At 37.9% G+C, this 72,089-nt stretch overlaps 2 long non-coding RNA genes across 2 annotated transcripts; one reads left to right on the plus strand and one right to left on the minus strand.

Moving 5' to 3' along the window:
• Window positions 1-419: 419 nt before the first annotated feature.
• LOC146767360 (uncharacterized) lies at window positions 420-21,276 on the minus strand. The gene is made up of 2 exons (XR_014955691.1): window positions 16,221-21,276; window positions 420-14,499 (listed from the first exon to the last, which is right to left on the minus strand). It is a non-coding gene; the product is annotated as an uncharacterized LOC146767360 (long non-coding RNA).
• Window positions 20,914-48,788, plus strand: LOC146767361 (uncharacterized). Its single transcript, XR_014955690.1, has 3 exons — window positions 20,914-41,301; window positions 41,672-41,783; window positions 47,016-48,788. It is a non-coding gene; the product is annotated as an uncharacterized LOC146767361 (long non-coding RNA).
• Window positions 48,789-72,089: the final 23,301 nt, after the last annotated feature.

The following is a 72,089-nucleotide window of genomic DNA, read 5'->3' on the forward strand; positions in this document are numbered from 1 at the left end:
AATAAATTGAGAATTGAAGTATCTGTGAGAAGCATGATGTACTTTTCTTTTTAGTGCTAGAGTGCCTCTGAACAGAGGATGGTTATTGCTTCTTTGCCATAGTGTGTGGCTTCACTTGAAGAGTCTCTAGGAAGAAAACATGCCATACCAAGTAGCAGAGCAGTCAAAACCCCTGCAACTCAAAACTGAAAATACATTGAAGTTAAGGCTAGGTGGAACAATGAGGCATACTTTGAAATGTGGCAAATATGTACAGGTGCCTATTGCAAAGGTAAATGTGTGTGGTTTTCTGCTGCATCAGGACAATTCTTCACCAATAGTATTCCAAAACAACTGAAAAAAACCCCATTATATCAATACAGAGGAAAACAAAACTGTTTTGTCAACATAACAAGAACCCTAAAAAGAAACATGCTTGATTATTTAATAAAGTATTAAATAACTTTATTTATGAGTGCATAAATAACAAGTAACAAAGGCCATGTAGTGCATAGTGTTGCCTTAACTCCTAATGGCAAAGACATTTCAGTCTAAAAAAAAAATTCAAAAAGAGAATCAGTAACAATCCAAAACTTCAACCAAGATATAGGCAAAATAAATAAGAACCCTGTTCAAGGAGTTTATTCACCACTTTATTGCCCAAGAGGCTAACAAGCAATCTTGTTATGGCATTTACTGTTTAAGTTATGACTCTGATGTTTGTGAAGGTTACAAATCTATTAACAAATGATTGGGACAATTATTCTATTTTCATGGATGTATTGGATGGCTTATTAGTAAATGTCAACAATTAAGTGATTCCCAGTAGAATGAATGGTTATTTTTGTTATTAATTAAACATTTCTGAAGAAGGAACATCTCACGTACAGGAATTTTATTTGATCTTTTAAAAAATGCTAAAGATTAGACAAACTGACAGCTGTAATATTCTTCTGATTTCACCCTCTAAAAAGAGTACATTGTGATGTATTTCTTGATTCAGAAATTTGTGGGTTTTTGGCTAAGAGAAGCACTTTTTCCTAAATGTAGAAAAATGCTGAGTTTCTCAAGCTTAGGTACTTCTGGGATATAGAAGTTGTCACAAGCTGAGGTAGATATTTTTTTGCAAGAACCTCATAGAGAAATAATTGGCAGAGTATACTTGAGAAGGATTCATGAATGCTTTGCTAGCACTCTGTTAAAAGAACCTCCTCTTCTCATCAATAGATTTTAATAGAATTGAAGGTTAAACATTAAACATTGCAGAAAGTGGAGCAAACACCTGTTAGCTTCTGTGAATAGATGTATATTCAACAACAAAAACTTTCATTCTAATGTTTTATAGACAGACAAAATCTCTTCAGAGCTTCACCGCTACACATCCCATTGATTACACTGAGTTAATTAGAGCAAGAGTGCTAGGGTGGAGTGTTGTCCTTGAAAACCTCATGATGTTGGCAAGAAAAGATGTGCAAATGATTGTTTGATTCCTGGATAACTTATCTGCCTTTTGTCTCAGCTGGAGCCGGGGTCTGTATTTGTGTGAAGTTCTCTGAGGACTGTTTTCAGGCATTTTACTGATGTTAACATGGCTTCATATCCATCACAGGCCATCTTTCTATAAATTAATTCCATAGAACCACAAAAAAAGTTCAGTGGTGAAATTGTAAAATGGGATTTGCAAGACAAATGTGGTTTCCTTTCTTCTTTCATGGCTCCATGTTCTCCTGGTTGGTGTGTAGGAAGTTCCTCTGTCACAGATGAATGGTCCAGCTATGCAGAGACAGAAGGAGGAGATAAGAAGCATCACTTGGAGAAAAGAGACAACCAGCTGTGTTTTGTTTTTATAACAACATAATATTAAACAAAACAAATGGAAAATCAAAGAAAAAACAAGATAGCACAGGAGGTTATCTACTGTCTTCCATGAATGCAAATGGGTGTAAAGATCCCATAGCCATTAAGTTTTCTATTCTTACTATTTTAAGATGGCTCTATGACAAGACTGCACCTGGATACTGAGGTATCAGGGAAAAGAGCCTTTATTCCCTAGGTACCCTCTTAAGAAATAAATGTAAATTAGCTGAGGTTGACTTAGACAGAGGCCATGTTCCAGGTACCACTGCTATTTGAACACAACAAAATAAATCAAGAGAGGCTAAAAAGAGGAAGAAAGTCAGACAAATAAAAGAATGTACAGGGCTATGGAAGAAGATAAAAAATAATCTAAAATGTCAGGGAAAAAATCAACAGAGCAAGGTGTAGAGAAACAGAAAAAAATGTATTAATTTTGAAGAGGGTAAAGAAGAAAAAGACTTTTTTTGTTTTATGTGAATAAAAGTTTGCTGCAAAAACAGATTTACATGTAGTTGATTTTCAATGTTGTGTCCATAGATTTGTGGATGCTTGTCTATATCTTAGATTGTCTAAATCTGATTTCTCTACATTCTTGCATAATACGGTTGTGTGCAATATTTTATTGTATCTTAAGTGTATTTGAAAGAAAAATATTGCTTTTCTAGTGTGAAGTGCATAGAAGAGGGCTTTGGTCGCAATCCATGTAATTACAAGATGGAAAATTCCTCTTGGCAGTGGAGCTGACATTCTTCAGCTCCTATTATTTAAATTTCAGGCAGTCCTGGAAATTGTTCCTGGTTTCATACTCCCTTAAGAAAGTAAGAGGCCCAAATATAGTCTTTAGTCACCTTTATTCAACTTGTTATTGTGTTTAATATTTGCTTCGTGGCACAGTGGTTTTAGACTATTCAATACATGTTTATTGATATGAACCTCTTTTCCCACACGCTGACTATTCCTCACTGTGCTATAATGGCCTTAGAGAATTTATCTCTGGGTTAATAAAGCAAATCTTCATTCTGATGTTATTTCAAGGGAGCTCACTGAGCTGGAACAAAACCCCAAAACTAGTCTGGGTATAAAAAGCCATTGAGAAAAAATTATCAAGCACTGTTTGTATCCCTGAATCAATTTCATTGTGATCTGGGTGAATCTGGTGAAGAGGGGAGGGCCCAGATGACTGGGTGTCAGGCAATGTGAAGCTTCTCTACAAGAAGGGCAGGAAGGAAGATCTGGGGAACTGTGGACCTGTCAGCCTGACCTTGGTGCCAGGGAAGGTTATGGAGCAGATTGCCTGGAGTGCATCACAAGGCACATCCTGGGCAAGCCGGGGGATCAGGCCCAGCCAGAATGGGTTTAGAAAAGGTCGGTGCTGCTTGATCTGACTGATGTTTTATAACCAGCTGATCCACCTAGTAAAGGAGCGAAAGGCTGTGGATATTGCCTACGTGCATTCCAGCAAAGCCTTTGATACTGTGTCCCACAGCATTCTCCTGGAGAAGCTTGGACAGGTGCTCTGTCCTTTCCCTGGGTGAAAAACTGTCTGGATGGTCAGGCCCAGAGAGTGGCTGTGAAAGGAGCTGCACCCAGCTGGCAGCCGGGCACCAGTGGGGCTCCCCAGGGCTCAGTGCTGGGACCAGTCCTGTTTAATGCCTTTGATGATGATCTGGACAAGGGGATCAAATGCACCCTCAGCACATTCACAGACAGCACCAAGTTGGGTGGGAGTGTTACCAGGCTGGAGGGCAGGAAGGCTTTGGAGGGATCTGGACAGGCTGGATCCATGGCCCCACGCCAATCGTGTTAGCTTCAATGAAGTGTTGAGTCCTGTCCTTGGGTCACAACAACCGCAGGCAGTTCTACAGGCTGGGGGAAGAGTCTGAGGATCGGAGGGTGGCCCAGGGAAATTTGCCAACAGCTTAAGGGAGACCCCTCAGCTGGTCTTCCCACTTTCTTTGACCTCTCAGTGAGTTTTTTCTCTCTATTTGCATGTGTTACACCCTGCTGGCAACTGCCAGCGCCTGTGAAGGACTCAAACCAACAGCTTACAGAATAACATAAACTTTGTTGATAAAACAACATACCTTTGTTGATAAAAAATTGTGACAGGTTAAGGTTTGGGGATTGTCAGTGGTAGTACCTGACTGCAAACGCATATTTAAAGCAATACACAGGAAAACTCTAATCCTCAGTAAAAGTATTCTGCACACACAAAGTATGATTGTTACCCAGTAGGAGACTCTATGGGGGGAAGACAGGTTCAGCCTATTGATAGGTCCCAGCAGTTACAATGGAGATTTCCCTAACTTTTCTCTCATTCTCAACTTACTTTCATACTATTTCTTTATGTTTAGGGGGGAGCTTGAGTGACTTGAGACATAAATACCTTTGTTACTGATTCATGTAAAATTCTCTTTCTTTGCTGTTGAAGATACAGTCACAACAATACAGAGCTCGTACCCAGTGAGGGGTGGCTGTACTGGTTGTACCTTGAGGGTGGGTGACTTTGGGGTGGAGTTGTGTGTTAACATTACAATTAGCCTATAATGGACCAAGGGAGAGAAGCAGTGAATCTAAGGAGACGGATTTTGCCACAGCTGTTGGCTCAGCAGCAGGACATCTCCCCTCCCTTGGCTGACAGGTGCTATGCTGTTTATCAGCTGAAAAGTGCCATCGAGTTCCCCTCCCTGCAAGGACTTCAACAGAGCCTGGCCCTGGTGTCTCCACTCTGCTCCACCCCCCATTCCACCCCCCCCTGCAGATGCTCACAGTTGTATCAGGAATCTGCCAACTGCTTTCCATCCAGGGAGTAGCAGCTATATTTTACCCTACAACTTCTGTACAGTTGTAACTCCTTTTGGGATGTGAATATAAATTCTCAGTTTCCTCTGATTTTACTGCCAGTCATCTTTCCACAAATGGGATATGTATATAAATTTGTTCCTGAATTAGAAATGGGTTAAAAAACAGGAGAAAAAAAGAAGAGGATAGATTATTGTTTTCCAAAAGATTTTTTGGATGAATGGATGGAGCTGTATGCCACTCAATATATTCTTAATTGTTCTAGCAAAGGGTGCAAATAATGAGACAATTTTTGGCAGATATGAAATTATTCAAGATAGCCAAATCTTATTGTAAAGAGTTGTGTAAGGAATTAGTGTTGAGTGGTTGGGTGAGAAAAGACTAAATTAATTCTAAGTAAACCTCCTGAGGGAAAAACAGTTTTAATTATGAAGCTCATAGTGGTGGACTCTAAATTAGCAAAGATCTCGAAACTCTTCTGATTAATTCCTTTAAGACATGACCCCAGATCTCAGCCACCACTATCAAAAGAAAAACAGGATGCTAGGAACACTGGGAAAGAATAGAAATTAATAAAAAAAAGCAACAAAAAGCTTCATTATGTATATATTGATGAGATGGAATCATAGTAAATGGTTTGTGGAAATACAGAGGAAAATCGACTTAGAAAGGGCAGAGAGAAGAGCAGACACAGAGGGCTAGAGGTATGGGACAACTTCTGTGAGACATATAACTGTGTAGCAGTATTCCTCAGCTTGGAAAAGAGACAACAAAATGTGGGCGTGAGGGAGGAATAGGAAACTATGAATGACATGAAGGAACTGAATAGGGAATGATTACTCACTGTGGGGTACCCAAGGAAACTATTAGGCAGCAGGTTTAAAACAAACAAAAGAAAGCCCTTTCCTGCATAACAATATTGCATGTTGAGATTCATTTTCATTGGATGCCAAAATTACAAATAAGTAAAAAAAAAAATGATTAAACAATTTTGTAAAGGAAAGACTGTGAAGAGCTATTAAACATGAGATGGATGATTTGAAACAGAAGTAGCTGGCAGCTACTGTTCTACTTTCCCTCTTTCATATGTTCTTTTTTTTCTTAACATCAGGTGCGGGCCACTAGCTGAGAAAAATCTTTTGGTTTTTAGTTTGATCTAGCATATCTGTTTTTATGTAAAACAGCCTAGAATATATGGTTTATTCAATACTAAGTATGCAAGCTCTGATTCTGCTATCCTTTATCCCAGCCTATTGTCAATATAAAAGCTAACCTGGTCTCTTTTGGGCGGCATGATTAAATGTCATATAACTGAGCACTTCTGAATCAATAATATGTCAATAATAATCCAACCAAAACCTTCTATTAAATGACACTTTTTAGACATATATCATGTATGTAAGGGTATGCAAATATTTTCAATGTTACTTAGAAAAAGGAATAAGTATACAAAGCAGAGTTGTCTCTTAGCTGCAAAGCTAACTCTGTTAGCAGAGTTGTCAGAGTTGAGAGTGAGGGAAAAATCCTGAGGGTTTTTTCTGAGGAAAGAAAATTAAATTCTCCTGACCGCAAAGCTGGGAAAAATACAATTTGGATTTGTTCTGCTGGTTGAGAATACTGAGGAAAAAAAAAAAAACAACCAAATATCTGAGGAAGAATGAAACCCTTAGAGCTCATGTCATGGGAGAAATGAGAAAAAATGGAATGGCTGGCTGTTAAAATTGCTATCAACAACTGAAATACTGGACCAAGGACCAAGTGTTCTCCTAGCAATTTCAAATTTATAAACAAGTACTGTTGTATTTTTTGGAATATTCACTTCTGAAAGCTGAAGAATGACAAAGCTCATTTGAATGGGTGTCTTGCCACTCAGGCAGCTTCCTAATGGAGCTGGGACTTGTACTGACATTTGTTTCCAGGATAAGAGGTCTGGCAGCATTAGACAGGGCACTGGTTTCATGTGATGATGTGTGTGCATCTGGACAGGTTCCAGCTGTAAGAGTAGCATGTCTGCTGTGTCGAGTTGGACTGGCTGGAAACACCTTGTGGTGGTGGATACTGGTGGTGTTGGATATATTGCACAATGGCAATGGGCTGAATAGTCCTGTCAGGCTTTAAGCCTGTGGTGTAAGAGATGCACCCCCTTGAGCACTGCATAAACATCCCAATCTTTGGGGCTCGGACAGACTCTGAGAACAGTTTCCCCCTGAGCAGGGCTCAGATGTCATTGCATGTGCTTCAGTGTCCACATTTAGGTGCTTTGAGGAATTTGTGTCAAAAATTGCGATACAAATTGAATGCAGGTATCAGTGAGGATTAGACTTCAAAATTACTGTCTTGAACTTCTCACGTTTCTCATTTTCTCTGTCATGTCTAAGGCATCATGGTCACTGCCAATTGCTTTCTGAATATGTCTGATGTATGTTTGCACCTGATGGACTAAGTTATTTGCAGAACTCACTCCTTGAGCTCCTAGAATGATAATTTGATGAAACCAGACTAAAAATGGGATCTGCATTTATGCTGGAGTAGGAATACTCAAAATGAAAAATTCCTTATTTGCAGTATATATGAGATAGTATCTGTGTAGGTTTGTTTTCTGTGGGCTAGTGAATAGAAAGTATTGGGTGAAGAGAGAGAGCAAGATTCAGTTCCTGCTGTTGCTCTGCAATTTTAAATAAAATATCCGAGACCCACAGGCTTTGTTTCTTCGTGCTGTTAAAATGCAGGTAAACCTTTACTATAATTGAAAATGATTTTGTGTTTTAAGTTGGTAATACAATTTCAAAATTATTTTAACAAAAAATTAATACGAAGGGAAGAAATATTTCCTCAAAACATTTGAGAATGGTAAAATAGAAACTTACCTTCTTGGTGACTTATCCCTGTAAGTTTGCCTTGAGCTTCAGAAGTGAGACTGTTTTTTGGTTTGTGCAGTCATAGACATGCAGGCCCACTGAAGTGAGTCTGATATAAGTAAGGTATAAACAGCAGCTCCTCTCCTACCTAAGAACAAAATACTGGAAAATAGTTGTCAAATCTTATAACAATTTTCAGACTGTAATATTTTAAATGATGCACTCTCTTTCTCTTAACAATACAGTTTCTGCCGTCAGAATTAAGATTTTTCAAATTTCAAGTAAAGTTGATAGAATTTTCTTCTAAAGTATCCACCCAAAATGAATACATCAAACTACGCATTTGTTCTTTGTGTTTTTAGTTGTGAAACTTCAACAATTTAACATAAAATTGGGATCTAGTGCTGCTGACATGCAATTATACTGGTGATAATTAATATTTGGAGGAAGAATGGGAAGAGCAGGCACATATTTCTTGTCATTTTCTAGGATTAAATCAGTGAGGCTATGGCGCAAAATATTCTTCATGCTAATACTCACTATGTTTTCTCATATTTTTATATATGGGACACATTTTAACATGCATTACTCTATTTGTTATTTATTGCATGACATTTCTCTAGGGTAGTAGAGCAATAACAGTGTTGGAGAATGTAAAAGCGAATGGTGTTTTTTTTGCCCACCAGTACTCTCTGGCAAGGCAACTGTCTGAATGGATGTTCTGATTGTAGCCTTTCATGTTGTACAAGTAAGAGATTTTGTGGTGCAGTTGTCAGACATTATTAAAAAGTTATAGTAGATTTTCTAAATTTGAGCACAGGTTTTCTGGCCTTCCTTCTGCATTTTTTATAGTCTTTACATTGGTTTCTTGATTTGAAAACATGTTTTCTAATATATCCTCTGTCTGGTCACATGTGGTACTGTTATGTTTTACTGAAGCTGTTGTTTGTGATGAATAAGAACTATTGAAATAATCTAGTGATGCTAATTCAAATTCACTTGTAGTGCTGCTGCCTAGATACATAGTAATTGTTACCGGAGCCTCCATTCTGATAAGGGCAAATATTCATGATGAAGACATCGCTGACTTTTAACTCATTTTCTCTTTAGGCTCAGAACTACACTGTTTTTTCCTAATGAAGAGAAGCAAAAGAACAGGCATATATGTTTTGAGGATGTATATGTATGACTTTGATAATGCTAAAATACTGTGACAAATCAATTGAAAAAATGTGATGCATATTGTTTGAATTTTGCGTGCCACAATGTATTGAAAGTATGAATGTCTTGGATACCATATTGTCTACTGGCATTCTGCTTTTAGAAACTAATTTTAAAAATGTAATACTCTCCCTAAATAATACTGTTTCTTGGCAAAAAAATCTCTACTGTATATCTAAAGAATCAAACACATATTTTCAGTTTAAAATCTAGGCATTTATTTCCTCCTTACCCATAATGACTCCATTTTTGTCAGTAACTACTATTGATAATGTCTTTTAAAGTGATGATGGTTCATTGCAATAGCCTTCATTAAATCCTATTAAGAAAATGTTGAGAAATTATAGCTTTTGGTTTGCCAAAAACTCCAGAACCAGTGACCACAAAGACATCAATTTATTTGAGTAGGATATTTGGTGAAGGAATTGACTTGCAAAGGATTGTAGATGGAGTAACTGCAGAATTTTTTCCAAATGTATACAATTCACTTTCTCAAATTATTCTTGGGTTTTACTAGATTCTGTGCTGTCTGCATGGCCAGATGGGGTCCACCTTGGAATTGTTCGCCAAGAAACCCAGTGAAATTGTTCCACAATTTACCATCAGATCTGGCTAACCAGGGAGGTATCAGACAACTGGAAGTTAGCCACTGTGATGCTTATTTACAAGAAGAGTTGGAAGGAGGTACAGGCCTGTCAGCCTGACCTCAGTACCAGGGAAGGTTACGGAGCAGATTGCCTGGAGTGCATCACAAGGCACATCCTGGGCAAGCCGGGGATCAGGCTCAGTCAGCACGGCCTCCTTTATGAACAGTTGACTGCCTTGTGCAAGGGGGAAAGGCTGTGGATATTGTCTGCCTGGATTCCAGCTAAGCCTCTGATACTGTGTCCCACAGCATTCTCCTGGAGAAGCTTGGACAGGTGCTCTGTCCTTTCCCTGGGTGAAAAACTGTCTGGATGGTCAGGCCCAGAGAGTGGCTGTGAAAGGAGCTGCACCCAGCTGCAGCCGGGCACCAGTGGGGCTCCCCAGGGCTCAGTGCTGGGACCAGTCCTGTTTAATGCCTTTGATGATGATCTGGGTGAACTGTATTACTACGTGTCTGCCTGTGAAAATATTAATTTGACAATCTGTTTGAAAAGGCCTCACAAGCCTGTCTCTTCTATGCCAGTCTTGAGTTATTTTGTCCAAATTGAAATCTTAGACAAACTTTCTTGTATCACTTCCAAGAGACCTGTGAACGCATGTTCAATTCAGAGATAGCTACTAACCTTTCATTCTAATTCCAGCCTAGGATTTCATTTTCTGAGTATGAATGCTGCTAGACTTGTCAATGAGTCACAGAGGATGGGTTTGCTATGTGGGTTATTTTTCCCATTCAGGCTGTCTTGATGATTCTTGCTGCAACATTTCAAATCTTTCCTGTCTTTTCATGTAGCAGAAGTTGGAATTATCTTGTGACTCCAATACTATGGCATACTTTTTCTCTTTGTTTTAATTTTGTTCCTCTGACAATTCTTCATATTGCTTCAAAGGTCTTCCTTCCTGTGTTTCTGTTACCTTTAATTCCCTTGTTTTGCAAAATCTATCCTCCCTTGCTTTATTAAACTTAAGCTGTTTATTAGTTCTCAAGGTTTTTCACAACAGTTTCGAGCATACTTAGGTCCTTATCTTCAAGACTGAGGGTGAACACCGAGCTCCAGTTGGCTCTGGAACAATTACTATGTATCTAGGCAGCAGCACTACAAGTGAATGTGAATTAGCATCACTACAGATTATTCATTACAAACAGCATCACTTTCAGGAAAACATAGCACCACTATGTGCAGCCAGACAGGAGATAGATCAGAAAACACCTTTTCAAATCAAAAAACAAATATAAAGGCTATAAAAAATGCAGATGCAGGATGGCCAGAAAACCTGTGGTCAGATTTGGAACACCGAATTGAAGCCAAACCTTCTCTACCTACTTGTTCAAGTCCCAGGCAGACACATTTGTTTTTTTCCCTATAGTGTTCCTATACCTACCCCTAACCTGGGAAATAGGAATATCCCTGTAAGCAGACCCAATCTACTCCATTATCCTCCAAATCCCTGCTTAATATTCTTTTTAACTAAGACTAATACATGAGAGCCTGAGCACAGTCTCCTGAGATCAAGCTGAGCAATGGCTGTTGCTTTATCTCCACCATTGATGCTTACATTAATTTCCTCTTTACTTTGCAAAGTAAGTCATCTGAGGCAGGGGCAAATAGCATAAACAGTGTTACTGCAATGCAGTTGATAAGTAATGATTTTGGAAGGCTGGCACTTCTAGGAGATTTTGGAGTGGTAGCCTATGCTATATGAATGCTACAGAACATGTACCTCTGGCTGAAAAATAAGGTGTTAAGGGATTTATTTTAATTTCTTTACTTCTATGAAAGGTTTATTTTATAGAAACCTTTATTGTTTCCCAATTAAGTTATTTGTATAATAATGGCATGTGTGGGTAGCACAGGATGATAAATATTGAATATGTGGAAGTGATTCATATTCCATGAACTCTGATCCTGACCTTACAATTACCAGAACAAATTACATTAATTACACCAAATTACATGACAGGTGGAGGAAGTTGTCATTAGTATCCATTACATTCAGCAATATAGAAAGAAACTCCCTGGTTTTCTGTGGTAATTGACTGTAAGCATGACCACTCTTACATAACAGCAATACACCCTCAGGAGGTGATGTTTTGTTTCTGTAGCTTTCATGTAAAACGAGCGTATTTATTTCAGAGTAAAAAAGTTGTTCCTGACTGATAAAATCACTCAGGAACCTGTGTGCATACAGATTAGGGTCTACTGTGTCCATTATTGCAGCCCCTTTTCCACCTCCCTCAAAGTCCTCTCTAGTGTCCTAAACCAAGTAGTGATGTGGGTGCCACACATGGACTGCCTGCCAGTGTTTGTGCCAGCTGCATTGGCAGCTGCAAAGGCAATTTGTGCTCCTCTGGGGCAGACGTACATTCCTGTCTTTTACGCTTTATTGCTAACTGCTGGTCTTCAGGAAAACTGTAGGAGTGCAATCGTTTGTAAGTTTCAAATTTGGGTTACCAGTGATTGTGTGTGCGTGAAATTAGATGAGAGGAAGTGTAAGAGAAACCACATTTCCCTAGGCAAAGAAACAGTGAAAATTATATTGTGCAAAGGTCAATATCCAAAAACGTTCACCTGAAAATGACCTAGAAGGGTCATACATTATGACCCACTTGACAGAGCAGTGCAGCATGGCATTTTGCTCTGCTACGAGCCCCACCAGGACGCTTTCCCCTGGCTTTTCCTTTTTAGTCACAGTGCAATTTTTCCTGAGGTGAAAGACCATGATAAGAAAGGGACATATTTTGATACTATTGCATTTTAACCCCAGCCAGCAACTAAGTACCCTGCAGCTGCTCGCTCACTCCATGCCCTTCCTCGGTGGGATGGATGGGAGAATCCTAAGAACGTAAAACCTGTGAGGTAAGAGCAGTTTAGTAAATGAAACAAAGTAAAATATAATAATAATAACAATAGGAGAAGGAGATGGAGGAGGAAAAAGGACATTAAAAAAGAAAAAAAAGAGAGAGGGTAGTAAACCCCAAAAGCAACAAGTGAAACACAATAGAATTGCTCACCATCCACTGGCAGATGTACAGCCTGCCCTCAAGCAGTGTTCAGTCCCCCTCTGTCTAACTCCCTGAGTTTATATATTGGGAATGACATTCTATATATATTGCCAAACATTTCTTTGGTCAGTTTGATCATCTGTCTTGGCCAGGCTCCCTCCCAGCCTTTTGTACCTCCTTAGTGGCAGAGCATGAGACACTGAAAGACCTTGACTTGGGGTAAGCACCACATAGCAATATCTAAAATATCAGTGTGCTATCAACATTATTCTCATACAGAATCCAAAACAGAGCTGTGGACCAGCTACTAGAAAGAAAATTAACTGTATCCCAGTCAAACCAAGGACAGGTATGAACAAGTTTTCTTCATGTCTGACATAGTTGGATTGTTTACTAAGCACATTGGAAATACCCATTTTACCGAAATTTGGAAATTCCCTTTTTTTTCAAAATGGGGAAATATCCATTTTGCCATTTACTATTTCTCTTTTCAGAAAGAACTGAAGAGTATAGATAAGATCTTGTGCTTCCTTCACTTTGTTTTATAAAGCCTTTCACTGTGTTCTTCCCTGTAGAGCTTGTAATGTGTGCTTTTGTTTCCTTTGCTCTTTCACATTGCTCCATTATTCATCCTTAAAAAAAGTTTTATACCTGTTGTTAGTTTGTGTTAAGAAAAAGAGTTTTAATTAAAATCTTTCAAGGCAGTATTACAAAAAGAAAAGAAAAAATGTATTAAAAAAACCTGAATAAGTTCCTCCTAATTTTTAAAAATCTCTGATTGTCTGTGAGGAGTTTAGAGATTGTGACTCTAAAAAATTATGGTTAATTCCATTATCCATTATTTGTATTATTTCATTCCCTTTGTAAGCAGTTCTTAGCCAATTGAAAGTCTCAAGTAATATAATATAAATGGAGACACTTCCCTTTTCTGGATGTCCAACAGAGCAGACCTTGACATTGCATGTAATTTATGGGCACTATATAGCTCAATACCTCTTAGGACTGGAGCCTGAGACCCTGTTAATCTAATTGTCTCTTGTTAGACTCTTGGAGTGGCTTCATGAAGGACCATGTGCAAAAATAACATGTACAAGTATTTTCTTGTACATACATAGAGGTTTTTTTTTGTTTGTTTGTTTGTTTTTTTAAATGCAGTAGACATGATAAAAATAAAGGAAACTGTTCTATAAACTCCTGTTTGTTTCCCAGGTAGGTGAGTGTACAATTTGATATACATAAATAACCCCAGTCATGAACAACAAATGGATCTTGCTTTAAAAAAATGCAGTGAACCCCCTATGTGAGTGATGAATCAGTCATTATTTTCACATAAGCTCTTGGGTTTCAAAAATGTAGTATAATCTCATAAATGAAATGCAATCAAGAAATGAACATGTATCAAATCTTTGCAAAAGAAGCAATAGAATCTGTTGGAAGAGACAGTGGAGAGGAAAGTTTTGAATGAAGACTTTAAAAAAAAAAAGAAAAAAAAGTCTTAAGTAATCCTTTAAAAAATGGATGAATGTGGTATATGCACAGTGGTATCCCGTGCAGTGTCCTGGAGGAAGTAGTATGGTTAGACTGACTTACTGTGACCTTCCACCCCATCTGGGGCATCTTTGGCTGGACCAACCTTAAACTGGGAATGTCAACTCCTCTGCTTCAATTACCAAGAAAGTATCTTTAAACAGTTCAAGGTCTGTCTATGATTTAAAAATCTTGTTGATCTACCAAATCCTTTAGAATGATGGCCCAGCACTCTAGTTTGTGGAATAAACAATATATTTCTGCTATAGGTGCACTTTGTCACTAAGATGAAGGATGCAAAGAGCCCTGGGGCTGGAGACAGTTGTATTGTGTATAATGAGATTTCTGCAAGAAGAAAGCTAAATGTTGTAGAGAATATAGGAATGGAAAAACTGAAGAAAAGAGTAAGGTTTGTGCTTTGCCTTGGACTGATTGAAGAATGTATTTGCTGAATTTGTGCAGAGGAGGCTTTTCTTTTTGAGGCTGCCTAACACAATAGGAGAACTTATCTTATAGCTGGAATCAGAATTTATAAAGGTTTTTATATTATAACAAACACACACACCTTTTAAGCTGTGGTCTTGAAATCCAGGCCTTCAACAGCATAGTCTGAAATGTCATATGCACATGTCAGCTCACAATGCAGGAAAAGAATTTATGGGGCACAGATTTAGCTATTCCACAGTAAACAATCTAGGACTTCTGAAAGCCTTTGAAACTGTAACTTTAAAAAATTTTATGACTTTTAACTTCTTTTATAGAAGTTAAACCTAGCTGCCCTTTTCTTGGAAAACTGTGACAGTAGCACAAAATTTACCTGTTGGATATGTTATTACAATTTTTCTTCAAGATAGCATTGACCTTTAGTATGTAGTACCATCTAATAATGTACAGTAATTTAAACCTGTTTTAATCACTTTTGTTCCATAAATGTTTTAAGTATAATAACAATTATTTTAACAAGTGTTTCTTGATCCCAGGCATGTGTAGAGAAGATAGGGTATGTAATATAGCTGACCAGATAACTGCTTTTACAAATTATATTCATTCTTCTTTATTTCACTGCAAAATGAAGAGAGTTCAGTGTGGTTCAAGGAAAGCATTGTGATAAACAGACAGCTTAAATGTGAGCAGTGTAAAGAGCAGCAGCTTGCAGAAATATTGCTATAGATACTAAGACCGTATCCTGCCTCGCTACGGACCACACATAATTGAATCATGTTCAATAGAAGGCCATTACAAAACAGTGCTGATTTGCAATGCTAATATGGTGAAGACAGCTGTCACTGGGAATTAAATATGATCATTCAAAGCCTGAATAAATGAGGTGCCCATTATCTTCTGGCTCTGCTACAGCCTGCTTAAAGAACACAAATAAATGATACTGTCTCAATAACCAGCTCAGTTTTGTCTTCCAGCCATAGAAATATGAAGAAGACAGAGGGAAGAGGGAGGGCACACAACAACATCAACAACAAAAAGCAGAGTCAATTTACAAAGACACGCAGAAAACCAATGCCCTACGACTTCATTTGCAACAGAACAGTATTTGTGGAAAAATGGAGAAAAAGCTCTTTAACCAAGCTAACATGTTGTAGTGTAGAGCATGCATACTTATTTACAAAAAAAACCAGTCAAAAAACCCAGGTGTCTAAAAAACTCAGTCAGTGATTTGCCAAAAGAAATCAGTTAGAGATGCCAAAATGTTAGATGAACTGGAACAGGGTCTGCCAAGAGTGATAAAGGACAGGTCAAGGTAGATTTCTTTACCTTCTGTCATCCAGAAGGTGATAAAATATTTCAGTTCAATTTTAATGTAAACCGTAATCTACACATAATGAAAATGCTGATTAAGTAGAAGAACTCTGCATTTGTTTGAAGAAAAAAAATCTGTGGAAGTCTGTGTCATTCCACAGAGAACAAAAAATGCAGCAGTGATAAGAAGAAGGAAAAAGAAAAGTTAATATAAAAATGAGGGGTATTTCTAGTTCAGGTAGATTATCAGTGCCAATTTACTAATTCCTCGTGTAGCTAGCTCAGTGCTAAGTGGAATCTGCCTGTTTGAAGCTGCAGCTGAGCCCACGTGAGAGCTGTGCAGGGCTGGGGATCCTCATCTTGCCAGGGAGGGATCCTGTGGCCAGCCTGCTCCGGGCGCTGGCCGAGCAGCTGCCCGTGCTGTGGCACTGGACTGTGGCAGAGGGGATCACTGACAGCTGCTGTGACAAGCAATGCCTTAATTGGTATTTAATTCCCAACTCATGCCTATTGAAAATACTGGGTAAAATCTGCACCTTAAAGAAGAAATAAGAGAGAATAGAAGAGTAACTTACAGGAGTCCTACTGATAGCAGTTGTGAAAGTACTTCTTTAGACCTGTGATGTCATCAAAGGAGAGCCACATATGAAAGCGTACAGAGTTGTTTTTCTTCCACTGATGTATTTGCCCACCCACTGCCTCTTTACAGCGTTCTACATTTTCCAATAGGAAAAGCAGCTGTTTGAGTCTGGAAATGTCACAATGAGCTGGATAAAGTGGAAGGAAAGGAGCTGAGCATAATAATGACCTAGATGACTATTTTGTGTAATGCCAGGTCTCAGAGCAAATAACTGTTCTGGGACCTTTGACAAACTTGTGTTAAATGCACAACAGGCAACAGCTTTCACAGTGGAGTTGCCTGCACATGTGAGGACATGCTGGTCTAGGAAAGTGAGATAATTCCAAAGAAGATAAAAATATGGGCAAGGATTAGAACATTCATTGTACAAAATCAACAACAGAAGAAAAAGTTGCTTAGAAGGTGCATGACTGAAAAATTGCATCTGACAATAAGACTAGATACCAGCAAGTGTAAGGCCATATATATGGTGCAGGAAAGAAAATCAGTAGGGTGCATAAAAACTGGAGACTAGCTCTTTCGAAGTTAAAATTAGAAATTGATGGAGTTTTAAAGCTAATAAAAATGAATGTAAAGTTGCAAATTGAAGCACAGGCTAGAATCGGTGAAACATTTTGAGCAAGTACACAAATGAAAAGCAGCCGTGTTTGCAAGACACATGGAGTTGATGCATCTGTGCTTGAAATGCTTATGTGTGTTTATATCCTCACATGTACTGAAATGCTTATAAAGTCAACAAGAAGGGCATTTAGTAGTGGAGAAAAACATAATACAGAGTACATGTGTAATGACCACTAGCACCATATCTTTCTTCTTTAGAAATCAGAGGATCCAGGGACACAAATAAGTCAAGTATACCTGAAGAAGTGGAAATGTTTATATTTTTGAAAGGGATCATGTATGTATGAGATAATCAGGTAAAGCAGGTACGAAAGGAGTTTCAAGGCCAGAATCCTTTGGTATCTAAACATTTTTTAATATAAACTTCTCCCAGATAGAGCAAGGCTGAAGAAATACAGATTTGAAATCACTATTTTAAGTTCCTTCATCTGTCATTTACTTGATAACTATGTGCTTTGCAAACCTGTTATCTGTAAGCCACTAAATAGAAGGCCTGTTGTGCCCTACTGTGAGAATATCTTTAATGGATTCTCTATTTCCACAGTTTCACTTGGGGTTTAGTATTTTTCCTGTTTTAAAGCCCAAGGAGTGAAAACCTTGTATTAACTGTTTTGAAACTCTGTGGGTGCATTACAGCAGCTGTACATTTAATATCAAAGCCTTTGATTATGTTTAGCTGAGGGGGTTCTTCTTCCCTGCCCTATTCCTTCCTGTGTCTCAGGCATTCCCTGCAGACTTATGCATTTTATCACTTCAAGGTTTCCAAAATACCTTTTAATTACTAGGTAACTGTTGCTGTAAGACTCTTGTTGATGCAGGTTTGTAATTGTTTAAAAATGTGACTGGCAACGCCACAGGTGAAATGCAGCCAGAGAAAGAAGCAGGGCATGGGCAGATTGTCACACACTGCACAGTCCCGCAGTGCTGTGCCTGTGCATATCTCTCAGGTAAGATAAATGTGCATAGCAAGGCCTTTCAACCCCTCTCCTCTGACTCTGGTCCTTTTATGGTGAGAGTTGGGGCAGGATGCTTTCTGTATGCCTTCATTCCTTCCATCTTACAGCTCCCACAGCCACAGCAGTATCTTGTCCTTCTTCTCCTTTTTTCAGGTGCTTTTATTACCAGACAGATTATTATGTCCATGTAATTAGCAATTTTAATGCCAATATAATTGGCTTTTTAATGCAGGGACTACAGTGTTTATTTCACAGCAGTAAATGCAAGGCTCGTTTGGTATTTTTCTTCTCAGGAAGACCTTGAAATGCCACTGGATTTTTTTTTAATTGTAGCTTTTAAAACTGTAGACATGGTAAATGTTGAACAATTAATATTTTTGCCAAATGGAAGTATGGCTCACATATAAAGTTTCCTGCTAGCAGTGTGAAACCAAACTTTATTTTTTAAAATAAATGACTGTTCTGAAACAAATGAATGTTTTAGGTCAAAGTGACAAGTGTAGTAGATGAGGATTTACTTAGACTTCAGCAAAAGATTTGACACTATTACCCGCAGCATTCTCCTGGAGAAACTGTCTGCTCATGGCTTGGAAAGGTGCAGTGTTTGCTGGGTATGGAATGGTGTGATGGGTCTGAATGGGTGATACCAAAGAGTGGCGTCAAATGGAGTTAAATCCACTTGGCTCACGATTGCTGCTGGTGTTCCCCAGGGCTCAGTCTTGTGTTCAGTCCTTTTTAGTATCTTTATCTGGATGAGGGTGTTGAGTGCACCCTTAGTCAGGTTGTAGATGACACCAAGTTGGATGGCGGTGTTGCTCTGCTGGAGAGTGGGAAAGCTCTGCAGAGAGATTTGGACAGGCTGGATCAATGGGCCAAGGCCAATTGTATGAGGCTGAATAAGGCCAAGTCTTGGGCCCTACCCTTGGGTAGCAACAGCCCAGCCAGTGCTACAGACCAGAGGCAGAGTGGATGCAAAGTGGAAAAAAACCTGGAGGTGCTGAGTGACAGCAGCTGAACATGAGCCAGCGTGTGCCCAGGCGTCCAAGAAGGACAATGGCATCCTGGACTGTTCCAAAAATAAGGTGGCCAGCAGGACCAGGGCAGTGATTGTTCCCCTGTGCTGGGCACTGGTGAGGCCACACCTCGAGTGCTGTGTTCAGTTCTGGGCCCTTCATGACAGAAAAGACACTGAGGTGCTGGAGCATGTCCAGAGAAGGGAACAGAGCTGGTGGCAGCTCTGGAGCACAAATCTGACGAGGAGTGGCTGAGGGAGCTGGAGGTGTTTTGGCTGGAGAAAAGGAGGCTCAGGGCAGACCTTATTAGTCTCTACACTGCCAGAAAGGAGGATGTAGCCAGGTAGGTGTTTGTCTCTTCTCCCAAGCCACAGGACAACAGGATAGGGCTTCAAATTGTGCTGCAGGAGGAAAAAAATACTAGGAAATTTTTTTTCAGGCTGCCCAGAGAAGTGGGTGAATTACCACTCCTGAAGGTATTTAAAAGGTGTGATGTGCCACTTAGGGACAAGGTTTAGTGGTGGACTTCCCAGTAGTGATTTAACAGTTGGACTCAATGATCTCAGGTCTTTTATAATCTAAATTAATCTAAACAACATCTTGTAACTAATTTGTCCACTTAGGGTTACCTTGTCTCAGAGTAGAGAGACATGAAGAATCACAAAGTACTTTTATTAGAGAAAGTGACTTAATTGGATCTACCACATAAAAGGAATCAAGCTAGTAAGGTGTTCAGAAGAAATGGAGCAGGTGTCGTAATTGTAAGTCATATATTCTCAGGAGAATTCTGAGAAAAATAAAACTATGCATAACCTAAGCAAAAATTTAAAAAACACAGGAAACTGCATGGACATATTCTAGGGAAGGCAAAGGTTTTGTCCCTATGTATCTGCCTCCATCTGAGGCAAAGTTAGCGAATCAGCATTAGTGAATCTTGATTAAAAAATTTTGGCCTTATGCTTGGCTGCATCACCCCCAGTACCTTCTGTTTCACTTATATCTATCTCCATACACTACTGAAAGAAAAGGGACAAAAGCATATATAAACACAGTATTTATCCTTTGACTTAAAATCAAAGCACTTGTAACTAAAAACCAGGGAAAGGGAGAGAGGCATGGAGCAGTGGGGGTTATTACTATCAGTAACTGGAGCACTTTCTGCATACCTCAATTCCAAGCTGAGCTGAATACTCTCACGTTATTGCTATTAGACCCATTTATTTCAAATTTCTCTTGAATGCTGCTGAAATCCATGAGACAATTCCTGTTCATTTTCAGGCTTTAACTATATTTATTTTTCTGTCTAGTGCTATTAAAGTACTAGAATTTAAATTTTCTAAAACACACTCTTTGTGTTGCCTAGATCTTGTTTCATGTCCTACTTTATCTTGGTATCTAGAACAAATAAGAAAGGAGAGCACAGATAATGATGGTATTGCTTTCAGATAGGAATGGAATAAAATCCCCTTTGGATTATCTTCTTGATACAGTTCAGGAAATGTAGTTTTGCCTATTATGGAAACATGGCAGATTTTGGTGTTTGTAGGTTTTTTTCAGACTTACACAAGTCACAGATTAAATAAATATTTACTATAGTAAATTGTATGTAACTGATGGAAACTAATTGCAGTGTCTCATAGACAATGATTTTTGCATATCACTGCAGGACACTCTGAGATGTCAGTTTTCATGATAAAACAAGATTCACTGTTTCTTAAATTCCCAATGGTGTACTGCCTAATAACATTGCATCAGGGCTTCAGGTATTGCCCAGCTCTTATTATCATGGTGTTAAAGAGATGCCCTGCAAAGTGAGCAGAATTTTATAAAAACTCTGAAACCTTAAAGTTAAGAGATCCATGTACTTAAATCTCTACATAATCCATCAATCATTACTCTTTTCCTGCTATATGTGGCAGGTAGATGGAGGCAATTGGGCTAATTAAAACACAGCATTGAAACACTGAGTCTGTTTAATGTATTTTTTTGAACTTCTGTTGTTAATCCTGTGTGTAAACTGTAATTTATTTCCTTTTCTCATTATGTGTTAGACTGAATAGGATAAGTGTTGTGCTAAAGTGTTTGTGTCATGTTGATAAGGTTGGATTTATAGCTATGAGGCTGTTGCACAGCAACGAGTGTTTTATCTTTACATTATGACACTACAGTAATTTTTGTATGTTATACTCAAAATGCTAAAAGGAATGGTAGAGGAAGGAATAGAGATTTGCTTTCAGTTTTCATTTTTTCAGTAATTTTGTGTCTTTTCAAAATGGTCTAAACCCTGTTATACTTCCTGTCAAATTTTATTAAAAATAATGCCCAGAACTTCATACTAATTAGCTGATTGGGGGCATAAAATTTCCCTTTATGTCCATCTATTTTTATTTTTGTTTACTTTTGTAAACAAAAATAAAGTATGAAGTATGAATGGGATTGAAAATCCTTCCACTAAAAGGCAGATGGAGATAATTGAACCCTTTTCATGCAGTCCCAGGTAGAAATCAAATCCAAGACCCAGAGGTGAAAGGTGAGCTCTGTAACTACTATACCAAAATATTCTTGGTAATTATCAGCATGAGAATAAGTATTAACATTTCAATTACACTCACAGTATTACATCTCTCCAAGGGGTTTAACTCCACTGATTTTCAACTTGTCTTATTTTTTTGGTAGACATCCAGTTGGAAAAAAGTTGCTGGATAATATTTTTGACACAAAAGGGTAACATGTTTTTCAAAATACAGGATCTATATTCTCTGTCCTCAGTGACACTTGTATGCTTCCAGATTTTGATTGCTTGGTAACATTGCTTGGCATAGTGGGTAGATTTAAATAGATTTAATTAACACAAGAAATCAAAAACTATGCAGAAAATAAAAAACTGTATCCAAACTCTTCTCTTGTAAAATATATAGTTTGAAATTGAGAACTAAATTAACAATAATTAATTAATCCTTTAATTTTAAAATGTTATTAACTCTTTGTCTGTTTAATAATTTTTACATAGGTGTCTTAAAATTTATTCAGCCAATTATGAAGCCAAAAAATTTATCTATTTTAAAATATTTTGTTGTTATTTATCTAATTTTTTTCTGAGCATTCACTCTTAAAATGCTTAGTAAAAGGATTTATTATCAGTGGGAATCACATGAGATATTTCTGTGCCTTTGTTAATTCTATATAATCATCTTTAGTGCTTGTATATTATGGTTGAGTTATTTACTGGCTATGTGAGCATCTCTGAGTAAAGGTGCTGTAATATTCTGTATTTCTGGAAGTGGTACATTCAGGAAAGGCTTATGAGAGAGACCAGTTATGTGGAAGAGAAATGGAGCCTTCAGCTTGAGGACAGAATAACAGCAAAAGTAACTCCCATCCTAGAGACACAAGAATCAGCACAAAGCAAACTAAACAAAACAACATTGAACAGCAGCAAAGGCAGCACCCTATAACCCTGCTTCTCATCACATGGGGTGTAAAAGAAACCTTGCCTAACAACTGTAAAAACCCTTAAAACTTCACCAAAAAAATGGCAAATGTCCAACAGGGCTGTAAGAGAAAAGACTACAGTAAGCCTGTACTGATACCCTATGGCCATTTAAATATTTTTCTGTAAGAGCCATCCTTTTTAAACTACTGATGCATGGAAAAATATGCTATAGCTTTTGAGGACCTTCCCTGCCTCCCCCATCCAAAACCAGAATGTCTTTAGATACTATAAAAAAGTGTGCTTTTCTGAAAAGGTAAACATTTGTCAGTCAAATCAACAGGTAAAAAAAATCACTATAATGGGAAATACCATTTCCCATTATAGTAGGGGCTTGAGATATTTTACATATATTAGTGCCATGCAAAACTTCAAAAACAACCATACTATTCAGCTCAGAACAAGAAAAGGAAACCAACAGATAAGGTAGGTATAAACCTATCTATAAACATGTAAGGCTACAATGATGTAAACAACTCTCTGGAAGAAAGACAATCAAAATTAACTCAATGCAGAGTGGTAAAAGATCACTAGGAGGAATGTAAATTTCATTTAAAATGCCAGGTAGAATTTTCATCATTGAATGATCAGATAAAATACTAAAATATTAAAATTTTTAAATTATTTATTATTTTAATGGAATAACTTTGTAAAAAAATGAAACAAAAGCCAAAATCATATATAAAAATTCTTAGGTGCCATAACTGTGCTTCAACAATTAATATAAAATTTACAAGATGGTGTTAAGGAACAAAAATGTCTTCTGAGCACATTATACCCAGAAAAACGCTTTGGTGTAAAACTATCTGCTAATTTTGCCAGCACTGCCTGCAGGTACAGGGTGCCATAAAACAGAGGATACTGCAAGGAACAATGAAAAGGAGAGATAAGGGTCAGAGATAAACATCTACAGTAATACCAGGGAGAGATGCTGTAGGGATACTATTAAAGGAAATAAAATCTGTTTTTTTTTAAATGGGGGTGGAAACTGATAATTTTAGTGGATGTTTATTCATGGATGTTGCTGAGTAGGGAGTAAGTCAGAATATAGTCCCTTATTTTATATTACTGACACAAATGCTAAAGAAAGACCCCGTGAATGGGATACATTTCTATTTGTCTCACCAGTAGAGGGGTGATTCAATGTCAAATGCTTCAAAAAGTGATAAATTTATTTCCAAAACCCAGTAATCATACTAAAAGCACATCTCCAGAAAACGGAGATATTTTTGACTCAGCTATGAAAACATTCACCACCTGAGTAAGCTTTGCAACTGAAAGTAGTGAAGGCCAGATAAATTTGTTACTTATTAGTGTAGTTCAAAAAAACAGACAGCATCTTTTTTCCTTCCCCCAAGCCCAACCAATACTGTCTTGTCTATGATAAAACTCACCTGGTGATAGCCAGAAACATTCTTCATATTTATTAGTACAAAATACTTGATGTCACAATTTCCTGCCCTCTGTACCATTTGAGGCAAGCATTTATTGAAAAACATTAAGATGATAACTTATAATAGTAATTTATAAAATAAGTTGAATGAAAGAAAAATTTGTGTGAGTGTGAAGGATTAAAAAATCTGTGAGAAAAGGGTTTAGAATATTTTTATGGGAAATAAACAGTAACACATGCAAAGCTGTTTTGTCTGCAAAAAATACAGGTCAGTTCACAGAAAATTTCTTGATCATTGCAACAGAGAATTGGAGTTTGGATGGAAGTGATTATACCTCTGTTTCTCTAAATTTGAAAAATACTTGTTTAGCCCTAATTTCCCTGAAATAAATTTATTAGAAAAAACTGCAGCTAGAGAAGTGATTATCTATCTCAAATCTATTGTCCACTGCCATCCACAGGTCTATTGCCTGCCCACACTATTACGGGCAGGAAGTCAAGCAGCTGGCAGAGCTGTGCAGTCTCAGATACATATTGGTGCTCCTGACCATTCTCAGCCTACCTACCCAGGGAAAATGGTGAATAAAATTGTGTTTAAACAGTGCCCTGACACAGATTGCCTACTGTGTTTATGATTGGTTAAATTACAGCACATTGGCACTAATGAACATTCATCCTGAACCTGCTGAAAATGGGAGACATGAGCTGCAGAACCATTTGATGGTGACTTTGTAATGAAATTGGAACATATACACAGAATATATGACCATTTCATGGCTGTAGTACTCTTTCTCCTGACAGAGAATGCATGCTCACTCCTTGATCCACCACCTGTGTGTGAGTGTGATGCTGCCTGTCTCTGCAGTGCCCATGCTCAGGAGAATGTTGCAGAGATGCTGTATTCCAGATGGAAAAGCTGCACTGTCCCCTAAACTGATTCATGAGATGAAGGTCAGCAAGAACCTGCTAAAAAAGAAGGCCAGAGGTAAATGATAATGAGAGGAACTGGAGCAAATGGACTGGCCATTTCTCAATAATAATGACATGTGATGGGTAGGTTTTGAGTGCATTGGCTGTTCACACAAGGCACCACACAAGGCACTTCAGGCTGTCCTGAAAGTTGTTAAGAAATTCAGTTGAGAGTACAGGTAGCTTATAGTTATTTGTATCATATTCACATGTCTTTTTCTTAATGCCTTTTTTTTTTTTTTTCCTCAGGATGGACGTTGTGACACTGGGAACTTCAACATCTAAAAGGACTGGGGGTAAATGGTGTTATGGAAACCTGTTTAGTTACAGCTCCCTAGAAATAGTTAAAGTCTTTTGCAAGAATTGTTTCAAAAGGCCCAACTGGCTAGTGCAGAAGAAGGAGTGAAGTTGTTATGTGGTCTTCAAGAGCAAGACTTTGGATTGAAAAATCCAAAGGGCGGGAGTGAATGATACAGAAAAATGTTGTCTTATCTGCTTGCAGTTGGACAGCATGTAGAGGAGGGAGTCAAGAGTAAGACATGCTAGAAGGGAGTTCTGTATTAGAAGACAACAGAATAATGTAATGGGACTATAATGATAACAGGAACAATGCTCTCATTTTCTTTATCCAGATGGTGGAAATAGATGAAGAATAAGGTCAGAGTTGAATGTATTGCCTTGAGTGAGAATCTGATGAAAATGAGAAGTCTAATTCCAGGAACAGGCAGTGTAATTGAAATACAGATGCTTCTACAGGGTGCAGAATAGTGATTCTCTCAATCCTTCACAATCATATTTCTGATCTTCTGTCATGTATATGCATAGGTGGGTGCATGTATACAAATGTGCATGCAGAGTAGGGATGTGCATTGTCATAGCTATTTGTTTCCAAGGAAATATCTCAAGCAAAGATAATTTTGCACAGTAGGAACATCCTGTGTTTACAGAAACCTCTACAGATTTAATAGAGTCGGCAGGTTCTGCCTGCTCTGCATGTGAGGTGCAGTGACAACTCCTTGGCAGCTGAGCACCCCACTGCCTTTGCTTCTTATACCCTCTCTTGCACCTGATCCTGGAAAGTTCAGCTCTGAAAGGATGTTCTTTTCTGTTGCATTTGGGAGATTAGGATTGTACTACTTATTTATTCCCTCTTTCCTACTACTGTGTTTTTTAAAGTATTTGATTCCTAACTCTTTTTGGTTTCATATAGTAGCACAAATGTTGTGCTAGTGTATAACTGAGGATGGAGAGCTTTATCATTCCCCTTCATTGTATCCAGCAAAAACAGGTCCCAGAGCAACTGAGCATTTGAAAACCTGAAGAAAACCTACTTTTCCTTCTATGCTTCATGTTATTTCCAACGGCCTGTCAAAAAAACATGAACACCAAAACCAAATCAAACCAAACCAAACCAAACCTGAAAACCAAACCAACCAATAAATCAACCAAACAAAAACCCACAAAACCCACCCAAATATAAGAAATAGGGCGATAATCCTACCTAACATAGACTGTCATTCTATTGCCTTAAGTGTATTTCAAAGCATGGGATAATCTTGTGCTAGAACTCCTAGTCAGAGCAAGAAAGGACACCTACCTGTTTTTGACAAAACTTCACTGTTTTCAGTTGGTTTTGCACTGGTGGTGGCTAAAAATCTGCCTGTTGGTAGCAACTGATGTGAAGAAGCTTAATATTTACTCTGATATTTCAATATCTTAGTTTTACAACAACCAGCTAAGCTATCTCCCTTGTTTTGTTATTGTCACAGTGGATATTTTGATGACATTGTGTCATTTATTGACATAGAACCAAAGAGTGCAGGTAACTAACAGAATGTGTCCTGATGTTAGTTAGACATGTTGCTGCTCCAGATGGTTTGGCTGTATGTCCATGTGCAAGCTGGACTTTGATAACACTTATTTATTTATGTGTTATTTTTATCATGAAGCAGCAATATATTCAGAAATGACAACAAGTGATCTACCTTTATAAATAAAAGGATGAAAACTGTATCTCTGTATGACTGGAGAAACGTATGGAGGTACCCAGAGCTCTCTGCTCTTCCCATTGTCATTGACAGGAACTGGTGGTGTTCTAGGTATTTGTTCTTAAACACAAAATCACAAATAGTCTTGTCATGGAATTACACTGAATGAAGACATACAGCAAAATTCAAGTAAGAATAGTTATCTTAATTTTTTTCTAGTTTCAACTAATTCTTCTGCACAAAAATGTATTTAAATAACATAGGCTGTAAAAGCAAGAGCAACCAGCCAGAGTGTATGTGTATAGAAATTCTCTAATATAAATTAGTGCCTTTTAAATATCATGGTAAACTCTGTTTTCTGTAATTATAACCAACCCTAGAGTTTTACCCATGTAATAGTAATTTTTAGTGTCTTCACCATTATTTTCCTTTTTATATATTTAACTACAACTAACTTGAGCAGACAATGTTAAGTGGGGAAACAGATGTGGTTAAATAGCCTGTAATTATGCCTTTAGTCATCTCTTACCATCACAAGGCTCCTCCTGCTACTATGACCAGAAAAAGTGACCTAACTGATTTCACCAGCAGCCCTGCCAGTGTCTGATGCAGAATAGATGGCCTTATTAAGCAATCAGAAAAAAAATAAATAAAAATCAACCATTACAGTGGAATAGTAATCAGCAGTGTTTATACTAGTCCCACAATGCACAATCAAAACCATGAATTCTGCTAATTGGGTACCTTTTGCATCCAGAGGTGCCTGCAATAGGAAACAAAAGGGACTTGAAAATTAATGTTTGTAGCAATTAGTTTCTGTCTAAAGGCTTAGCCCAGTTCATGGAAGCCATGATTCAAACACAGATTATTATAGTAAGTATGGTATTTAAATGTCCTCTGTCATTATTTAGCATCAATTTAGCATTGCAAGACTAATTTGGATTTACTCTTTAAAATATGTTTGTAGGGAATTTTTAAAGTCCCTAAGTGCAAACCATTTATTTTTTGCTTTTTTATGTTGTTAACTTTTCAAGACTAACAGTCCATTTCAGATTCACTGTAGAGCTGATTAAATGTGTTTGCTATTGAATAGATGAGATTTACAAATTACATATTGAAGAATGTTGGACTATTATTTTTCACAGAATGATCTGTACTTTATGGCATATTGAGGGATTTTATACTTCATAGAAATGTAAGGACTGGAAGTTTATTATTTATAAACACAGCTACAAATTCACACCAGTGAGTAGTGGCATACAAATTCTTAAGAAGAGAAATTTAGGTATGCAATTTTTGGAGTAAATTATTAGTGCATTTTCAGATGGACTTCAGTGAAAGCTCGGGGGGTTACGTTAAGCTAGTTGTACCTTTTACTCTTTTCTTTCCTTCGAATCTTCAGCATTTCTGATGTAATAATCCGATAGACCTCTGTTCTTCAGTCCTTACCACTACAGACTCCCTCTGTAGGTGCTTAAAGGACAAATTAACAGTAGAACAATTCAAGTAACCTCTTCACCTTTGTATCTAAGAATCAGCTGCATGTTCTTGCTTTGCTAAAGGTGTCCCTACAGTTACAGCAGGACTGTGACAATAGCATACAAAATGCCTAGAATTCAGGAAAAGAAACCTCAGGAAGATATATGAAAAGAGAGGGAAAAAGTGTTTAAGTCAACCCTGTCTTAGCTCTGCTGTTTAAAGGTTACAATGAAGAACGGAAATGTATCATCTGCAATTTATTAATAAGTTGTCACCCTCATTAGTTAACTACTGTTTAATCAGTATATGATTAACTGTGTGACCTTAAAAAGATTGTTATTAATACAAAACATTGCATTATGAAACCATTAAGTTATAGGAAAATATTGGTACTTTGAAGACAATCAGAATGTTAAGTGTGATAGTTTTTAGAGATACTATACCAACATTTCCTCTGACTGATTGCATTACATATTGATAGCAAGTATCAGTATGTAGTGCAATCAGTCAGTGGAAAATGAGTGAAATGTGAACTAATGAGAGCTAATTGTCTCATATAATAGCAAGGACACAGAATTCTATCAATTAAATTAGTCTGAGTTGAAACAACTATCAGTGTAATAATGTTGATAATATCAACCAAATTAGATGTAATGAAATAAATGGTATGCTAAAGATCAAGGATACCCATTGGCTTCAACCCCCACCTCCTGCTAACAAGAGAGAGAGCCTCACGACTTTGGGCTCAGTTTGCTTCGAGTTCTGCCTAATGCACAGCCTGACACACATTCTGTACTCAGGGCACTGGTAGGGGAGACTTTGTTTTAATTATTGCAGTTTGTACCTGTAAAATGGGAGAAGCCCTCTGGGAGGCTGAGGCAGTGAACAAATAGTAGTGGTATGACATTAAAGACTATTGCTAACTTCAGCACAGCTGTGGGTGAGAGCAGGTGATGTGGTGGGTGAGAAGAGCTGGCTTGGGCACACCAGGTGTTGGACCTTTTGTTTTTTCCTTTGGAAACTACTGCAACTCAACATCTGTATCTTGTGATCAGTAACAATCTCATAATGCTCAAACACCGCTTTCTCTCCCCTTGCTTAGTCCCATTCCTCCCACTTGCTCTTAGGCATGGCTTCCAAATCTATTCCAAAGTTGTTCAGAAGCAACCAAATCACATGGGGACTGAATGATGAGGACTAGGATTCTCAACGAGATGCTGAGAATACAGCAGCTCCCATTGAGGCTGAGGGAAACACTGGGATCAGCACTCTTTCAGCCCTGATATTAGGAGTTCAAATGGAAATAGAAGACTAACATTACCCACTTCTAGGCTTCCAGCCTCTGAAATTTCTGCTTTGCTCTGTATTGCTGTTTCACCTCCTCATTCCCAGTTTTAGTGATTCTGTGATCTAATTCTTGGAGCCAAGAGAAGCTCATTAAAAGACAAGTAAATCCATCAGTCACTCCTGTAACAGGAATTGGGATTATTAACAACAGGAATTCTCAAAATTAATACAGAACATTGATCTGGGCTTATGCAATAATGCAGAAAGGCATTTAATTTCATATAATGGTCCTGGTAACCTGAGCAGTTCCAATACCCCCTAGAAACATAATCTGATAGAATAAAAAAATCCAAACAGGGCCAGAAATGGAATGTTCCATAGATAGTGACTTTTTGAAGTTTAAAAAGAGAAAGAACTTGATGTCCAGATTGGGTGTGAGCATTGTGAATGATTCAAAAGTGAAAACTTTGTGTTGCAGTGAAATATTGTCTGTAAATCCCACTTTCTGCTCTAAGACCTTCAGACCATGCTGTCATGCAAGAGTTTGAGCTGGTGAGACATGGCTCACACAAATAAATTCTCACATAGAGAACAGATAAAAGAACCATAGAAGCAAGGGGGCAGATAAACTCCGGGGTTGGCAAAGCAAGAGAGAGCAAATGAATGCTACTTCAGAAGCAGAGAGAAGTAATGATAAAAAGGTCTATGTGGCCAGACTTACCACAGGTAATAGTTTGCACTTGTGCAGTGTTCACTTGGCCAGCCTGTAGAGTTACTCACAGTCTAAGGCAACAGAAGCACAAAAAATTCAGAGGTATTTCCCAGGTACTACTACTACTTGTGATGTGTGCTTATCTGGAAATGCAGCTCAGGAAAGCATTGTAGAGAGAAAATGCCCCGCAAAACTGCAAAATTTGGCTGATGACTTCCATGCTGATCTTGTGAAAATTTGCAACTGTGTATGAATGTTTAAATTGGCCATTTGTGACTGGATGAAGGGATTTTTTTTATCCATTACAAAGAAAGTGGATATAAGAGTGTTACAGCTGAGCCATCTTAATGATATTCCTTTAAAGAAAAAAATAATCTTGATGAAAAAATTATCTCTGTGTTCACAGGAAGCAAATGTTGACAGTATCTCCATGGTACAGAAAGCTTGTGCTGAGAGGAGGGGAAGGCACCTGAACCATCCACAGTGCTGAAACCACATAACTGAAAAAACATAATTGCCCGCTAACTGCTTACTTTATTTAATATTTAGAAAGCACTTGACACCTCTTATCTCAAAGGTTTTAGGGGGATGCCACTGAACTCACCACAGGCCTCTATCATCAGAATCAAACTACAGTGAGAAGAACAAATGCAAAGGAAGTATTCCATTGGACTGGGCATTAAAAAATCCCATTTCAGCAGGAATATTAAGTTTATTTTGAACCTCCTGTGAAAAAATTTTGAAAGCTGGAAGGACCAGGAGTTTCCAGTGGTATGACTGTCTTAACTGTTCTCTGATACATTAATAGCATGATGTTCTGTACTGCAGTGACAGATGCAATACAGTCAGTTCTGGAGGTCAGAGTGGGCAACTAACCAGGGACATGAATCATCCTAAATATGTTGGAAAAGACAAGCACATAAGTCCTAAAGATAAATGCTCTTTAGTAGTAGAAATACAGTCAAAACAAAAGGGACTCTCAAGAATTAGCTGAGAATATTAAACTTTGTATGAATTGAAAAACATTCAGGAAAGAAATTAGGGAAGCACTAAGGGAGTAATAACATAAGGAAGGCTAGTCAACATGAAGATCAGACAATGGATGGACTGATGAGATCACAAAGATCTCATAGAATCTTAGAAGATATAGAATCCTCTGGAAACTGCTACAACATCATCACAGGTCATGTTTGAATATGCAGATGTACGTCCTGAAGTTATAATAATCAGTGAGTGAATAAATTTGTTAGCTAATTCTCATAATATATAAGGATGAATGAAATATTTAAATTGTATAAATAATTAAATTGTAAATTTAAATTGCAAGTTTAAAATGTGTAAGTAAATAGCAGAGTCTTACATGTGATTACCAATGGTTGCTTTTGGTGGACCTTTCAGTTCATTTTTTTCCTTCTATTTTTCGTTTACCAGGATCTCATTCCATTTGCCTTACCTATTTTTTGGGTTGCAATTAATTTTATCCCCCTCATCTATTAATAGACTTTCTTTCATATGTACTTACCCAGCCATAAAAGCCTTTTTAATCCTCACAAGCCTCTTTTTACTTATTCTGGGTATGATGGTAATGCTACACTATGTCCTTGATAATTTGTTATGTTGCCCCAGGAGCAGGTCAGGTAATTAAGCAAGACTTGGAACTCTGGTCTCCCTCTTTGCTCTGCTCCTGAACACAGGGTTGGACTGTGGCTGTGTGCCTCCAGTCTAACCAGTAATTTTGTCTGAAAAACCAGAGGGAAAAGCATTTGGCATATACAGTGACTGATTTCCCTGCTGATTTGCATGCAGGTGATGGGTCCTGCTCTCCATGCCAAACTTTTTGCTGCACAAGAGAGCAACATGTACAAGGGAGTGTAATACTTTGCTGTTTCTGTGAGCCTCAGCTTCAGTGTTTTTAATATTCTTAGCCTTGAGCTAAGAGAGGAAGTCTCAATGCTGTGGTGGCCAGCAGGCACATAAGTACCGGCAAAATGTCAGGGTCAGGCAGCCTGGGTTGGGGAACAGCATCTCACCTGGTGCATCATCAGTGGAGTAACAACCTTCTACTTTTTGTATTCACATGTCAATTTTCTCTAATTATGTCAGAGTATTCTAGACTGTTTTGATAAGGAAATGGCCCTTCTAGGATTTTACTGCATATGTGTGTGTGTACACGTCTCTGCCTCCATTGTAGTTATTTCCTTTCTCCCTTTCTCTTTTTCCCTCTCCTCTATAATTTTCCAGCCTATTCTTCAAATCCAATCACACAGATACAGAGAATCTGAAGATGTTCTGAACACAGATGTTCAGGTAGGGGAAATAAATCCTGTGAAATCTCCCTTATTTTGCATCTTTTTATAATCTCAGATATATCAGCAATACCTTACAAAGCCAGTGTTAAGGTTTCTTTTTCACAGGAAATATCTATGATACATGCACTAATTCAAATTTAATAGTCACCTTTCCTGAGGGGTCCCTTTTCATCTTAGGTTGTTTGGTTTTTAAAATCAGATACCTTTTTATTTATGTCTTACTGTTCTGTTTTCAGATAGCTTCTGACTGCAGTTTCTGTATTTTTCTCTATGAATTAACATGGTTTCTTGTTCTGAGTAATAAAAGTTTGTAACTTGAGAACCTCCTTAATACACATGTATTGTATTTGTTATCCAACAGAGACACAGAGGTCAGGTTTTCTCCATGATGGCTTTTAAAAGCTGGAGAAATAATTATCCTTCCTTGACCCTGTGTGCTTTGTAGACAGAACTGTTTTTTCTCTCCAGGTTTGCTCAGTGTGTGCCATTCCACATGCTTGGTGGGGCAGGATTATTGCCATATGTGACCAGTGGTCTGCCCTTGCACAAAATTTGCCCTGTTGCACTGTATAAAACCCTAAGGCACTGACCACTCACCTGGTGAAACTTGCAGGGCAAACTAGTGGGATGAGTTAATCTGCATGAGGAAAGAGGAGAAACTAGTTGGATATTTTCTCCATAGTTAATACCAGTCAAAAATGATGGTATAGAAATGTGTCAGATTATTTATCAAAATATAGGAAAATATTCTAGGTAATTTTATTTGTCTATTCCTATTTTTTGACTCTCTTCTTCTGTCCTGAATGCTTTTGTGAAAAAAATCCAGCAGTTATGACATCTGAACATGATGAATTTAAGGACCTAAATATATGCTATTGTCCACAACTGTAACTGCTTTCAAGTAACCTTCACATTTGGTTGCTGCTATGTTTTATCATGTATGTTGTGGCTCTTTTTTTTTTCCTCCCTTTGCTTTTGTATTGCTTTAAAAAGACAACAGAACATGCTGTGAGTTAATGTTTCACTTGTAAAAGGTTATGGATTAAGCTCAGCTGGTTTCTCAGGCTGACACAGGGTTCATGATTAGAAGAATGAAAACAAACATGAATTGAAAATGTCACTAACCTTTATCGGGCCCTGAAAATCCCTGAGCCTGCATGACAGGAGGCTTTCCTGTTTTCAACAGGATAAAAAAGATTGAAACAAAACAGCACGGATCTTGGCTATTTACATCTTTTAATGAATGCTCTTCACGTTTGGGTCCCTTTGTCAATCTCCCAGTTTTCAAGGGTTTAGCTGTGAAAAGTGTGGATGGTATCACATACTCTTATAAACCATGGAGTAGACATCTGTCTAGGATGCTTTTCCCTCCAAATTAGGCTGAGTCTAAAGGACCACATTTTAAGATTCATTTACGACTATACATGTATAAGGTAGCCAATTATCCAGTCTGAGCATTCAGCAGCAGAAAAGCTGAATAAAACCATCTCTACATAATGCAATCAATTTTATTTTAATAAAGTAGATCAGAGAAAAAAAAATCATAAACTCTAGATGATAGTGCAGTTTGAACTTTTAAACTGTTTATTGAAAAAAACAAACAAACAAACCAAACAACCAGCCTATTCACTTAACAAATAATGAGTTCTTGCTCTAGTTGCTGTGGGAGAACATGCCCTGTATTAGCTAGGGTAAGAGGAACACAAAGCCAACATCAACTGGCTGGAGTGGAAACCAAAACTGTCATAGATCTGGGATCCTTTGTTCTGTCAAGAGCACAGATCCAGGTTGGATACCTTAGATCTGCAAACTGAAGAAGACTATTGCATGTTATGACTGCCCTTCTTTGGTACTAGCTCTTCCAAATTTTATGGAATAGTCAAGCATCATATTTGCCCTTACAGACCCAGATATTCCCTGCTTCCTTATTACCTCACACTGCTCAGCTGATTTTTTTCAGTCAAATCACTGAAAACACAAAAGAATCTAAGACAAAGCTATATGTTTTCCTTCATTTTAATTTTTTCTAGCTGCATGTTTTAGGAACAGCTGTACCATTGCTTCACTGATTTCATAGGTAACCTGAGAAAATACTTTATAGAGGAAGAACACCCGGGGATCCTGTGGCCAAATCTATTTCCTTCTCCTGATCTATAAATGTCTGGTGGATATGGAATTTTTGCCTCACAAAATCACATTTACCTTTTTTACAAAGTTAAGTGAGGCAATATAGAACCACACTTGTTACATAATTATTTAACATATCCTACTATTTCATGGTGCTACTCTGACCTGTAACTGAGATTTAATGAAGTGCTTTGGCAGAGAATTAATATTAGGGGGAACATAAACCTGCAATTTTTTAGTCCCACTTCATCCAATTATGGCTTGTTCTTACATTACATAATCTATTTTACAGTTTTCGGAGTAGAGGCAAGAGTGAGATCTTACTTAATTTAATGAGGTCCAAAGTTTTTTATCTCTAGCTATTTTAGTCTTTTGCAAATACTGATGGAAGTAATATTTGATAAAATTTCCTATGGATTCGTAATAATTTAGAGCCCTAATCCACAGCTTCAAATCAGCCAAGGACTCAGTTTCTAATGGTATGTGGACGTGTGAGATCTATTTATTGAAAGTCATAAACCAAATTAAGTGAGTTAACTGAAAATGAAATAAATATAACTAGTGTTTTGGTTCCTTAAGCAGCTGAGCTGAGACTTACCAAGGAGGACTTACAAGGCAGCATCCAACTTCCAAATGTCTTGCCACACACTGAATATACATCAACAATCCCACATTCTCTGGATGAAAAAATTAGGGAGCAGGATGAAGAGCAACCACAATTATCCTTGAGAAGAAATACTAAGGAGCATTAAGGACATGACTGGCAAATGAGTATCATGCCTTGCCAGTTCCTAAATTACCTCTCTGCCCCCTGTCCAAAGTCATCTTGCAGAAGAGGACCATGTGTCTCTATAACCTTGTAAATCCATAATTACAAGCAAAGGGTGAGGTGTGTCTCTGGTGTGCTTCTGCAGAACAGGCAGCTTGATGCAGTGTGATGGTTAAGATGCTCACATGGAATACAGAAATACAGAAGTCTAAGGGGGATTTGATCCTGCCTGATCCCAAGGAAGCACTTGTGATACTACTACTACTACTGGCTGAGATGAGAAGGGTTGGAATGAGGGAATGGCCACATTTCTTCTGAGGTTAGACATCCTTGGGCTATATCTGACATGTCAGCTCTTGAGGGTGAAGTAGGTGGTAGAAAACTTATTCTGGGAATATGAGTACATTTAGATGTGAGATAGACATCAAACTGCAGAGTACTTTCAGGACCTGAGCACTTCTGCTCATTCTTTGTGCAGAAACTCAGTCTCCTAGGTTTCTCTTGTGGAAACTTGCAGAAGTTTTTATGATTTGAATTTTGTCTTTTTGATTTGAGTTCTTTAAGTGGCATCAATATCCTGCATACTCCTCTTGAATCTAAATAATGGAGATTCTTAAAGATACTTAGTGTGTAAAAGCATATGGAAGTGCTTTACTTTTGTAAAAAAGGTGCATGGGCAATTATTTTGATACTATTTGTACAGGACATGTACAGATTTTCAGCATAAATGAGTCAGAATTGGACAATTGGGCTCTACAGTACATCTATCTATCTATTTATCTTTCTTTCTTTCACTCTATCTATCTATCTATCTATCTATCTATCTATCTATCTATCTATCTAATCTATCTATCTATCTATCTATCTATCTATCTATCTATCTATCTATCTATCTATCTGCCCTAATACATTTTTAGACACTGAATATATGTGAAATTACCCATAAAAGCCTAATGGGCCTAAGTTCCAAAGGAACTTATGCATCTTTGTAAATTTTTTTAATGCCATTTTACTGCTGCATTACCTGCCGTGTGCTGATAGAAATGTGGAAAATAAAAGAGAAAGTGATGGCGCTTTCATTTTGCTTTCAGCTGTAATAGTTAAAATCATATACTATTTCTCTGGAAAAATAGATAAAAGAACCCCACTGAGCAATGTAACATTGTTTAGTTTATTTTGACAAGCTCTTGAGAGCAATTTCACTTAATACATGGTACCATATAATGTCTTGGCTTAGTCTGGACTGTGGGAGAGTGAACTGTTAGGAGCTAGTGACACTTGGCATGTGAAAAATCACTGTTTAACTGGGTGCCAGTTTCTGCTAAACTTTCCCAATGTACTTTTGTCTTGGTCTGAGCACTTTTGACCGTTCAAGGAGAAAGGTTGCCTTCAGCAGAGAACTGAACCAACTCTTTAAAGGGTGTTTTTCCCCTAATAAAACTGTACAGCACTTTTACATGAATTTAGTGTTTGTGAAAGGCCCTGCACTGAAGGCCATGGAGCAGAGGCCCTAAGTTTGTTCACAGTGCAGACAGGGGTGGTAGGAGCATTCCTACCCTTCCATACTCACACATGTTCTTCACAGCCCAAACATGATTACCTATGGTGGATAAAAGATGGATGTGGTCTCTGATGCTCTTCTGTTATTTGGTTGTCATCTGGCCAGATTCTAACTGGGGAGAGGTTTTGTGGTGTGGATGCCTGCACATAACCTTCCTCTTCACAAGATATACAATAACTTCTACCAGATAGTCTTCTTTTATTTTAAACCAGTTAGATTTGCACCAGTAATTTCCAGTGAGCAAAACATCTTTAATTTAATCCAGCTCTTTAGTTCCATTTAAATGTGATGATTAAAACAGTGGAGGAAATGTCCTTACATAATAGAACTAGAATAGAAATGCTTACGTTGGCATCACCAATAGTAACAAAAAGTGTAAGGGTAAATTTATATTAAAATCAGAAGCTGCATGCAGTGTATTCAAATTTTATAACTCCAGACAGCAAAGATGTTAGAGACAAGGAGCCCTGCCAGGATTACTTGGACTGCACATACACTGAGGTTTTGGGTTTGACATACACACCTGCTTGCATTATCTGGACAGACTGTCCCACTGGAGCCAGCCTGATCTGAAGAGGTCACATCAAAAGAAGAGAAGGTTGGCTGTGTACAGAGAGCAGCCCAAGGCTGGGAGTGATGTCCAGGGATGGGGGGAAAAGACAACAGCACCACCACAGGGTGAGGAAGGTTGTAGGGGACCAAGCAACCCAACACACTCTGGGATCAGCAGAAAAAGAGGCTCAAGCATTCTGGGCAGTCTTAGGCAAGAAAATCAGTATGAAGGTGGTTCAGCAAAGACAAGGTACCTCTAGGTATAAAAATTAGCACAGCTCTGAGTATCCACAACAACTTTTTTATAGATATCTTGAAGTTTAAGCATTTTTCAATGTGTATGCTGTAAATTATGGCTGAATTTGTTGACTGCTTTTAGCAAGTTAAGAGAAGAAATTGTGTCATTTTTGACTTTATTTGGTCTTGTTGAGAATTTTTGAAGTTGCATGAAACAGTCATGGTGAGGTAATTAATATATTCATTGAAGCTTTAAAATACAGGAGGAACGAAACACTTAGGCATGGAAAATACACTTCTGGTCTGGAATTGGCATTTACTGGAGCTTGGAGGAATACTTTGTAAGGAAAAAAAAATCCCTAAACCTCTTACTTTTAGTGTGAGTAATATAAAGATTGCTGGCTCTCTTGAGGAACTGTCGCATTGTGAACTGAGATTAAATGCCTCACAATATTTTCATGGTGATGCAACTGTGAGGGACTTGACTCTTCATTACTAATTTCCCTTAAAGAATCATTAAAAACTATTAGACCTCAATGAATTGGAGGTTGGATTCAGTACAACTGACTATGTTTAAAACTAAATGCAACAATTAGATGATTAAACACTTATTTTGCAAGAGAGTTGTATTTTGTGATGATGTTATTTCAATGTATACACAAAAATATGGCTGAAATACAACTACATGTAAATAACACTCCCTTAGCTTTGCATCATCATCAGTGATTTTTGAAGCCTCTGTGCCATGTATTGTCCTTGGAACAGTGTCACTGAGATGACAGATAACTCTCATAAATCTGGGCCACCTAAAAAAAGGGCAGCTCCTAAGCTTTCATTGTGCTTTTGCTCCCCATAAGGCATGCTCAGATGTGTTAGGGCCAGCAAAAACTCCCTGTGCACTACTTACAGTCTCAAAATAGAGCTCATGCTGCATATAAGTGGCTCCAAAGACTTATTCTGGCCCTCTGTGCTGGGATGACTGCAGCGCAGCACGCGTGCAATGACTGCATCCTGATGAGGAGTGGTGTCATCTGATGCTAAATGACAAGGGTGCAAACCAAACACAGGAAGGTCTTTGCCTGCTGCAACAGCTGCTCCCACTGCTAATTGATGCTGTGTATCTGTGGCATCATCCCAGTGCTTATTTTAGGCTGTTTCCAGCTGTGAAGGTTTTTGTCTCACAGCTAGTGGTATCTGTGCAGCTGGCAGAGTGAGGTAAAAATAAACACAACTAATTCAGCAAAGCAATGAGAAAAAATGTACAAAGAAATGTAAAAATAATATAAGTCAAGGTTATTTTGGAGAGACATCTGAGTTTGAGTGGAGAGTGACTGATCTGGCATGGAAAAGGGTTGATCACCTGCCTGTGACTATCAAGACAAGTGGAAGATTTTAATGTGAATTTGTGATTTATTAAATTTGTTGGATGAAAAATTTTCCAAAGACCAAGATCTGATGGTGATATTGACAGTTCCTTTACAATGGCCTACACGTATGCCTAAACATTTACTGTGAGTGAGGCATTTTGAAGAATGAGAATATATTATATCATATATTATTTTAATGAACTCCTTGCCTCTTTCCTGAGTAATAGTTAAGCAACTACTGCTAATTAGAGACATTCACCCCCTCCCCTTTTAATTTGAGTAGTTAATCTTAAGAAATAAAATTTGTAGCATCAAACTCGCAAAAACCTACTCCCGGGGTATTCTGTTTATGTGCTTTTAATTAGCTCACCAGCTGGTCAAAACAGCTATAAATATGGCTAACCACTAGTATTTTAGACCTCATTAAACTTGTGAATGTATGTACTTCTGGAAATTTGTCTTGAACTTTAGTGACAAGAAACATAAATACTTACACGGTTATTCCAAATATATGTTTCCTGGTTTAAGTTTCAATTAAATCTAGGGAGTTTCCCTCCTTAAAATAGAATTTGATTGATTTTATTTCAGTAACTTTTCCCAGAGATATTTATATTTCTAAAAAATGCTTGTAGTTGGCTACTGTTTTGTGAAAAATGTAGGTCATATGTTTGTTAATGCCAAAACCATTATCCTGTTTCATTAACATAGGAAATGAATTCTAATTTTCCAGAGGGAAATATATCAACTAAAGTTTTGCCTCAGAGTAATAGATATACCACCACAAGCAGCACATCGGTTTCATGGGTGGGGAGCCTGCTTTAACAGTGCCAGATCATAGCCTGAAAATGCTGACCTCTGTTCATTTTAAATATGGAACAAATTTCTTCTTGCCAGAACTTAGGAACTGGCATTCCCAGGTCAGTCACATTACCTAGAATGCAAATGTGTTCTACTTACAGTGGTGAGACATGAACTAACAGAAAGTAAAATAAATGAACTTTACTTGATTTTATCAAGTTGCTTTACTTGATAATCTTTCTCAGCTATTCTATTTACAATATCATTAAGTGTTTTCTTAATGCATTCTGATCTCTTTCGTAAGGAGAAATGCTACCTAGAAACACAGAAACAAACATTGCAACAGAAAAGCAGCAAGTTCCTAAAATAATATTTAGTTAATCTGCAATAACAGAATATTTAGTTAAGCTGCAATAACAGAGAAGTCCCTACTTGATCTTTTTGTTTCAGGATATCCATTTTCTAAAGTTTCCTGTAAGTTTGGATATCTCCACTTGTGTAGAGATATATTAATATTGTTATATGGTAGTGGAATATGATATGAAATTATATCTCTTTATATAAGCAGTTTGTCCAGAATCACCACATTTATTATATTGATGAATTGAATATAAACATTGATAATTGATATTGATTCATATATTGATAAGTTTAATAAAAAATATTTTAAAGTAGCTAAAATTAATTTAACTTTAATATTTCACCACAGTGGAATAGGATTAAGTAGGAAAGAAATTTGTCACCCTTCACTCAAAGGAACACTTTAATGCTCTTCTTTAGCATCAGCTCAATTACAGATATGTGAGTAAATTAGGAGAAGTTTTGTATTTGCTCTTATCTCATATTCAAACATCTTCAGTACAAAAAAAAACCCCAAAACTATCCTTTTTTTAGTTTTTCAGAAAAGTATGAGTGAAGCTCATTATAAATGGATTTACACCCAAGAAATCCTGGCTGATAATGGGACTTCTTCTCTTGGGAAGTGTCCAGTTGTTAAACTTTCAAAGACATCTATTAAAAAAAATTGGTTTGCTCTGAATTCGTGATTTTGTTCAGACCATTATTTTGAAATGTTTGCATTTACAAAAAAAAAAAAAATACAAAAACTTAGACAATGTTCTTCTACATGTGAACAAAACTTTCCAGAATATTTTGCACAGCCAGAGGATACAGGATATCTGTCCAGAGCAAGAGGAGGTCTTGTCATTAATGCTGCTGAGACAAGGATTTTATTCAGTGAGTTTGCATTTTGCTTTAGGGTGGGGCTGTACAGCTGAGACCTCACATAAGGATGCAGCTGCTGTAAAAGTCACTTGCTGCCTTCCAGGCTGCTGTTTTGCAGCCTGAGAGAAACAACAGTGCCAATACAACCAGAAAAACATCAAAGTGTAATGTACACAATTCCTTAAACTCTAACTTCTCTTCACAGTGTTGCTCTAAATTCTGTATCTGATGAGGCTGCAACTCAGCTTATGCCAGATAGCCAAAATAAAACAGGGAGACAACTCCAATTTTTGCCCACAATCCTGAAGTTGTTGCAGTGGAATGAGTGTTGCTGAACAAGAGGCCTCCTCATTGCTGAAACACTATCCTTAATGCATCCCCTTTCAAATAAAATCACTCAGAATGATTTCCATGGATGTTCTACCTAAAGGGACAGTGACCCAGGGAGAAAAAAGTCTGAGAGACGAGGAGAAGAAAAACTTCCTTGGATAAATAGGAATCAATGATTTTTTAGAACTTTTTTTTTTTTTTCAGAGCATCCCATTGCTTTTATCAAGCCACCTAGGTAGATTCTTGAATCCATGTCCTGGAAAGGAGGCATAAACCTGCTGCCTGAGAAGTCTTAAGAGCTTGATCAAGCAGTGAGGTAAGTGCCTTTTACTACGTGGAAACTAGAAGGTCAGAAGGGGAAAAAGTACTGACAAGATGGTGATTATGAGCATTAATCATAATAATATCAAAGTCTTATATAGCACTTTTCACCAAATTTTAAAGCACTGTAAAAAAGAAATGAGTCTCATTATGTCCATATTTTAGATCTAAAATGTGACCTCCTGTACATTAAGGCTTGTTCTTTGAAGGGGAAAAAAAGACTTCTGGAATCAACAATACTTATTCTTTGTTAAATTTCTAATCATCACAGTGAATGTTATTAAATCTACTTTTTCTACTTTTTTGTGTAAGGGAATTATAATTGTTTAACTTGATCTAGAACTAATTATAATTGTTTTACTTTAACTTGATCTAGAACTAATGAATAAATATAATTTTTATCAGGATGCTGCCATCAGCTGATTGAACCAGTACATTGACATTTGCAGGACAAATTCAGAAAATTCTGTTAACACATTCAATGATGTTGCTGGTTACTGCTTCATTTGTTGGGGATTGGTAACTGGATATCTGCATGTTGCAATGCACAGTAAAATGGATCAGCTTAAAACACTTCCTGACAGCCTTCAGGAACAAAGAATTCAGAAAGTCAGCACTTCCTAGGATTCCTAGGACAGATGCCACTCCTGAGCAGTGGCCCTGGCCCTTGGTTTGTGATGTCATATATTATGGAATATCTCTTTGGAAATTTTGGGTCTGCTGTCCTGGCTGTGGCTCCTCTCAGTTTCTTGTGTCCCTCCAGCTGATTCACTGTTGGGGAGGTGTTAGAATCTGAGAAGTCCTTGACTTAGCATAAACACTGCTTAGCAACAGCCGAAACTGTGTTATCATTATTATCTTCATACTAAATCCAAGAAACACAGCACTGTACTACTAGCTATTAGAAAGAAAATTAACTCTATCCCATCTGAAACCTGGATAGTAAGGCAAATGAAGCACTACCATTGTGGTATCTTTTCATTTGGTTAATAAAATAACAATACAATAGTTAATAAAATAAAGGCTTGCATTACCGAAGAGAACTGGGATGTCCTCCAGATGGGCAAGTCAGAAATTACTCAGCTGCAATTCTTACCTTGAAATCTTTTTGTTGCTTAAGTAACTATGAAAATAAATGCTGAACATTCAGGTGTAGCAGAAATTTTGGGCTTCAGAGGAAGGTTTGAAAAAAAATGCTGATTTCATCAGGAGCACATAGCCCACAGATTTCATGCTGTTATTCTCCCTTGAGGGCCATAGTTCCATATTCCATAGCAGGAAAGTGTCTCTAAAGAGATGTGAATCACAGCCTGTTACATCACAGTGTGTCAAATGAGTGATGTCAGATTTCCTGCTTGAATGTAAATGCACAACAGTGAGTGCAGCTCCCTGCTTTAACTGCTGAGGGTGGAAACTTACCCGTATGGAGGCTGGAACTTCCCTACTGAGCCCATCCTCTCTGAGCACTCCTTGAAGGATGACAGATATGGCATCTCTTCTGACTTTACCTGTTGCTCCCTCCTTTTACTCTCTTTCAGATGGCAAAATGCCTCTTGAGCTGCCCCTCTGCTATTCCTTCTGCTCTCATGCTTATCTCTTGTGAAAGCAAGTGCTGAGGACAGATGCTGCTTTCTCCTTTTATTACTATTACACCCCTTTGCAGAGTCTTATGATACACCAAAAGTTACAGTTCATAAGTGGATACATATGAAAATATTATAGCTACATGTTCTCCATTCATTAATTTAACAAAAATTGACTTTGTCCCCATTTCATTGGTGTTACCATACATCAAAATGGTGAGAATTAACAGCTGTGAATATTTAACAACCACTTTTCTAAGATCCTGGTCATTAGGTCAGAAGGCGGTGGTGTCTTAATCACTGTGGTGTGCCTCCTCTTTTCTTTTCTGATCTTAATGGCCATTACTGGGTAAGTAGGTACTCTGCTTTGTCACTGTCCCAGTACAGCAAATTATGTTCTTGTTATGCATCACATTGCTACGTTTTGTGAATGGATAACATTGATTAAAATCTATTTAGCAAGTAAGACACAATTTATAAATGCAGTAAGCTTATTCTGGAGGGAGTGTACTTTTTCTTTTTCCTGATCACTGGATAAAATACATTAAAGAATATTAATTCTGCTGTGGTGGAATACTTTGACAAGATGTTGAAATCCTTGCATCTAAGACAAAGGTACAACTATATTTACAGCATTAAAATAAAGATTAACGTGCTCAGAGAATTAGGTCTCAAGGACAGGATGTTCACCTTCTTGACTCATTTTGTTTGCTAAACCCATTTAATGGTAGACTTAAATACTGAAGAAATATGCAGTGCACGTGCATCTCAGATAACTCTGGGAAAAAAATAGTTCAACATTTTCAAGTCTGAAATTTAAAGTCAGAATTTTTCAGATGAGCAGATTTGAAAATGTCCCTCATTTTCCCACAGAAATCCTTCCTGGACCTGGTCAAAACTAGACATATTTAACCTGGTGATATACAGACTGAAGATGTTAAGGGAAGTTATTGAAACAACTGTAACTAATGCCACAACATGTTGTGAGCACAAGAGAAAAAACTAAAATTATTAGTACATCTGTTGGAATTTCTGTTAAAAACTACCTTTTAAATGACTGAAATAGCTAGATTAAATTTGGAAAAGAAAACTCCACAAGAAACTCAGTCTGAGTGTCCTGCAGCATTCAAAATTGTTTTTCTATTATTTCTTCATTTATTTGCCAAATAAGCAAATCATCAATGAGTGCTATATTTTCTTCCAAAAGTGTTTTGAAAAATTCCTTTTTAAGAAAAAATTTATGAGAAACAAGTGTATTTCTCGAAAAATATACTGGTGTACAATAAAGATTTTCTGGTGTGGTTTTTTTTTTCATTACTGTTCATTACAGGATTTCCCATTCCTTTTAGCAGACAACAGACTAGGAAAATGCCTGATTGCTTTCGTAATGTTTAGGAAAACCAGGTAGATTGCTTTTCTGTGTGTTCAAGAAATGCAATGCAAGTTTTAACACCACTAAAACCTCCTTGTGACAGTCAATGTTTTTCTTGAGACTGTGCCTGAGTATCCCAGTTAATTCACTCCAATTGATACTACATTTTACCTTTCTACATCTTCTCTCCAGTTGTAATCAGCTGCTTTGTAATCACTTGTTTCAAAGTGAAGGAGATGTAACATTCTTTTATTAACATTAATTAATTCATTTGTCACTGTGTGCTGCCATTCCAAACACCAGCAAAATGCATGTCAGGGCCACAGGGGTATTTTGGGGCTTGTTCAAAAGAGGAAAGATGATGGTAGGCATTGGAAAATGTTTTATTGTAAACCTTACTAAAAACATTTGCTAACTAAACCAAATAACAGAAACCTACTGTATTGCACAGCTGACCATATGAAAATTAAATGTGAATAAAATTGTTTTGAAAACTCTAGTTCACAGAAGGAAGTGTAGTGTAGTATAGAAGTTGTCAGTGAAAAAACTATACAGGGTTTCTCCATACTCCAGCTGCACTGAGAAACATTGTGTGGTGAAGGGTTTAAACCAGGCAGCCCTACCACAACAGGGATATTTTGTCATATAACAACAAAAGCATTACACTGCTATATTTAAAGGGCTTAAGTGGAGGATCAAGACATCCCATCATCTTTGGTTCTGTGGAAGAATGGAATAGAACCTGAAATAGAAAGCAGTCTTGTATGTGGGGGACTTGACAAGTTTGTTTCTGTGTTATTCAGTCAATTTTTGCTGTCATTCTTCAGCATAGCTCTTGAATCCATTCAACCTCTAATAGCATGAGAGACTCTTTATTCACTGAGGAGATGTTGATTAATCAAATTATGCAAGGAGCTGTCTGAATTTTCTTCTTAGAATTCAAATACTCCAATGCAATTATTCTGTGAAAAAATTTGCACATTTTCACTGGCACTGATCACTGCTGTGGCTGATGTGCTCTGATAAAGTCCAGTGTTTCTGGGAATATACTTGGGTCTAAAGTACCAGCTTTTCTAATGATCAATAAGGATTTGAAATCTCATAGTCCTCACACCAAGATTTTTTTGAGGATTAACCTGAAATAAACTAGAATCATGTAAACTTTTTTAGTAATTTTGATGTCTTATATTGTGCTGGAGTTTGCACTCTGGAGTGCCAGGCCAGCCAGGAGCATGGAGTTAAGCTAACTAAAGTGGTGCTGCCTTTGACTAGAGCTTGGCACACCTGGAGAGACCTCCTGAGGATCAGCTGACTGAGGAGTCACCTAGGGGAGGTGCTGGGGGTCTGGCTGTGCCAAAAGGTGCAAGCATCCCCTGCACTCCCATCTGCCTGCCCTGGGATGACTGATTGGGCTATCTGAAGGCCTCTCAATTAGCACTGGTCTCCTACATTTAGGTAACTGGCTGGTTCCCACTGTATTCTCCATTATTCATGATAAGACCTTTGATTGTGTGTATCCACTTAAAGGAGCAGCAGAAAGTGGCTAAAATATTAATCAGATAATAGTTCTGCTTTAGTTAATTTAAGAAAATGAGTGGGAAGCAAAAATATAGAAAGTGGAGTACATGCAGTGCTTACTTTATATGCTACTTTTTTTTAAAGAGAGAAACCAAGTCTGGCATATTTCCATTTTTCTGTTCTTATAAATGATGATGACATTCTGAGCTTTTCAATGGAAGAGAGAGAACCATATTTGAAGTATTTTTGCTAGAGTCCAGTACCAGTACAAATATAATACAACCACGTTGAATAGTATTTCAATGCTATGTTTTATGGAGAATTTAGTTTTTTTTTTGTTTTGTTCATTAAGTTTCTTACACTCATCTGTTTAATGCAATGTCAATAAGTGAACCCCTTTCTCTTTATAATCTCCACAGTGTGAGAGGAAAATACCTTGTAGGCATTTTGTTGAATTTATGAGATAATGAAACAAATAGACAAATACCAGACTACCAGCAGCAGTCTAGGAAAAGAGCTAGCCAAAAATGGGCAATTTCCATTCCATAAGAAATTCAGATGTTTTGAAATTTGTTTTTGCATCTAAGACTAACACTAAACAAAAAACAAACAAACAAACAAACAAAAAAACCAAAAAAAAACCCCCCCCAAAAAAAAGATGGTTGTTTCTTTTAGGTTAAATATTACTCTATATATTTCCAAAGTTTTCAAGTGCTTCTGCTCTGTATACCTTGACTGGTTGTGCTGTTCACAGAGCTGGGCTTCGCTGGACATCTCCAGAGAAATGCAACCCAGTTGCTGGAAGTCCCCACTCTGAAGGGATGCAGGGGCTACAAGCAGGTGCCCATCCTTCCTGTGAAGCACAGTGGTAACTGAGACAGAGGCACAGATGCCTATTCGATGTGAAACACAATGTTTATGAAGAACCAAAACAAGGAACCTGTGTATTTTGACTGGAACCAGCATGAGCCTCAGAGAAAACCCTTCCAGTGGGAAACTGAGAATGACAACAGGATTGAAGCAATTAGACAAATTCCAGTTCTGCAAAACAGGTGTTTTCAAGGAGAATAGTTAATATAGGGGAAGGTCTGAGCAAATATTCTTTGTTGTCCTAATGACATGACATATCTAAACTTTTAAAAATAATGGAATATTTTCCCCAAAAACTGGTGTTTTTTTGTTCTGTAAAAAGTTCCATAGTACTGAGAGGTGAAAAGTAACAGAGAACTGTAAAATAGAAACCAAGGAGAGTTGGAGATGAAAATTTTATGGTAAGTTTATATACAATGCAGGTATATGCAGAGAACACCCATATACAGTAGGAACAGTATGAATCTCTTCCTTTAAACTAAAGGCCTTAAAAATCCTAATTGGATTTTGTCTCAGGCAAAACTGACACTATAGCTCTCTATAATAGTAAGTAATTTGAGTGAATGTATACATCTCTCTCTCTCTCTCGATATATCTCCAAATACACTAAGTAACATTTAGAAGATGGAAAGAGAGAGAGAGACTGCAAACATACATATGAAGAGTTGGCCTACAATAGGTGGAATTTAAAGTTATATTTGTTTGGCTTGGTAAATGTGATCTTTCTCTTTAAGTTCATCCTTAAATTTTAAAGCATAATTTGTTTTGATTGAATTTCTAATGTTAATTAGTGAGGCTTGCACTGTTAAAGACATCAAGAACATATAATTATGTTCCTTATAATTATACCATAATTGTTTTAGTATGTTAAATGATCTAATAGATTTTTTCCTGTTTCAACAGCAGCATTACTACCATCTCTGTTTTATGAGATAACTGGCAAGCATTCAGTAGGTGCTTTCAAGCATTTCAAGTAAAGTTTTTATGGGTATTCATCTACTAATGAAATATTCATGCATTATATTTTTCTCTATGACAAGTGACTTTCACTGAAGCGCCTAATGCTTGGTTTGCTTAGACAGATATAACATTCAATCAAACTAATGGAAACTGTGGAGTACTGTTACACTGGTTATTACTAAATCAAATTCTCTTGATAAATATTGAGTCTCTGATGTTAAAAAGCATTTCTAGCATGATGCATGGATAGTAAAGCAATAATCTGTCCCCTTGTTAAAAATGTTAATATTACAGCTGTCATCATTTAACAATTAACATGATTTCCCAAGTGGAGCAATGCCTTAATCTTAGAGTATTAAAAAATACAATCTGTATGTTATTTGAGATTTTCCATATTGTGTATGCATTCACTCCTAATGCAGAACACTTGGGCAAGTTTATATTACCAGCAAAAAATGTGTACATTCTCTGCTTAAAATTTTATATTTCCTTCAAGTATCATTACTTTCACCAACGTCAATATGAAGAAATCAATTTTGGTAATTTCATAGGCAGGATGCTAATGATCCTCTTACAAAACAGTTGGTAAAGCCCTTTAGAGAATTGTCTGGGCATACTGATTTTGTTTTTCCTACTTGCTGTCTGGTTGCTAAATCTCATTAAATGAATCTAAAATAAATAAAATGTTTTCCCACAATTCTTTTCCACGTGTGTTCTTTTGCCAGTTTTTGCAAGAAATACAGTACCAATGTGAAGTGGTTGACAAAGCAATGAATAAAACATGCTTCATGCTAGGTTTTTGATTTAATAAATTAAAGTTCAGAGGTCAGCATTATGCTTAATTGTAGCACTTCTGCATATATATGGAAGCTGTAACTCCATCAACTTAATATATCCCTAGTTAGCATGAATCCATGGAGGAGGAGGAGGCCACAAAGATGGTCAGAAGGCTGGAGTAACTCTCAAGAGGTGCTGAAGAGAGGCTGAGACAGTTGGGGTTGTTCAGCCAGAGCAGAGAAGGCTCCACAGAGACCTTATAGCAGCCTTCCTGGACCCCTCCCAGAGAGCTGGAGAGAGACTTTTTCCAAGGACACACAGTGACTGGACAAGGAGGTGATGGCTTTAAACCAAAAGAGCGTAGATTTAGATTAGATATTAAGAACTGGGTATTAGATGCTGGAACAGGTTACCCAGAGAAGCTGCAGATGTCCCATCCCCATAAGTGCTCAAGGCACTTGACAGGACAGGACCCTGGACAATCTGGTTTAGTGGAAGGTGTCCCTGCTCATGGCAGGGGTGCTGGAACTCTGTGATCTTCTGGGGCCCTTGCAACTGAAATAATTCAACTCTAGCTTCATCACTTTTTAGATAACACTGTACTGGCTTCCTACAGGGATCAGAAGGGACTCTGTGTTACAGAGCCAGTTCATGAGGGGAAAGTGCCAAAGAAATGCTGGGAAAGAAGATGCAGAGATGATCAGCAATGAATTATAGGAGTCATCAAACATGCAAAATTATTTCACCTGTTCTAAGGCATCCAGAAAATGGACACTGAAAATCACACCCAACATTTATACATGTACACATGTATAAATGTGCACAATTCACAGGCCCTGGTGAAAAAAAATTGTCCTCTCTCATCCCACACCGTGAAGGCACATTATTGTTTGCTTTCACAAAAGAGTTTATAATACATGGATTCTGTGTATATGCAATGCACAATATTCTGGGATCAGGTAACTCTTACTTGAAGGTAAAAATTACATGCAGATGCATTCTGAGGTCTGTATGAATGGGCTTGGAAAACTGCCTAAATCTAAGTTAACCTTCCAAGTCTTCAACATATAGTGGCCTCCTCTGTCACCCTGCAGGTGTTGAAACTGTGAAAAGGTGTCAACACCAGGGGGGACTGAAGCCTATTCCTTCTCGTGGACCTGATTCTGAGCTTTACATTGAAATATTTGATTTAAAATAGTATTATACATTATTCAGGGATCAGCTACATTATTCTTTTGACATTGCTGATTTGTTTTCTTCTTATTCTTTTTTTTTTTTTTTACATTGAAATTTAGAGGGGCAAAGCATGGTGCTAAGAAAATTAGGAAATGTGTATTAAATTACAGAGCAGTAACTCTGTAGGGAAAATGTTTACTCTGCAGGCTTTTCTCTTTAAAACACAACTGCTTTAAAGCATTGCATTAAATTCTAATGTGTGTGTATTTAAAGAATGTACAATATATGTGAGAAAAAGACATGAAGTGCATGAGGTGGGGCTGCTGTGGCTAAGCACTACTTCTAGCAGAATACTACAGCAGTGCCATGAAATCCGACGTAAGTGGTCAGAATATAAGTAAGAGCTGCCTGTGGGTAGTCCCAACCTATTCACAAGCCCTTTTGAACAATTTTCCTACTTTTTTAAATACTGTTTTTGGCAAACATTTGATACTTGAAATACAAAATGCATGAGTCACCTACTGAGATGGGCACAGTATGTGGTTCATTGAATTTAGCTAAATTGTGAGTAATCTATCAATAGTCCTCATAGTGAACATACTTGTAATAATTTCATACATTATAAACAAGAGTAGGTATGATTTTTCAAGATTTTTTTCCAAGCATTTTCCACTGTAAGTTTTTACTTTTTTTACTATGCTTCATTTATTGTTGTAGAAAATTGCTAACTTTTTAGTGATGGAGGATAAAAAGAAAATGTACCTTATTGCTCGTCAGTTTAAACAACAAAGAACCAAAGAAGCAAAACCTGACATATTATAAAATACTGTCTTACAAAGCAAAGTCCTCAACAAGAGATTGAATGAATACAGATTCTTATACAGCTATTGAGATTTATTCTTCTGCCAGCATACCAATTTCTCTTGAGATGAGTAATTTTAAAATTCAGAGGCAGCAGTTCTGAAGGAGAGAGCTGCAAATTACTACAGATTCTGACTCGCCAAGAACATGGTCAGTTTTTGTGGGTTTGGGGTTTTTTTTGTGTGTGTGCAGGTTGCATTTTTTTAAAAGAGGAAAACTAGTAAGTAGACAAAAAAAAAAAGTGAAAAGTATGTGTCTATAAAATAGCATTGTAGCTGTGGTTTGTTGGATACAGATAATATAATTTTTTTGCTGTAGAGAAACATGAACATTCAGGCATAAAATCTTTGAGGAGCTTTTTCAACAAATTCCTTAGAGGAGCAGGAATTCAGCATCTCTATGATGAAAATGAGGGTGCGGCCAGCCCCCAAATACTTAAGCGTCAGCCTCTGATAAGAACCTTTCCCCGAATGTTTTTCATGACCGTGAATGATTGTACGTGCATTTAAATTTGTCCCTGAAGTAGTTATTTCAGTAACTGAGACTTGGAAGCGGTGAACTCCCGTGCTTGCATAACCTGGCCCCTGCTTGGCTCTCGTCTCCTGCGTTTTATCCTTGGGAAGAGCAGGTGGCTCCGGCAACTTCCCGTGAGCGACCCTGACTTTGGAATAAACGGTCCATTATGTAATAAAAGAAAAAAAAAAAAAAAAAAAAAAAAAAAAAAAGGTAATAATTAAAAAATATACTTTTCTCCTGCCTTAGCCCTGGCATTTTCAGTGACGCGCTGCCGAGTCACCTTTACCGCCTTTCCTACACTTTTGGCCCGCAAGGTGCCAGACGCCTCAAAGGCGGTGCTGCTGGCGGAGCCGGGGCCGCGGGGCTCCCCGGCTTCCCGGGGCTTCCCGGGGCTCCCCGGGGCTCCCCGGCTTCCCGGGGCCGCCCGGGGCTCCCCGGGGCTCCCCGGCTGCCGGGCGTCCTGAGGCGGAGGGAGGAGCCCGCCGCTCCCGCCAGATGGCGCCCTTGCACAAGGGACACGGTGGCGCCGGGCGAGGCGGCGGGAGCGAGAGTCCCCCCTGAGGGAGCGGGTGTCCCCTGAGGGAGCGGGTGTCCCCCCTGAGGGAGCGGGTGTCCCCCCTGAGGGAGCGGGTGTCCCCCCTGAGGGAACGGGTGTCCCCTGAGGGAGCGGGTGTCCCCCCTGAGGGAGCGGGTGTCCCCCCTGAGGGAACGGGTGTCCCCTGAGGGAGCGGGTGTCCCCCGGAGGGAGCGAGTGTCCCCTGAGGGAGCGGGTGTCCCCTGAGGGAGCGGGTGTCCCCCCTGAGGGAGCGGGTGTTCCCCGGAGGGAGCGGGTGTCCCCCGGAGGGAGCGGGTGTCCCCTGAGGGAGCGAGTGTCCCCCCTGAGGGAGCGGGTGTCCCCCCTGAGGGAACGGGTGTCCCCCCTGAGGGAGCGGGAGTCCCGGCCGCTGCCAGGCGGGGTGGCGGTGCGTCGCCAAGCCGGCAGCGGGGTGAAGAGCCGCCGTTTCTCTTCCCCGACTTTAGCGCCTCCTAAGCGCTGCATCGCCTCCTCTGGCCGCGGCGCCGCCGGGCCCTGCGCCGGTGCTCACCGGGCTGCACCTCTGCACACACCCCGTCCCCCGCTGCTCGTTTCAACAAGTTCCGTGAAAATAAAATCTTGCAGTCACTGTTAAGAGATATCATTATCTATTGGTGAAATTTCCTGCCCAGAATGTTACTACTGAATTGCTAGTGCTTCATATGCTTTCTCTTTACAATATGTCAGAAGGAACTTCTGGTTATGAGTCAAATAAATCACAAGTTGTTTGGTATTTTGTGGGTGTTTTGGTTTTGGCTTTTTTTCTTTTATGAATTAATAACTAATTGATTTGTATGTACACATAAATATCTGTGCAATCCAATGACAAAGAAACTCAAGCAAATTTGGCTGTTCCTGCTTGTCCAGCAGTCACCAGCCTCAAAACCAGAATGTAGTGTGAGTAGATGCAAGAAAAGTCACATGAACTTTCCCCCCCTTGTTTTTTATTTCATCTCTTCTTTGACTATCCTTATGAGTCATGCATTTTTTAGGCACAAATTACCATCTGGACAAATTACCTTCTTTTCTAAGCAGCATGAAAATCCCAGGTAAGGTGAAGATAGCATCGGGACATGGAAGACCATAGTTAGACAAGCCATTTGAAAAACTATATTTTAAGTATTGGATGAAGCTGTCTTTTGTATTTGTAGGTTTTACCTTTTGAACACTTCTTTCTTATTTCATACTGTTTATGGGTTACAATGAAGTAAAGCATTAGAAGATAGAAAATTGTTTTCTGTTAAGTCTTAGCAAATGTCTAAATCAAAACCATAAACTGAAAATATCACTGTGTTAAAGGTCTATTTAACATGTCTCTTGTTAACTTAGGTGATTTATGCCAGTAATTAAGATCCTGACTGACAAAAGTTTTTGAATTGTATGTTGTGGAAAACAGGAGATGACAGACATGGGAACATTGGCAAGGAAACTATAGCAACAAAGGGCTCAGTAGCTCTATACAGGTAAGATATGCAAGAAATGTATTTGGAAGAGAAAGAGGCTTAGGAAAAGAAAACGCTGCAGCTGTAGGGAACCAGGGAAGCAATTAATGCCTGATAGATAAGACCAAGAGACAAAAGATCATCTCTGCTTAGGGTAATTACTAAGAAAATTTCATACAACATCTCTTTCCCTCTCAGGGTTTGTATCTGCAGTGTCTCAGGTGTATCATGAAAACTATAAAGAATCAGTGCTTAGACACATTGCTGGTCAGAACATCAGAGAAAAGAGGTCAAGGAATCAGTACCAATGCTTCGGTTTTCCCCAGATGTATGGCACAGGAAAAAAAGTATACTGGTGTTTATTGGACAAATAATGGGTCTTACTTGGATAGACAGATGACTAGTCCTCCTATAGAAAAGGTCCATTCAGAAGAACTTCTACAATGACCCCTTGGCTTTTAATTTCATGTTTAACTGTGATTAAGGGAACCATGTAGCTTGGCAGTTCTTAAAATTTGTTAACAGTGTTTTAAACCAGCATATTCATGGCTTCTTGGAATTGTTTATTGTTGTTTGTTTGGACTCTATTTTCTGTATTGTGTTCCTTGAGTTCTCATCAGCATGGACCCAGAGGCACGTGTGTGAGAAATCAGAAATCTGAATAGCTGGATCTTTCAAGAACATGTATATAAACTCTGACTTTCATGCTTCCATGCATGAGTATAAAGAATACAGAATTAATGGCTCTTCCCTAGCAAAAAACCTCTTCAGATGCAACCTGGTGACTGCTCAGCTCCTTGTTTTTGCAAACTTTAAAATCTGCAAACCTTTTTGCAAAGTGTGAAGAGCTTTTTTCCTTTTATTATTTGAAATTGATACTTTTTCTAAGTCTGTATTTGCAAGGCCTGTTCAATACTGTTTTGCATCCATGATGTCTTCTATGCCAAATTTTGAACCTTTGGGATTCATGTACAGGCATGGTCTGCTCTACTTAGAGAAAGTCAGACCCCAGAGTGTTCAGCATGTTTATGTCTGTCTGAGAATGCAAAAGTTTGGGTATTCTTGGCTTAACATTCTTAAGACTGACCATCTCATGTAATTCTAAGAACTGCTGTACTAACAATGTCTGAAAAATTCCTAAACTCATGACATTGAAGTCTCCAGGAGGGAGCTTCTGCTGGAAAAATAAACATGGTTCCAAAATCCTCATGGGATGCTTCAAAAGTAGGCTTAAGAACATTGTATTGCTCCAAAGCTAAAGACTCAGTGTCCTCTCTTGCCCCATGCATGGAGATGCAGAATACACTGCTAGGTGATTTATGCAAAAGGAACCTTTGTTCTAATCGCAGCAGCACTGGCCATACTGCTAAAGCAATTAAGGAACAGTGGTGCATCCAAATAGAGGATTAAACCAATGTCCACCAATGTCATCTACAAGGAACTTGCAGTTAACACTGATGTTTGTAGCAGCTGAGCCACCTCATACGACCATAACTCAGCTACCCCACTGGCTTCAACTGAAAAATCTTCCTCCCTCTTTGTGGACAAGCACCTCCAGGAAAATTTAGTTGGATCACACTGGAGTGATACTTCAGATGACCATTCTGGCTACTGAGAATTCATGATTATTACGGTGCACCAAGGAAGGGATCTTACTGTCCACTGGCATCTTCATCCCGATGACCTGTGCTAAATTCAAGTGCCATCCTCCTTTGCATGAGCTGGATGAATTGCATTTGTCGGTCACCTGTAGTGAGCTGTACTCTGGCACACAAAGGGCTAGCTGGGGTCACATGGAGCTATCATTTGTGCTCTGGTGGTGCTCTGAGATGCCAGCCTGGACACCCCAAGTTCTCAAGGGTTTTCAGGAACTCCCTGTACAACAGTGGAGATCCTCAGAGTGCTTCCCCCCACCTCAGTGAATATAAGACCTGGAAAGATCTCATTGTCCTACACACCTGCAAGGCTGTGAGAGTCCAAGCAGTGCCTGTTACAGCTGGGTAATTTACTGCCCTCCCAGTGCTGTATGCCAGCCATGCTGCCTAAACAACGTTTAGGACCTGAAAAAGAGAGAAGACATGGAAGATGTTCACCCCTTGCAATTGTTAGAGGCTGATAATGTTGTTACAGATGCTGCACCTAGATCAGAGACATGGCCTGAAACCACAAAAATCTCAAGTGCAGCAATTGAAGATCATGGAAAAAATAAGCAAGATTTAACAAGCTAGAGGCTGCAAAACTACAAGGAAAAGAAAGCTATATTTCTCAACACTGGATTCTAATCTGAATAAAAACAGAGTTCAAGGTTTAGTACAGAGGATCAAAGAAATCAGATGACTAACTGGCAAGAATGAAAATGAGGATTAGAAGTGGCAGAGGGGAACCTGAACTGGAAAGCAAACCAAAGCTTTCTACAGCTGAAGAGACTTGACAAAAAGGATCAAATCATCATGGAGAATGAAAGCTTCAGGCACAAAGAAGATTGCAAAACGCCGGTTTGTGAAAAAGGAGACCAATTGCCTAAAACCATACTTAAAGTGCCATTTCTTTTATCTGGCTTTTTGCGGAGAAATTTTAATTAATTTAGCTTTGGTTAACATATAGCATTAAAATTTAGATGATTAACTAGATAATATATTTTATTCAAGTCTAAATTACTAGGTCATACTTATAGTAGAACCAATTCCATCTCTTATAGGTGCAAAATCTCAGGGAGCTTTTGATGTTTGAGGGGATAGAATTTGGGCAGCAAGATTAAGTGGGTCTAATGCACACCTTCATAAATTGGGTATTTGATGCTCTCTTTTTCTAGTCAATATAACCCAAGCAGTGTGGGGAACTGAGCTCTTGTCAGTTCTGTTAATTCAGTTCCTTATTAGCCAGTTGGTGCTGCTGCCCTTTACCAGAAGAGCTGCTAAGTTATTTATCCCTTCAGAGTTGCATACATGTGATGAAGCCAGTCAGGAAAGAATCTGTATCTTGGCTGCTGCCTGCTCGGCTCCTCCTACCCAGATTGTCACACTGACCACAGTGAATGTATTCACTTCAAGTAGACTACCACAGGTTCAGCTTCTCTGCTTCTGCTGTCATTAATAGTCATAAAGTCCATGGGACCATCAAAATGTTTCCAAGGTACTTGAATTGTGACTTCCTTCAGCTTTGAGCCCTCCTTCTGACTGTGGAGGCAATCAGCTGTATGCCAGGTTTTGCTGAGCTTGGACAGCTCTGTGGTGTGCTGTGATCTGTAACACTTTTGGGCTCTTTGGAGCTCTTTTGCAAATGCTAGCCACTGCTTTGCCTTTCTGGGCTTGTCCCCTCATGCTTTCTGGGATGTTGTAGGAAGCACTGATGACTAGCTGGGGTCACAAATAAGCAGGAGAAAGTTTTACTAAGGACAGAAATTAGGAACCTCAGAGATCCCAGCAGATATCCATTTTCCCATAGAAATAGCAAAGTCCTACTGTTTATCCTCAAGATAACATTGTAGTGGTCTGAGGATCAAAAGCCATAACAGAGAAAAACAGGAGTCTGATCTTCTTGGAAGGTTTAGGCACATGTTTGACACTTTATGCAGGATTTTATGCCATTTCCAGTCCTGGATGTGGTGACCTTGCACTGGTCATGTTTTTTTCCAGTTTCCTTCTGCATTTGGAGTCCCATGGTGGGAAGAGGTGATTTCATACTGCTTCTTCACTGTGGAGTTCTGCCATTGGTGGGGCATCTGTCTGAGGCTCCTTGCAGATAACTAATTCAGAAAGACGCCTCTAAATTGTCCTGATAACTTAACTAGCTCATTGCTTTTTACTGAGCGAGAAATGAGAATGGATAACAAAGGTGACAGAAAATTACCGTTTTCTTATCCTTTGATCTGCTCCTGAGTATAGCTTGGCTATAACTGCAGTAAAACTGGTGTTGAGACTGATTGCAAGTTATTACATGATCTTTCTTCTAAAAGACTTCTGAGATGTGTTTCAGCAGGAAAGGAAGAAATAGACAAGGTGCTGTTTCTTAGCATGTTCTTATTTATATTTAAAATATCTCTAAAATACAGTCACAGAGGTTGGGTCATGAATTTTGCAATTGAGTGTAAATATAAATGTGAATTGCAGAGTGAGTAGAAATAAATGTTCATTATAAGATTGGTTGAAAACTTCTGTCTGAAAAATTTCTTCAAAATCAGATAAGACAATGATTAATTAATGTCTTTTCCCCCGCCCCTCTTCATAATATAGATTTCTAACCCACATGAGAGGTTTGAAAGAGTTGCCTTTTTAGTGAAGTTGTTGAAGCTGGAGTTGACCAAAACTCCAAAATAAGTAGAAGATTGAAGCTTTGGTTGAACAAAAACTATAGCTTACCACCAAAATGATACACCCAGTAATTCCAATCTGGAAATTGTGGTTTGTTTGTCTACTTTTCTGTCTGAGCTGGACTCCAGTACATGGATGATTTTGTAGGGCACACATTATCAAGGCTGGCAGCGATGACTAAGTTGGAAAGGAAACCACCTTGTACTGAGCTTGGGAAGGTTTGTCCACCACGGTGAGTGTCAGCACAAGTCACAGAGGCAACATTTCCAAATCTGAATTTTCTGTATTTAGCCAAAAGCATTTAACCAAAGTTTCTTTTTACTCTTCAATTGAAATAGAAAAAATGCTCTAGGGAAAATACAGCTACACAAGTTCCTTTTTCTCATCCCAGTGTTCTAGTGGATCTTCCTGCTTCCCAGTCTCTATCAAGATTTCTGTATTCCTTGCAGCTAAAATGTCTGTCTTCTTCCATTACAAAATAGAGAAATGCGTAAAAACACTAGAAAAGTGGTTGTGATGTACTCTGCTCCGGCTGCAGGCTGCTGCTGCTATCTGCCAATTCCCTGGGAGCTGTGGGACCAGCAGGATGCTGTAGCTGGGACCAGCATGTACCACTGACACAGTACAAGGTTCCACAACCTGAGAGCTGCTCTCTTGTAGCACCATAAAACACGACAGAGAACTGCTGAGAAATTTTGGAGAATCCAGTTTATACAATTGTATTTCTCAAAGGCAAAGTCTTTTTCCTAACAATGTTTTTCAGGCTGGCTCTTTGTTTTAAACACCAGCCCAGCTTTGTGGAAGGATCAACTCGTCCTTGGATCTGGGAGTGTTGTTTAGTAAGAACACCTTTTTTCATCCTTCAAACATCATTGCAGGATTGCTCTCTTCTGCTTGAGGGATCTTTGCCCATCTCATCCTTTGGTATTTTTCAGTGGGTGCTTGACTTGATCTGTTTGGGTTTGTTTGATTTTGGTTTACGTGTGTGAAGTTTACTAATTGTATTATCCTATATAAAATATACATAGTGTGGGAAGAGCTAAACTTCCAGTTTATGCTGCGATATAGGAAAGGAATATCTGTGCCTTTCAGATGTCTGATTATGTTCAGAGGGTTCAGTTGTAAATAGGGACAGATGTTGCCACACACTAGCTGATTTGTGCCAGGCAAACCAACCAGCCCCTGGGTTGACTGACAGGGGCTGCGCCCAATTACATCTCATCCAAGGCTGCAGGCATTTCACTGGCCAGAACCTGAAAGGGTGTAGGGATCAGACCAATGAAAATATCCAGACCAGGTTTTTCAAATGCCCTTTATAAGGAAGGGCTTGAGAATAAACTCTTTCTGTTTGCCATGTGAACATCGGGGTCAGTAGTCTCTTTGCCTCCAACCCACTCCCCCCCACCCAATTTGACATCACAGACAGAGACATGTAATAGGAGAAGGATAATGAAGATGTGGTTTTGAATTAACAGAGTCATACATGTTTTCATGTTTCATGATTTAAATTGAGAGTGTGGTGTGATATCATAAGACTGGTGGAATGTTTTTGTTCTGAATTTCTTTTTTGCATCATTCTGACAGTGACTTACTATATGCTCTTGGTTAAGTCACTTTCTAAATTTTTCTCTTTCTACTTTGCATTTGCTATTTAGATTGCAGATTCACCAGGAAATGAAGCTTCTCCCTTGACAGATTTGTATAGTATTGAACTCAGCAGAACAGTGCTTTAATTAGAGTGTTCAAATGTGGATGTAATGATAATGATAATAATAATAATAATAACAATAACAATAATAACAATAATAATAATAATAATAATAATAAATTAGACATGTAATAATTGCAGTATTTACATAACATTGCCAGAATTTCATGCAAATGTTTTATCCAAATATTTTGTGTGAGTTTACCCATGTATCCTTTCCACAATAGTTATACATTTTCATGAGAGAGAAACAATATTAATTTTTTCTTGTGGTTTAGGATCATTGTCGTTCTCATCTTGCAGATGCTGAAATGCATAGATTTATTTAGTTGTTTTTCATATATTTTAACCAGCTGATTCTGTACAGCATGAGCTCAGTTATAACAAGCTGAGTATGTTGTTATTCCAAAGTTTAGTTTTTCTGTGCTGTTGCTAACACTGATGAAAAGTGCTCAAATTGCCAGATCTCAGGTTGGTGGTCAAACTTGAAAATTATTCCTATAAATGGCAGCCCTCTGAAAGAAAAATAAAAACCAACAAAACTCAACTTAAAAGATGAGAAGAAATAATGCCCCAACCATAAATGGCAAAGTCTTGTGAAATACAAAGTTATACATGGCATATTGCCAGGGCAAAAGTGGTTTTGACTATAGATCTAACACTGCTGGCAGTGTTACCATTCTGTACCATGTCCTGGGTCCTACACTGCTATGTGATGGCAAAAAAATTCTATTATTGCCAATACAACACAGAAGGAACATTGTTTCCGAACAGGGTTCAGAGGTTGGAAAAACAACAGGTTTACTTGAGTTTGAACCTGAAAGCTGCCTAGCTGCCCAGCTGCTGGAGCAGCAAGGTGTGAGAGCACACAGGGACCTAGAGGCTTGTTCTCTCTCTGCAAATCTGTGTGGCCTGTAGATATTTCACAACACCTCAGAGTCACAGGTCAAGGCATCCTATTTGAAGGGCTGGAACATGGAGTCATTAAAAACACTGGTTGCCAGAGATTGCTGTGGCCTTTGAGCTGCTCTCTTCTGATGGAGGAGTTTTTCTTAGCACTACTACCAGAAAACATTGTCCTTCTCAATGCCACCTAGTTGTGTCTCTCACTTGGAGCTAACACAGACTTGTGTTAACAAAGTCTAGATGAAAATGTACAAAAGAAAAATTTGCATAATATCAAATCAAGGTTTAATGAGATCACATCTGCTGTTTGCTCTGTGGTAGGTGGTATGTGATTGCATTTCCTACTTCATAAGGTGGGGGGTTGCTGAAAATGGTTATTTTCCTTAAATTTGGTTCACCTATGCCTGTTACTCAGAGGAGTAGTGCGACAGTGCCTCCCTTTGTCTCCACACCTGCCACACATTTTCTCCTTCTCTGCAGACTAGATTGACTCCCAGAATAAAAGATCCCAGTTTTAGTCTTAGCACGTTAGTTGTGTTTCCAACCAGTTCATAGGAGTGACATTCATGATGAAAGTAGAGGAAGAAGATCTCCTTACTGTTTATTTTCCCTTCTAATTAAGGTAAGAAGCTGTTGAGAGAAATTTTCATAGTGTTTTCATCCTAGGCAGTGCTTCTCAAGGAATCTGGAAACATTTTAGTCACTAAAATATTGTACCTCACTAATTTTTCCAATGCTTGACAGCAGCTCATTGGGAAACTTGGACAGCAAATTTTTTTTATCTGCAAAATCAGGACTCAGTTCTTGCAGGAGCATTGTGCATGTTTTTGGAAAGGTATGCACATGTGCTTCTAGGTGGTCCTGCTTTATGACAACATTTCAGGTAAAAAGAGTAATTTTACTTCACCTGTTAAGGAATAAATAATATGGGGTCTGTGACCATGGAGACAAATATAGAAGACAAGAGAACACAATTTTAGGTTGTTTTTAAAACAAGCTCCTTTTTGTTCTTGTTTTGTTGCTTCAGCATCTCAGCTACCTTGAAAGCTGACTATTAGCTTCTCCATGCTACCCCAGAGGGGTTCTAGGCATTCTTAGGACTATTTTCTCTCTGCCAGGGCATCTCTTTGCCTTTCTCATGCAACAAGATCTTTCAAAACCCCTCATAGCAACATTACCAGTTGCATTGGTGGATTGTCCTTTTCTCTTCCTCAAACTTGTTGAAGAAATGGCTTAATTTGTATATCTTCCCTTGCTCAGCTGTCTTTTCTTGTTAAAAATTTCTACAAGCAATAAAATTTCCTGGACTGTGTATCTTGAAAAATATTGGGGGTTTTAGACTTATTTTGGTTTCAAAGGCATCATTAGAAGATGAAATATGATTCAAGGCACAGTGTTGTGGCTAAGAGGATGTTTGGGATAAGAAACAACTAAGCACTGTTAGTTAAGTGTGGATGAATTGGAGACATGTTTCACAAGAGATCTCTGTTCCATATTCCACTTGGACAATGAACAGGTGAGAGGAATGGCTTATTTTTGGCAAAAATAAGCTTATTTTTGGCAATCATAGACAAGCATTTGACACACTGTTTCTCTTAATTTCAACTGAATAAAAGAAGGCAGTCAAGCTCCTCTACTAAAGGAAAAAAGGAAAAAAAGAGGTCTGTGTCCAAAGCAGAAAACAGCTAGAAATATGAAAGATTAAGACAATGATTTTTGGGGGATGGTGGAAATTACCATTGTTCAGTAATGCAGAGCTCAGACAGTGGGTGGAATGCAGCTGTGGAAGCAGAAACGCAAGAGGTGCAGCAGGAGAGGCAGGAGAACTTGGAGTAGCATTTCCCCTTAGAAGAAGCCAAGACCAAGCTTCTTTTGAGCAGATTGGTGTCTGAAAGGCTTGGAGGCATGCCCAGATGAACTGCTTCTTGTCTGCTCCTGTTGGGTTCTAGGAAAAAGAGTTATATGTATATTCTTTGTGTAAAAAAAAAAAAAGATGTAGCAAAGAAATACCTGGCTCAGATCACAGGCTTTACCACATAATCCTAACAGTCCAGCAAATCTCAAACATTGTCTTATTACTAGACATTGTCTTATTGCTAGAAGGGGAAAAATAGAATAAACATATATATAAATATATATATATATATATATATATATATATATATAGGTATGGCTTTTCCATTGGAATAGTCCACTTCTTGAAAGGAATCAAAACTTCCTACAAAATTAGCTCCAAATGGGTGATGAGTTAGAGCAAAGAAAAGACCGAAAAGAAGTTAAAATTCTTTCAATATTTTAAAAGTAATAATTCAAACATCTCATTTTAAATCTGACTTCAGAGTCAAGATGCTGAACCTGGAAGTGGGTTTTAAAAATAGGCTTGAAGAGGCAGGCTTTTAAAAACAAAATGTAAAAACTTCCCCTCATGTTTCAGTTCAGCCATTGAACTAGAAAAAAGCAATTCTTTTTGGTAGTCTGAATCTGGTTCTCCTGCCCCTGAAAACAATGTGCAACCTTAGCAGGCATTTCTTGCCATCTGAAATGGTGAGTCTAGTAATTATATAGTAGTTATTCCTTCTGGCATTCAACCCTCTAAAATCAATAGTGAGGCTGTCCTAACTTGGCACTCAGTCTCTGCCTTTTTCACCAGCCTGGCAGGAGCATAGCCAGCTTAGGTGAGGTCTCCTCAGTCTAGAGAGAAGGAGGAAAAGACTGAGAGGGTATTTAATTAATGCATATAAATATTTCAAAGATGGATGTCAATAGGATGGTGCCAGAGTCCTTTCAGCAGTGCCCAGTGACAGGATGAGAAGCCATGTCTGTAAATGCACAAGATGATGTCCAGAAGTACCTTCTAACCCTGACAATTCTGTGATTTATTTTCTGGGCTCCTGGCTGGCATTGCCATGCCCACACCACCCCAAGCCTGGGCCAAGGGCCCCCTTTCTTCACCTGGTATCTGCCTTCTGCTATGGCCTGGGATCCTTTGATTTTCCCTGACCTATGGCTTCAGTTAAGGAAGTTTCCTCCAACTCCTTTACTTAAAAAAACTGAAGCTGCATCTGATTCTGCTTCTTTAAGTGTTTTTGTGTGATTACAGGGACATATCCAGAACTATTTTAGTGATGTAAGCACTTGCTCTGGGGAGACAGGTGAAGTTAAATTACATCTTTTTTGCTATTCAAATTATCGATTTTGTTTTGATGAGTTTAATATTCTCATCTGCTGTTGAAAAAGCTGTAAGCAATTAAAAACTGATTCTACTAAAACCTCTTTTATGCCTGCTAATTTTTTTATTTCAGAACCAGGTAAAAAGAACTTAGTGATAATGTTCAGTTTTTATGCTTTTTGTCATAAAATGGGTTTTGCTAGTGGTGACAATCTTTACTAATGACACTGCCAGTCACTCTTTATGGTCTGGATAATTAGTTTGTTCTAAAATGAACTAGAGACTATAAATATCTCATTTTTTCCTAAAGGTTAATCTAAGACTTTGATCTGAGAAAAATCCATTTACAAGTAAGAGTTAGACTAGCCTTACCCACTACATCAGCAGTGATCCCAGTGGTGATCATTAAGGAGAGACTGTAAAAAGCAGCAGAACTAGAAAAGATTTGGAGGAATTCTTGCAGAAAAAGAGGCAGACTTCATTCTGAGAGGTGTTAATGGGAGCCTGAGGTTATGGATGTGAGAGGTGGGTATTCCTGTTTAGTGCTGTGTCCAGCTTTGGACATGGCACTTCCAGAACAAAGCAGGTCTCTGGAGAGAGAAGCCACAGGATTGATAAGGAATTTGCATAATACTTGCTAAACTGTATGGAAAGCATGATGTGTCAATTTATGGGAAATACAAAATGGAACAGGACACAATTCTTTCAGTATGTCACAAATGGTTATGAAGAGGATAATGATCAATTTATGGAAGGAATTTATTGGGTTTTCTTCAAATGGGTGAGTGATATCTGCATAAACCCAGAAGTCTGAACACTATTTGCAATAGATTTACCTGCTTTTTCAGCTTCTGTGTGTTGTGTTAATCATATTATTTTATAGTCTTACTGTTTAATCTTCCTTACTTTTGTAAAAACAAGTTTTATTAATAATTTCATCAAGTATTTGTATTGTTATTCCTAATATGAGTATTTGTTCTCACACAAAACATGTTTGAAATTTTTTTAGACTCACCCAGATAACTGGAAACTGTGCCATCATTCTCATTTTGGGATGGCACTCATGGAGCTACTAAAACTGGGCACTACTACTGCATGGTGGATTTGGTTTGTAACACATGAACCAGAGCTTCATGGCACCATCATTCTTACTCCTTGTATTCAGCTGAGAAGAGGTGCATACTCAACATCCTGTTCTGCAGAGCATTGGTATTCAAGAGGCACAGAACTGGTCCTAAATATTGAACAATGAGAGATTTGACAAAAAAAAAAGTTTGCAATAAAGTCATAGAGTTTTAGGGACACCTATGGGACAAGGATTATAAGCATTTATACAAAAAGTAAGATTTTATGTACCTTTGTATTTTGTTAGAAGATAAATCATACATAACATTTCACAGAGTAGCATTCCACATCATAATTCCATGCTTTATGGCCACCTCAACCAAAATGTAAAATAAGAACATTTGAGTCAACAAATTAATACAAGGAAGTTGAATTACAGCTGATTTGCTAGATGATTTTTTTTTGAAGATGAGTAATTCCATGGGAGCAGGTGAAACATAGGCTGCACAAATAATACTGAATGTTAAAGAACTCAGTTAGAAAGGCTAATATTTGTACAAAAAAACAGTGAAAAAATTGCACACGGCACAAAGCCCCTGGAACAAAAGTACCCCGTTTGTGTCAATTAAAATCTTGTCCTTCACTTCAGTGAAGGCAGGTTTTATCTACCATTTCACCTCACATTATCTTATAATATGAAAATAAGATTCTGCTACTAATATAACTAGAGAATTAAAGTACAAGATAATCTCCTCTGTAAAATGGCAGGCTTTTGTTCAAAATGTCTACAATCATTGGTTTTATCTGCCTTATCATCTCTTTTCCTCCTTGATGAATGCAAACTGTTTGGGTAATTTGCTTTGACCAGCTCTGTGTCTGGGAGATCTTAAGTGGAAAAACTATTTGCATACTTAAGAATCCTGAGAACAGAGAGTGGCATTATAGTTTGGGATTTGGTTGGGGGTTTTTATCCCCTGTGCTGGGCCAAGAGAGACACTTTACATTTATATGTAGCAATTACCATTCCTAATTTTTGTAATGAAACTAGCTCGTGAAAAATATAACATATAAAATGGAGCTTGCTAGGCTGAGCATACTGCTGTTTGCTTTCTTCATTTTTAACATACCAGCCCAATGAAGTTTTATATCTGTTTCTCTCTTCTCCTCTGACTATTTTTACAAAGTATTGTCTCTCAAGAGAAGTGGTCTGCAAAGAATAGATAGTTCACTGAAACTCTTATGCAGAAATACTAAGGGTTTGCTTCTATAATTTTTATAAAATTAGTTAGAGAAATGAAGTGTTTTGCACAAACACATGCACAAAATAGTAATAGAACAGAAACTGCAGCTGCTACCTTGGGCCATTTTTTTGGTTGAAAATGCCAGCACCACTAAAGATTACTCTGGAAGAATTACTGCCAAGAAATACATCTACATAAAAATACACGTTGTAATAGTACTTATTGAACTGGTTGTACGGGTTTGTGTTTTTGACAAAATGTACAAATCTGCTTGCAGGCAGACCTTCATCCAACAGCAAGAGTGATGTGATGAATAAAGCTCACCACTTTGGTTGTATCAGTACAGAGAAGTCCATGGAAAATGACTACCCTATCCTTACCTATGGGAAATTTTATTTTTAAAAAGTCCAAACAAGAATGTGTTGTTAGCAATTTTTTTCCTTTGTGTTGAATAATCTGAGGATAATTCAGAGGCTAAAAGAGCAGCAGTGCTAATTGGAAGCATTCTCTCTGCAAAAACTGCAAAGCAGATAATAATAAACTCAGACTGGAAGTGGCAGAATTAATTCACTGATAATACTCATGTATATTTCATTACCCTTTTTGACCCCTGGTCACTGGCAAAATGTAAGACCTATGCTTAAAAATAAAGAGTTTTATTTAATATTAAAAAAAAGTTATTATTGATGAAAACTGAAACAGATGCATTAGCTTCCAGTAATAAGTTCTCACTTTTTCACAGGGCTGTACTCTTGTTTTCACATTTCTCTCTGTCTCCTATACTGGTTATATACATCAGATTATTTACAAAAAGATATTTAAACAATGCTCTGAATTGTGTTGCTAGTCTTACTGAGGAGTGTGATACTGTAATGCCTAGGAATTCTCCTTCAGGGTATTTCAAATCAAATGCCAAATTATTACATTTTAGACCAAATATATTTAGAAACTCATATAGCATTTCCATGATGTGTAAATATTTATAATTAATTTCCATTTTCTGTTATGTAGCATGTGTAATACCTAATGAGGATTTATGATTTTGACAGTTTTACAGACATTAACCTCACAGTCCTTTCCTTTTGTGAATTTCAGTAGAAGTGCAGTGTTATGCATAATTTTCAGGAGCATTAACTTTTTCGAGTTACTCAGACTCACAGGAAATAATTTGTTTGCTTATCCTATAAAATACAATGGTCTTTTTCAGTGAGAAATGAAGACCTTATGTCCAGATGCTTTATAATTTATATCTGTTTTTTAAACTACTGAAAAAGTGTAGCCTGTGAGCAGAGAAATCTCATTACTTAAAATCTGTACTTCAAGAGAATTTGAAGTTGTAAAAATGGATTTTAAGTTTGATAGGAAAATTGATTGGAGATTGTACATTGTGAATACATTAGGTTTATAAAGACAAAACATGCATGAAGGGCAATTACTGCTAGTGTTGCTATATTAGTATGAATGTTAATAGCATGTTTGTTTTTGAAATGGGTTATGCATTCTGGTAAATGTCTGCTTGAATCTAGTCATCTGTGTATCACTTGTCTAAGTACTCTCATTTAAGATGCCATATCCCTTCTTGTAGCAATAAAGGGGTAAAGCAACATTAATATTAAATAATTAGAAAAACAAAAGGGGAATGATTAAACATATTTACATAATTGAAATAACACTGAGTCGCAGTGGGAAATCGGGACAATGTTGTCTCCTTTCAAAGTAATTCATAATTCAGATTTTTAATTATGGCATATTCATTCATTTAAAGATGATTCTGGATGAGAGGGCCACTAATGAAATACAATCATTAGCATCTAAACAAAGTAATTTAGAAAGTCTCCTTTCGGGGAAAAGATTTCTAGAACATCATCAATCACACAAGATATGCAAAAACAAGCAATTAAACCACACACAAGAACTACAACAACCTTATATATTAGTAATGTACACATGAAAACATAACTGATTACAATGATTAGAGTAGGGTAGTGTGGTTAATTTGTATGTTATGTAGCAATTTCATGGAAGAATGTACCAGGACAGACACATCTCACAAAAAATGAATGCCATTCCATTGATATATATTTCAAATATATTAATGTCATTGTAGTCAGTACCAAGTTATCAATAAAAATCTAGTGATGAAAATCAGGAATCATGTTCTTCAAAGATGTGTAACTCCCTGACTATGAACCCTGCCCTATGGTTTTGGTTTGGGCTTTATTTGTTTGGGGGTTTGTTCTATTAATTTATTCTTTCCTATTTGTATTGTATTTGATTTTATCGAATTGACAAAATACAGGCTTAGGAAGATATTTCATGAGAGAAGCAGGTGCTGCATTAGTTTCTCATTAGCTACTCAAATCCTGCTCTGGGTTATAGCAACAAGGAGTTCATAGACATAAATGGGTCAGTGATTTACAGGGTCTTTCCATATACACAATTACAATTCATTAAACATGTGGCAGCATTAAATGGATGGAGTAATTCTGCACGATTTTAATGTCGGTGTGCAGCATCATGTTAAAGCAACACAAAAAGGCTGGCTTTAAACACCTTCTTCTTTGAGTTAAATTATAATCTGGTTATAAAGCCACACCATTTCTGCCTCCCATGTAAAGAAAAGGCAGAAGCAGTGGCGTGTGTGTGCAGGGAGCATCCTGCCATGGTGAGGCGGGAGCGGCTGGTGTAGCTGTGCTGCCTTTGATAACCACCAGGCTTAGAAGCCAAAATATGTTCTATTGGGTACTCAAAAGATAAAAATACTGGTTAATTTTCAACAGTGCTCCTTCATTTGACTTTACAATTTATAGCAGTGAACATTAATGCAAGAATAGCTTGGTTGAGGAGGAGTTTAAAATTAGAGCACCTCTTCTCATTAGCCCCAGCAGCCTGACCCAGGGTGAACTGAGAAGTAATTTGCTGCCAGATCCTCATTTTGCTTCTGTTATCACTCCTTGTAAATGAAGCGCAGCAATTTATTGTAGCACCTCAAGGAGTCAAGAACATAATGTGTAAAACACATACAAAAAAAATCTTTCTTCACATTCATTAACACCCAGCACATAGAGGCTGTTCACTTTTCACTCTAATGAAGGAGGGGGATCTTAAATATAAAGCTTTCCAGGCTGTGAAGAAGGCCTCTTCAGGTCATTAGATAGAAGCTGAGTTGGACAGAAGAAAGGTCATTGACAAAAAAGGGAGAATGGCAATATGATGAAAAATAGAAAATGGATAAAAGAAGAGACTTTAGAAAGCTCAGAGAATGGAAAACACATTTTTGGCATCAGTGATCAACCTTTCTTGTCTCTATGTTCATTTTCTGTTGTCAGTGAAGAAAATAATATCTGGCTTTTTATTTAGCTGGGAATTGCTCTTGTGTTTGGTCAATTCTCATTTCATCATCCTTGATCTGACCTTGCAGGAAGCATTAATAGGTCTATTTTTAAGGGACTTTTGTCTGCTGGCTATAAATTCAGCCCTTCATTTTCCTCTTTTTTATTAAAAACACGCAGTTTACCAGATTTAATGTATTCTGATTATGTAACTGACACTTTCCCCTTAGGGAGATTATTTGTCTCACTAGTCCTGATTAACACTTTGAGTTTATAGCTGTATATTAACACCACATTCAGGAATATTAGGAAACTCATATATGCAAATTAATTTATATTGATAATAGAAACAGAGGAACTTTAAGAGGAGTTGGGAGCACTCCTTGAACACGTGATGAATGCAGAATATGTGTACTTAGGGGTCGAAGGTACCTTCACCAAGAGGCATAGAAACTCATGGAAAAAAACATTTTGTTATTTACCAGTGTCAAGTGGCAGAAGGGTTGAATTCTGCAGTTCTGTAGCAATCACCATTGAGTGAATTTTTTTCCCACAAATACATATAATATGCATAGATTTAACTAGTTTTTGGCATGTATGTGTGTGTATGTATATTGTATGTATATATATGTATATCTTTATATGGGGATAAAGATACAACAACATAGGGGGTTTTTTGTGTGTTACCATTTTTGTTGTTATGGACAAGCAAATATTCTTTCTCTCATAATGTATTTTCTTATGTTTGCCCACATCCCGTTACTGGATCTTTGCTTGTACAAGGTAATCTCATAAATTAGAGTGTATATATTTTATAGTAAATGATTTCCCATTTAGTTAACAGCATGAGACCATTATCTTGTGACAAAACTCTGTTCCCGTGAAGACTCTTCATTAAAAAAGTAATTACCCTTTACATACAATGGAATTAGTATATAAATATACCATGTTAAAAAGCCATCATTTGATGACAACATGACCTACATCAAATTATGCCTTATTCTTCTAATCCTTCTGGAAGCTGGTCTGCAGCTATAACCCTTGGATATTCATAGACAAAAAACCTCTGATAGAAATCAGCTGTTGACATATTCAGCGTATCAAAGAGAAACTAGAGATTATTTTGGAACTCCACGAGGGTTTGGTTTTACTTTCCTTTAAGAAGCACCCTTATGAATTATGCATGTAAATAATGCTCCAAACCACTTTATTTGCTGCTAAGCAGGAACAGCAGGTTGCCCAAAACTTCATCACTGAACTCCCAGGTCTGTCAGCTTTGTTGTTCAGCTGCTCCCTTGGTATTAAGTTGTGGTATTCTTTTTAACCCAAACAGCTTGGCAGAGAGAGGTTAAGGAATGATTAGATGAGTGGTCAGAAAGGAAGATCATCTGCACTGTCAGCATGGAAAACCATGTCTAGGTGAAAAAGGCACACTTACACCCCCAGTCCATTCACTAGCAGTTAAAACAATTTGTCTACTTGTTTAAGTAATTGGTTTCAACTTACTGCTCATTATCAAGCAGAATAAAACTAAAGGGAGCAGACATGAGGTCTTCCACAAGCTTTGAATGTTAAGTAGATTTAAATAACCAGATGTGGCTCATACTTCTTCTCCTGAATCCATGTTCATTTCCACAGTTGTTCACTGACTAGCTTCAAAGCCCTGAACCCTATGTTCAACAGGTATTCAAATAAAAGATTTTTATATTTTTTGAAAAATAATCTGAAAATGTATCAAAATTTCAGTTCTGAAATTCATTGATGTCCATTCCTTGATGTGAAATTCCTTTCCTGTCCATTTACTTGAAGTTGATGAAGAAAAAGGAAATGGAGAAAATGGAAGGCAAGAATGAGACAACACTTACCAACCATAACCTCTCATTTCTCATAGTATGCTTATATAAAAAGAAAACATTCCCAAAGCCCAATTTAAATGTTTTTCTTATGAGATTTGGTATTTTTAAGGTTCAAAATTCTTGTTAATGAAAACTGCTGTTGAAGTTCTAGAGACAGATTTTCCTCTTATCATCAGTGTAAAACCAATTATTTTGACAGTGTGTGTTCTAGCTATGTGTATTGTATGTACATTAAATATGTATGGGCACACTTGCTTTCATTTTCTTGTGCATCCATTCTAAACCTTGCCTCCATTCAAGCCTCCTCTTTCTCCACACTTTTTTCATTCAATTTTGTTCTTCTATATTTTGAACTTACCTTGAGGTTTAAAATAGTGAAGGCTGTCTTCTGTTTATTACTGGAGGGCAGAATACAAAGAGCTTTTATGTTGATTGTCACTCTGCGTGGTGGGGAAGGAAGAACGAACTGGGAGAGGTGAGCAAACCAAGGTGCAGAATGGGAAATGGTCCTGCTCCTGCCCTCCGTAATTCACAGACTATTCTAGACACTAAAATTGTGACAGCTTGCTCTTGTGATAAAGATGTTAACAAGAAGAGAAAATGACATTAATTTAATCTATTCTTGCAGGTCATGGTGAAATGAGACTGTGATGATACAAAATTATAATAATAAATATGGAAGTAATTTCACAGTTCTTTACAGATACTATTCACAATCCTTTCACATGCAAATGTCCTGTCCCGTCCTTCACAACAGTGATTCTTGGTGCCATGCAAGGTCTTAATTCAACATCTTCTAATAGTTGATCCCATAATTACTTTATATGGCAAGAACAATGTAAAATACTATTCCAGATTAAGATCTCAAGATGGCTTTACATTTATATTATTATTTCCCCTGGGCCCTCCCCTCAGGATATTTCTGATTTAGACATTTTTCACGTTTTCAGAAGCAAATTAGGCCATTACTATTCTCAGCTCACAGTACATTAATAACCAAACAGTGTGCAAAACAAAAATTGTTGTAAAATAAAATATTTAAAGATCTTTTTATATTAATGAAAG

Source organism: Lonchura striata, chromosome 5 (genome assembly GCF_050655825.1).
Source record: "Lonchura striata isolate lonStrDom1 chromosome 5, ASM5065582v1, whole genome shotgun sequence".
Lineage (NCBI taxonomy): Eukaryota > Metazoa > Chordata > Aves > Passeriformes > Estrildidae > Lonchura > Lonchura striata.